Below are 72089 nucleotides of genomic sequence, written 5' to 3' on the forward strand. Positions count from 1 at the left end.
AAAAGAACTAGTTACACAATTCCAAGAAACACATTTAATGAACAAGAAAATATGACTAAAGCCATGATCAAGGTTACCATATCTGTAACTCAAATTTCATAGAAAGAATGGTATGTATCAAACAGCAAGGCACACACCCCTTGCAATGGTGGTGCAAGGTACTCACCCTTACAATAGTGGGAGATCCAAGAAAGGAGTCCTCAAGAAGAAGATTTTATTAATGGCAAAGATTTTGTGCACAATTACATCCCAACCTTTCATACTCCCCTTAACCTTATGCTAGACCTATCCCAAGAAGCTCATAGGGCTTAAGCCAGCCCTCGACACCTAAGGAATTTACAACCAAAGCCCATGTGGCACCCTTGTCACCTCCTAGCCTAACATCTCCCTTAGAGAGAGACCTCTCATATTCAGGGTCGGTTCTAGCACCCATTGCAAACAAATGGAGCCTCTTGGTGAAGGGCTTATCCACTAGTCTTAGGGGAGACCTAAGGTGTATCCAAAAATCTGCCCATGAGGACACAATATCTTTTTCCAAAATCCACAATCAAGGTAATCACCCTATTCCCAACTAGAAAAACATGTATTTTCCTAGCAACAAGCTAATCTTGAAACATTTCATTAAACCAAAGCATTTCCTTTTGAATATTCCACAAGAGAAGGTACAATTCACAGCTTATTTCTCCTTAGACTACAATTTTATAAAGCAATACATGATAATCCCACAAGTGTTTTAAAGTCCGATACTTCCCAATTCTCTTCTTATTTTTCAAAGGTCATAAACTTTTCTCCTAGATGATATAATGCATTTAAAGCATGCACCACTTTTAACATGCATAAGTAGGCACCTATCTTTACTCCTAGTAGTTTCATCCTTTAAGGGATAATCATAACTAGTTCCTAATGAACAATTTCACATCCATATCTTAAGGTCATTGTAAGTTGCAATTTCTTCCTCCTAAAATGCATAATAATTTCAGGAGATTCAAGATTCTTGACTACATCTATCCAAGGCACTTGAATAGAAGCTGGTGTGGGTGGGATCTCCTTCCTACATGCAACCTCTTGTCCCACTCCAACTCTCTGCCACTTTCGGGCCATTGTTGTCAACACTCCCTCTATTCCTCCCTTTCCAGCTTTTGTTGGACTTGACTTTGAAATGGGGTTCCTAGAAGTAGGGGAACATGTACAAAGGAAGTGTGAGTGGGGTTAAAGAGATCCAACATTTGGTTTAGAGGGGTGGGTTGAGTAATGAGATTATGGTGGAATCTCCAAAGGGTTTGAAGCATAATTCCACAGACAGGAGATATGATAAGAGCAAGGTGCTGATAACATGAAATGTAATGAACTAGAAGAGGTAGATGGGTATTGCTCGGGAGTAGGTGAATAGGGCAAAGGGAATGGCAAGTAGTTTGGTGGAATGGGGGAATGAATATCTGCACTATGGACGCAAGTGTGAATCAACGTACAACCCTAGAGTAAAAGTGGTACCCCCTCTCTCTCTCTCTCTCCGACTGCTGTGCGTTCTCAATATACCAATGTCCTTTAAGCCTTGGGGCTAAAGCTTCTATAGCCTTTGCCTTTCCCCCCTCATTCAGTGAGCTGCTTTATGGACTACGTCCTACTTTTTTGTTGCTGACTAATTCGAGATCAAGGGTGCATCATTTTGCACTCGAGGGATGATGATGATGATACTGTGTGCTTCATAACGTGATGATGTATATGCTAATGTCATTGACGATGATTATTGATCATGACGAGCTGGAGGATGACATCAACTATGATGTGCAGGCATAGTACTTAAAGGTTTTGCAAACCTTAATCATTAAGGTTATTACAAATTATCGATCCTTCAAAATCTAATTCGCACTTCAAAAAGGAGAGAGGAGACCATTATCTTACAATAAAATGCAACACAAAAACTTCAACTACATCTTTAAAATTAAATTATTGATCCTTCATCCTCTAGACAAATTAACTTTTCTAGTGTAAAATTTCCAACACATTTTTAAAATTCTTACAATTGATATGAATGAATATCAATTTGTTAAACATGTCCCTAATTTTAATATGTCTTAGTCCCAAACTAATCTGATATGTTGTATGAAGCTTCTATGCTATTTATGCATCAATCACATTACTTTGCCCTAACCTTTACATGACCGATTCATTGTCAAACTGAGTAAATTCTAACATGCACTACTACCACAACAATCCAATGCTCAATTCATGCCCAAAACCAAAAGCGCAATTGCTCTTATCCTTACTGAATGCATCCCATAAGGTACTTCTTGCATTTCCTTGATTTTCCATGCATTTTCCATTATACAAGAGCTACATTTTCACTTTCTTCGTATGAAACTATTTCGTTAATGGTTCCTACAACTAAATTTATTAATACAAGTTCCAATCTAATATATTTCTTAAGTGTGGTCTCTAGTATTTGCATGCTTCTGGGAGGAATTACCATCTGCTTCTAATGGGTAATCCACTCCATATTTCCAAAGCAATTATGTATCATTACTCTCTTCTAAAAGCGCAAAAGTAACTCGAGTAACATCATTTCCAAAGTAATTGTGTGTCATGACTCTCTTCTAAAAGCACTCAACTAGCTCGAGTGACATTATTTTGGAGTCTTTGATTCTCTTTGCCACTAGAGGGTCTCACAAGCTCATTCTATCATATGCAAGTTAATGTTTAGCAAATTTGGCTTAGTCCCCCTCCACCAATATTCTCTTGACCATAAGACCCCTAGTGGTTATATGATGTAATCTAGGACTAAATAGATATTCATGTAAATCATACTATCAACCATAATAACTTTTAGGAATGCTAACCTAACATTCGCTCTTTCCAAACAATAGCTTGTATCTAACTTTTAGATTACTTATCCTTCTAAGCATTTTATTTGGAATAAAGAGTATCGAGCTTAATAGGGAGAACTTAGGAGGCTTGCATTATGACAAGGGAAGTTCTTGCCATTGTGGTTGGATGCTTTGAACCCAAAGATTTCTATTTTGGTGCCATCTCATGCTCCTTATATTTATGCTTCTGTCCCTTTTTTCAACTCCACATGCAAGGCCTTAGATAATCTCGATAACCTCCATGATCTCCAAAATTGTGTATGGTGGACGCAAAGATGGTAGCATATTGGCTCCACTTCAAAGAGGTTATTTGCATCCTCTTGGGAGGAATTAGCACCCACTCCCAATGGGTAATCTACTCCATATTTCCAATGCAATTGTGTCATAACTCTCTTTTAAAAGTACTCAAGTAACTCGAGTAATACTTTCAAAGTACCTGATTCTCTTTACCACTAGAGAGTCTCACGAGCTCATTCTATCGTGCGCAAGTTATTGTTTAGCAAAATCGTGTTAGCGCCCCCCCCCCCCCCCCCCCCCCAGATATTCTCTAGAAGGTAGATCCTCTAGTAGTTGTACCATGTAATCTAGGATTAAGTAGGTATTCAAGTAAATCATACTATCAACCATAATAGCTTTTAGGATTGCTAACCTAACCTTTGCTCTTGTCAAACAATAGATTATCTATAGCTTTTAGATTACTTATCCTTCTAAGTATTTTATCTGGTAAAAAGAGTATTGGTCCTAATTAGTGGAACCTGGGAGGCTTGCATTATGACAAGGGATGTTGCTACCATTGTGGTTGGATGCTCTGAACTCAATGATTTCCATTTCAATGCCATCTTGTGCTCCTCAATCGATGCACCTATCCCTTTTGCCAACTCCACATGCAAGCGCTTGGATAATCTTGATAGCTTCCATGATTTCCACAAGCATGTATGGCAAATGCAAAGATGGTAACCTAGTAGCTCCACTTCAAAGAGGTTGGAGCTTAGCCTCTCTCTCTCTCTCTCTCTCTCTCTCTCTCTCTCTCTCTCTCTCTCTCTCTCTCATGATGCGATAGAGCAACAATGTAAGAGAAAAAAATCCACCCTCTATTGTTTTCCAAATGCTATCTTATAGCCCTTGCCTTCATAGTCTTTTCCTCTGTTTCTATCACGTTGTTCACTACATGATGGAGCAACTTTTTGATGGTTATGAAGCTTTTTTAAAAATGAAGCACTATAGTGTTCTCCTTTATTACAGTGGACTAGAGCTTTTTGATAGTGGCCTTATCTAAAGACATAGAATCCAAGGGGTTATGACTGCATGGCAATGCCTTGATGATGATGACATTGGTCAATGTGTTTCCATCCTCAACTTTTTGTGGTCGCTTTGGTATTCATCTCAATGATGATGTTGATGTGTCCGAGGGTAATAAAGATAACAAAAAAGAAAAAGAGTGATGATCAAATTAGTTAAAACAACCTTGTAGTTTAACATATATACGCCATATAGAAAATCTAAAGTCGGATTTTTAATATCTTTCCTTTGGCCTTAGTCCATATGCTTTTGAACTTCAAGGCTCGAGACATCACATCAAGACAAAACTATTAGAAAGCCATTCGCTTCTTGACAAAATGCTCCAAAAAGTACACAAGGCTCAAGATCTTAAAGAAGTGAGGATCCCTACCCAATAAATATACCTAGTATCAAATCCTTTTCTCACTTTCAATGCAATGGTCACCATGCACATACCCAATATCAAATCCTTTATCGATTACAACACATTGGTTGCCACACCAAAGCTAGGCCCCAAAATCCAAAAAAAAATTAAAATTAAAATTTAGGTGAAGGTATAATTAACTTAAAAGTTTTTTCACAAATCAAATTTTGGTGACAATTAGTAAGAAACCGAAAAAATGTCAAACAAATTTGAGAAACATTGACAACTGTATGGGCATGATGGGAATGCACCCATGCTTGTGTTCGCACCAACTGAAGGCAAATGATGACCAAACTATAGTCCATACTGATGGGATGGCAACACCCAAATGATTTCACAATCTGATGCACCTTGCTAAATTTTAACAATACACACTATTAAGATCGTAGGTAAACTTTATCAAATTAGTTATATCGGCACTGTCGTTTAACATATACATCCCATATAGAAAATCTAAAGTCTTCAGATTTTTATTATCTTCCCTTTGGCCTTAGTTCGTATACTTTTGAGCTTCGAAGCTCAAGACATCACATCGAGACATATTAGAAAACCATTTACTTGTTGACAAAATACTCCAAAAAGTACACAATACTCAAATCTCAAAGAAGTGAAGATCCCAACCCAATACATATACCTAGTATCAAATCCTTTTATCGCTTTCAATGCAACGGTCACCATTTACATACCCAGTATCAAATCCCTTACCAGTGACAATGCACTGGTCCCCACACCAAATCTAGGGACCCCAAAATCAATTTTTTTAAATTAAAGTCATAGGTGAATGCATAATTAATTTAAAAGTTCTTTCACACTTCCCATTCTAGTAACAGTTAGCAAGAAACCCAAGAAATGTCAAAAACAAATTTGACACATTGTCAACTGCATGGGCATGCTGGGAATATGTCCATGCTTGTGTTAGCACCGAATCAAGGCAAAAGATGACCACAGACTGCAGTCCATGCTGATGGGATGGCAACACCCAAATGACTGCACAATCTGATGCGCCTTGCTAAATTCTAACAATACACGCTATTAAGATCATAGGTAAACTTTAATAATGGTGCTTTCATGGGCACTGGTACATTGCCAGCTTGTAGCATGAAGAGACAGGACCCACTACTAGCCTTGTAACATACTCTGCAACCAGCAGGCTTTTTAAAGGCGGTGTGATCATGTTTAGCCTTTTTTTCTTTTCTTTTGGTTGGTGGGCGAGCAGGTGGGGGCGGGGTTGGGGGGAGTGGATATAGCGGGGGTCGATATATAACGCCGTCATCAAAAACCATAGTACATAATATGTAGAAAAAAGAACATGCTGTTTAAGGAGCAAACTCAACACTCATTCAGGGCCTGCCTTTATTATCCATAGAAGATCAACCCAGTCAGGCAACAACACTGTCTAGCTCATAATGCATCTGGTACTCTCAGAAGACGAACTTTGTTGCTTTATTAATAAAATATGGGCACAGATGGACAATCTACTGTCTACCTCTTCCATGTATTTTGTACCCTCCCAAAAAAATTGGCTCAGTGTACAATTTTGCCTGTAATAAAGAATGTGTTTGCTTTGGCTATGGTTTAACTTAGTACCAAACCAAAGATTCTTTCTTTTCTTCATTCACTGGCAGAGCAATTTAAAATGCTCTTCCTTATAATGATCAAGAGAAAAATCTACAATACAGATTGTACAGAAGATCTACAGTACACAAGGAATGTGGGTTCAAGATTGCAGAGTGAGTCGCATAAGAGCAGATATCTCCCTGCAAAAGCTTCTTTGACGTAATCCAAACTATAGTTCCTGCAAGTGCAAGGAAATTGTAGTACCGATGTCATCTGCTTCCCAATTTAGCACAGGACAAAAACTCTGGATTATCACAACTAGAGTGGATGATGATTTGTAGTTGAGAGTCCATCCCTGAAATGTAAACCTTAGTTAACCTGGTCAGAAACTACAGTCCACAAACTTTTATATTGATAGCAGTGTGCACTTTGAAGTACCTGGTAAAGTTATGTGTTGAAATTTTCGATAATGTGATGTTGATATATGATGGCAAGCCAATGCTCTTACACAATAGAAATGCATATTCCTTATATCAAGGAAAGCAACCTCGTTTTGCTCCAGTCCTAAGTAGCAACAAACCAATCCATGTGCAAATCAACTCTACAGACTTGCCACTTAACAAAAACAGCATGGATGACTTTCAATTCATATTCACCCCAGATGCACTTACAGCATAAACGACTTTCGATTAATATTCAACTCAGATGCACTTACTCTTGCAATCTTTTTCATAACAGTAGTGTGAGCATCCAGATATGCAAAGCGACCCAGTACAAAATGACACTCAGTCTTGCCCCTGGCTTTCTCATCAGCAATCTGTCTCCAGCAACCCTAAAAGGCAGGCATAACTCCACATAAAACTTCAACCTTTTTTGAAGTATTTTCCCATGAAACTAACATAGAAGGTGCCAAGCTTTAGGAAGTGAATTTGCTCTGCAACTTCAGGAAACTGCAATACTGTTGATGAATCTTTGCACAAGATATCAATATGAAGTTTCCCATGTTATAGGATGAAATTGCATGCAAATGTTATTGAGAAAAAGCATTACTCTGAACTCTGAAAAAGCAACGAAAACCTGAAACACACTCGCATTAACAGAAGAGTAAAATAAGATTAGTTGCTTACCAAAACCCATCTATCCTATCCACCAAGAAGCGTGTGCCTCGTGGGACTAATCTCGAAGAAGTAAGAGGCTTGAATACATGGCCTGCACAACCCAAAAGATTGGCTGAAAATATATTTTCTGATGTCAATAAACTAAGCAAAAACTCTCACAAATAAACCAGACCTTTGTCATCGTCATTCAGGCCCACAGATGACCCAGTTGCTTCTGTATCAACATCAATAGATTGGTGATCCAATACAGGTGCTTTCCGAGTACCCCGGACATGAGTTGCAGCACCTACTGGCATTATATGTTTACTCCTGTTTCCCTGCAGAATAGCAGCTTCAAATCTTTAGTCAACCTACACATACTTCCACAGCACAATTTTTGTAAAGACAGAGATCAACATAGTGTCATATGAGTTACCATTTCGTCAATATCAGCTGATATCCCCATATTGTCAGACACACTTGATACTCTCAGCCTCTGCAGCTGAGCTTGATTATCCTGAAGAGCTCCTTGCAAAGAGATTATTTTGCCAGCCAACTCATCATGTCGCATTTGCAAGTCCTGCAGTAAAGCATCTTTTCTGGCGAGCTGTACACGCAAGTTGTCCGTCCCAGACTGAATGCTGGTTAGAAGACTATCAAGTTGCTCTTGTGTGGTACCCACATCCTGTTCAAATAACAAATCAGAAACAATTCCACGACCTCCAACATTTGTTGCACCAACAACATCATGAATGCGCCTGTGGAGCTGTGCCAGAAGAAGTGTCTTCTCATCAACCATTCTCTGAAGGCTTGTCGCCTCAGTTCTACGAGTGTCAAGTTCGTCTCTTAGCTGAGACATTTCTGCATCACGGGCTTCCAACAATTCATGCACACTTTCAGCTTCTGCAATAAGCTTTTCAGAGAGCCTCTGAAAGTTATTGAAGCTATTTATAGTGGCAGAGAATCTGCTCGAAGCTTTCCCAAGCGAGGCCTCCAGCTCCTGGTTTGCTTTCTCAAGCTCCTCGACTCTAGTGGAAAGCCCTCCAATTTTTCCTTCTGCCTGATGTAAGGCTTGAATAAGGTCTTCCTTCTCTGAAATGAAAGAGAAGGAAAAATGGGAAGAAAAGACCACACTTTTCAGATCAAAATGAAAATTCAGAAGTAAAACAGAAAAAAACTTGAAAACATACCCTGTTCCTTCATGGATAAGTTATTTTGTAATGAATCTAGCTCTTGCTTGGTACTCTGCAACAGAGTAATTTTCAGCTGAGCTTCTTCAAGTCCTGTCTGTAGCTCACATATCTTTATGTTGGCCTTCGATTCAAGAGAGGAAATCATTTCATCGAGCTTAGCTTCCCTAGATTGTTCAAAGCTATGGAGGTCCTTGACATTAGAATCAATCCTCTGTGCCAAAGAATCTGCAAATTTCAGTAAGTCCTTGACATTCACGCCGTCCAAAGCACCTTCATAAGAACGGTATGACAAGGAACTACTCCAAGGCCTTTGGCCTTGCACTTGCATTTTCAAAAGTTCAACCTCATCAGCTGTGTATTTGACCCGTTCTATAAATGTCTTCAGTTCTCCCTCTAAGTGGAGAGCCTCCTTATCTTTTTCAAGCATGTAGGACTTTAAAGCAGAAGCAAGATCATTACCCCTATCAACTAAGTTCATCTCTTGCCTAAACCGGTACATAGAATTACACACCTCCTGTAGAAGTTTTGGGACTGATGCAGAATCTTGAGTCAACACTGTTACTGAACTTCTGTAAAAGTCTCCAAAACCCTGCAGTTCTTTATCCATTTCTTCACATTGCAATTTTAATGAAGCTACAAAGTTGGTTTGGGTCCAGCCTTTTGATGGGTTTCTCACACTCGCTGAAAACTGCAATTAATTTAAGATACATGTATGAATGTCGAAGTTCAAAAGCTGTATAGCATGTCTAATGAAAACAGTATCATTGCAGCAACAAAACCCAATGACTTTTTGTCAATACTACAATAACATGTAATCATATAAGGGAAAGTCTTCTACTACCTCTGACCTCCAGTTAGAAGGATGGCTCTCAACAGAAGTCACAGCAAACAGATTGCTCCGTTTTTCCAGTGAAGAAAACCACCCAGAGACCTCAACCGCAAAAGCCTTTGTGCTTCTTACATCCTCTATCAATCTTAAAGTCTCACCTGCAACAACATTTAGCAGAGTAGCCTGCTTGTCTTTCAGATTCTGCAGCTTCATGTGCAAATCAGCTGAGTCTTTATGTTGCTGCTCAGCTTTCACTTGTTCTTGTCTAATTTCCTCCATCTGTGCACTCAAGTTGTCTTTCAAAGTGCTGTTCTCACGTTCCAGGTTTGCTTTCGATTCTCTTAGCTCAGTTAGCTCAAATAAAAGGGAGTTTATCTTTGCCATTGCATGTTCAAGGCGCAGTCCAGCCTCAGCTTTTGCTGTCTCAGCTGTTTTCTTCTCCTCTGCCAATATGGACAATTTGTTTTCAGCATGGGAGAGCTCTTCATTTAAAGATTCCATCCTTTCCTGTGCTTCTTCTACTTGAAGGGCCAACAATTCAGCACCCTTTTTTGATTTCTTGGCTTCTTGCTCAGAGACTCCCACCTTCCTTTGTGCATCCATGAATGCTTGTAAGAGCCACTGTATTTTCTCCAACGGATCTCCAGACAGAGAAATTCCTTGTGCACTTATTTTATCAAGAACTGCTGCAACTTTCTGGAACATTCGGTTGCTCTCCTGCAGTGACTGCTCCAAATCAGTTGCATAAGCTTTTGCAGACAACAGTTCTGATTCTAACCCCTCCATTTGCTCCATCAAACGTCTGATCCTTTGATCTGCTTCTCCTAAAGACAAACTCAGTGCTTGAGACTCCTGCTTTACCTGATTGAGTTCTACATTTCTCTCTTCCAAAGACTGTCTTAAGTTGTCACGCAGCTGAACCAAATTCTTCCCTCTCTTCACAGCAGTATTAAGCTTCTCTCTGACAGAAGAGAGCTTCTCCTCAGCTTCCAACTGTGATTTCGTAAACTCTCCTCTTAAAAAAGCAAGCTCGTCTGTTAACTTTTGATTTTGCTGTAATAGCTCATTGGATTTCTCCTCAAGTGTTGAATTCATTGCTTTAAGCTCTTCACTTTGCGAAGTCACCCTTTTTATTTCTTGCAACTTTACTGTCAGTTCTTCTTGCACAAGCTGCAGATGATGTTCAAACCTAGCAAAATCTTCATCTGTTTTTTCAGAGATGCTTATATGAGAAAGCAATTCAGTCACCTGGCTACTCAGACCTGCAGCTTCCTCGGAAGCCAATTTGTACTTTTCTACAAGAGCCTGTACAGATCTTTCAAAAACTATATTTATAGAATCAGCTGAACAGATCACGTCCAACTCCTGATCCTCTATAACATCACCCATCAAATCATGAATGTGAGTGACTACATCCTTTATATCTGTGTTTTGTTCAAGCAACTGTGGCCTCTTACTAGACTCCTGTTGTACTTCTCGGTATTGTTCAACATATTCAATGCTACCTTCAGTCGATCTTGTCCAGACACTCTCTTGCCTAGAAGTCAACTCCTCTAACTCCATCGTCAGGTTTTTAAGCTCAGAATCTTTTGCCACTAGCTCAATTGAGAATCTATGGTTCTCCTCCTCCAGATTTTTGAGCTGCGAGTCTTTTGCCTCTAGTTCAGATGAAAGTGCATGATTGTTATGCTCCAATTTCTGTAGGTTTAGGTTCAGGGTATCAATGGTTTCTCGTGAAATCTCTAGCTCATGCTGGAGTTCAGCTGTTAAAATCTGTGAATCAGAGACTGCTGTGCCTAGCCACTCCAGTCTATCTTCAGGTTCCTTGGACATTACTGAAGATGGCATATTAATATTATCTAGCACTTCCTCCCACTTTTGGATCAGGTAATTCCTTTCTAACAGGCATTGTTCTAACATTGCTGACTGCTCTGCCATGCTGCGATACTTGCGCTGTAGATCTTCATACTTTCTACTATGCTCCTCAATCTCTTGAGTGTAAGGCACCAAATCCCTACTTGAAAGCTCATATACCTCTTTGCCTGTTTTTGGCAACTCTGGGGAATGCCCTTCCACCACCTCTACCTGGTTTGAACCCATATGTCCCTGGCTGTACGCTCCAATGAGCCACTCTACTTTTTCTGCAGTTTCCTTAGCATGCAACTTGTCTGGTAGACTTGGATCTTCCAGAAGCTCCTCAACTTTCTGCAGTACAGCATCCTTTTGCAGAAATGATTCCCGCAACATATTTGCAGAGTTCCGAATATAAGAAAGTTCCGACTCCAAAGCTTCTACCCGCTCCCCTGCCTCTGCAAAAAGTTTTAGCTTGCTTTCAGCTTCCTGCAAAGCTGCAGATTTCAGCTGCAGCTCCTGCTTATAAGAAGACCGCAATTCTTCTAACTCTGCAGCATTTTCTGCAAGTAACTGCTTCAAGTTATCTCGCTGCTGAACAATACCTTTTCCTCTACTAACTGCCATACTCAGCTTTTCTCGAACAGTTAGCAATTTTTGCTCTGCTTGTTGTAGTTCAGAAGATTTGTTTTCCATTTGATGCCTTGTTTTGTCAAGATCCTGCTGCAACTGGTGAATCTGTTCATGTAATTTAGATGATTCTTCTTCCTTCAATAGTATGAGTGTCTTCAAGTGTTCCAATTCCAACCCAACTGCAGAAGCTTCTTCAGGCATTGGGGGAGCTTCTGAATTTTTCTGTAACTCTTTAATTTGTCTGCAAGCAGCATCATATTGTGCTAACAAAGTTGTTGCACAGACATCCAAGTCACTCACCACATCCTTGTCCATGACCTCTGGGCAACAACCAGTAGACTCGCTCAATACTGTACATACTTCATGGGCAATGGCACTAGCATGTGATGTCAATCTTGCATATGTTGCTTCATGTTCACCATTCAAACTACGCAGTCTTTCAACTTCTTCTTCTACAATGCTTTTTGCTTCAATTGTTTTACTTGCTTCCGTGGATATTGACTCATATTTCTGAGAAAGTTCAACAACTCTCAGGTTGAGATCCTCAATATGACACTCTCTTCTTGACAACAGATCCTCCAACTCTAAATTCTTTTTTGTGAGGTCCTCCATCTGAATGTGCACAGACAGCAGTTCCTTTAACTTTTCTTCAAGTTCCATTTTTCCTTTGGCAACCTCAACAGCTTCTGCTGACATGACTTCGCATCTCAATGAAAGATCAACCACCTTGTTGCTAAGATCCTCCATCTCAGTCTCTTTTAGTGCCAACAAAGACTTTGAACTCCGCAATTCATTTAGCTCTTCTTCTAACAAGTGCTTTTCTTCAGACCTTTTAACAGTTTCTGCAGACATGAGATCAAAGCTTTTTGACATATCAAGAACCTTCTTTGAAAGCTCCTTTACATCAGACTCTCTTCTTGACAACAAACCCTCTAGTTCTTCAACCTTTTTTGAGAGGAACTCAACATCAACAACCATGCCCTGTAATTTTGATAGCTCATTATTCAGGCAGTGCTTCTCTTCAGCAGCTTTAACGCATTCAAAGGACATCAGCTCAACATTATGTGAAAGCTCTGTCACCTTCTCCATGAGCTCTTCTATCTGAGAATCTTTCGTGAACAGCAAAGCTTCCATGTTCCCTACCATTTCTTGCATCTGCCCCTTTTCTTCTAACTCCTGCAGCAGCTCATCAATCAATCTATTACACTCATGAAGCAACCAGTTATGGCTAGGAAGAAACAAGCCAGTTTCTTGAGTTCCTGCAAGTTGCAGGCACTCAATCATCTGCTCAATCTCTATACTTGCATCCCTTCGCTGAGAAACAATGGTGAACAGTCTGCGCAGAAGCACGCTAAGAACAGTCACTGCCACACCATGCTCTGGGAGTTTCTGCTCAGCTTGACAGCAGGTCACATCATTCAGATGTGAGAATTCATCAACCTTTAGGTTGAGTTCTTTGATCTTAGTCCCTTTCTTCTCCAATGGGGTCTGCAGCACTGCAACCATACGATCTACCAGCATATTTTCTTCCGGCATTTCCTGCAAAAAGGTAGTCTTATGAGTATAAAACTATCACCATAAAAAGCCTTAATGCCATACATACAAGCAGAATATGGACTCTAATGGCAGTAGAGAGCCTTAATATTTTCATACCTCAAAAGGTGGGAAAATTACAGATAATCTATATACTTTGTATAAACTTCATGAAAAACAAAATCCCTCACTTAACAAATCTCAGTTGACATGCATCCACTAACATTGCATGTTTTGTTTTATATCATTTGAAACCAGCCTTCCTTCTTGGAATGGGTGGTGATAACCTGATTTAAGAGTTAATTACAGCAATAAATAAATGCACATAAAATGAAATACACACTTTACCATAACATTCTTGGACAGTTGACACCCTGTTGGCCCCAAAATTGGCGCCCCTTGCGGTATTTCTTTAGCTTTCATTCAATTGGAAGGAGTACAATTCGAGATTCTTCAATCTCCTCCTGCTAACCAATTGCTCTTGCTGTCATAAATGACCAGCAATCGCTGCCTTTTGGGTCATTTGCCCTTGATTCACCCAGGACTTCTTCTCCAATTTGACCCTTGGCTGGCCAAATACTGCCCCAAATCAATTCGGGATGGGCTGGCTCCTGAATTCCCTTGATAATCTTCAATTATCAGCTGCTGATTTCAGTCCCTTGAGCCTTCAATCTCTGGCACGGATCCCAAGGTGGCTGCTAAACCCTGATTTCTGTTGTAAATTAGGGTTCACTGCAAAAATTACAAATCAGCCCACCAAAAATGGCTGAGATCCCCTCCGAATGGCTAAGAATTGCTGAGAATGGCTGAGCATAGGCTGAAGGAGATGAGAGAATGCTGTAGAGAGAGAATTCTGAGATTTGTCACGAAGAACTGATCAAAATCAGCTGCTGCCCTGCTGTACCAGCCCCAAATGGATGCACCAACAACAATAGGAGCATAAGAGACTGTGATCTTCAGAAGAAAGTGCATCAGCAGCAATTGCCAGCTTCCCAAGGTCAAGAATATGCAATCTCCATCACCAAAATGGTCTCCAATGGCTGGGAAATGGCCCCAAAAGTTGGCAGCAACAATCCAACAGCTCCAAAATGAAAAAATGAGATTTTCCTCTCCCTTCAGCCCTATTTAGCCTTTCCCCTACTTGCATGGGAAAGTTTTGTCAAGTGGCAGCTTTCTTAATCCATTTTCAGCGATTTCCAGTCATTTAATTAATTTTCAGAATTAATTAATTCTGAAAATTAATTCAACCCTTAATCCATGCCCAGAAAATTGACCTTGCCCATCCAAAATTAATTGGCTAGGCCATTTGCAACCCAAAGTGGTCCCATGCATTAATTGTGTGAGAGTGCGCAACGGAAGAACACGAACACAGAGGAGAGGAGAGAGAAAGCAGAGAATGAAGGAAGAAAGTCTGCACTGACTGAGATGAATGCTGAATACACTGAAATGGACAGAGCAGTCCCTGCACGCAGCCCAGAGCGTCAGTGAGGGGACCAGGACAGACTGGAAGCAGTGGCAGCACCAATGCCGGAGACGGAGATGACGAAGGCAGTGCTGAACCTGCAGAGCACACTACTGGAATGACTGGGGGGGGGGGGGGGGGCTGCTATATATAGCCCCCAGGCCAGAAAACTGGCCGACCAGCCAAATCTGGCCGACCTGGCCAGATTTGGCCGACCAGCCAGATCTGGCCGACTTTGGCCAGATCTGGCCGACCTGCCCAGAAAATGGGCCGACTGCAGAAAAACAGCCCAGTTTGGGCTGTATGACACCCACAGGCTGCTGGCTAACCAGGACAGCCACTAAAAAGACTGATAGAGCTCCTCTATCTCCTGTCAGACTCTGACAGGAGCTCACAACCAGGAGATGACAGACTGAGAATGATAAAGAGCAGGCTAACACCCCCTCTCAACTCCTGGGAGAGTCTGAAGACCCAAGAACCGCATGTGATGAAGCAAAGAAGCCTGAGGCAAAGGCTTCGTAAAGAGATCAGCTGCATTGGCCGCCATAGGACAATAGACCACCACCAGCTCCGAATCCACGATCCGCTCTCGAACATAGTGATACTGAACCTCAATGTGCTTCGTGCGAGCATGAAACACCGGGTTCTTGGCCAGAGCAAGAGCACTCTGGTTATCCACGCACAGCTCCGTAGGTCCGGTCTGGGAAAAGCCAATCTCCGCGAGTAAGCGACGGAGCCAAACTGCCTCCATAGCGGTCGAACATAGGGCCCGATACTCGGCCTCTGTAGAAGAAAGTGCCACAGTAGGCTGCTTCTTGCTGCTCCAAGAGACAGCACCAGATCCAAGGGTGAAAGCATAACCTGTAGTGGATCGTCTCGAATCCACATCACCTGCCCAATCAGAATCACTCCATCCAGAAAGGGTAATCCCATCTCCATACATGATCCCGAAGGATCGAGTCCCCTGTAAATAACGAAGAACCCGCAAGGCCGCCTGCCAGTGATCCTGGGTAGGAGTCTGCATAAAAGAAGACAATAAAGCCACCACAAAGGAGATATCCGGCCGAGTGTGAAGCAGCCAGATAAGAGAGCCGACAAGGCACCTGTAACGGGTGGGATCAGTAAGGGGAACTCCAGTTGTCAAAAGCTTGGACTCGGGGTCCATGGGGCAGGAGAGAGGCCGACACTCAGCCATATCAAACTCCGAAAGAAGCTCGGAGATGTACCTGTGCTGCGAGATAAAAATGCCCTGTGCCATCTGATAGATCTCCAGGCCTAGAAAGAAGTGAAGGATCCCTAGATCCATCATGTCAAACTCCTACTAAAGAATGGACCGTGTATGCTCCACCTGCTGAGTGTCGCTTCCTGTAATGATAAGATCATCCACATACAAGATAAGGAACACCGAAAGAGAATCCACAACCCGTAAGTAGAGGTTGGGATCATAAGCCGAGCGCGCAAAGCCACTCTGTAGAAAGAAGCGGTCAATCCGCTGGTACCAAGCACGAGGAGCCTGCTTTAGGCCATAAAGAGCCTTCCGCAGCCGGTAGACATGATCCTTCTTCCCCTGCACAAGAAAACCAGGAGGCTGTGAAACATAAATCTCCTCCTCAAGAACGCCATTCAGAAAAGCAGACTTGACGTGTTAGAGTTCATAGCCTGTTTTTTAGGCAGCAGCACAGCTGGTCCAGCAGTCGGACCAGCTGCATAGTCGGACTGTGCAGTCGGACTGCCACGTGGCAGTCCGACTGCCTGCAGCCATTTTATTCCAGGCTGCGCCCTATTTTGGCGCCCCGTTCTAGGTGATTTTTCGCCTATTTATTGCTGACGTTTTCAGCAGTCTGGCCACTATTCTCTGTCGCAGATTACAGACCGGTGCCGTGCAGATTTCTGTCTCTGTTCACAGATTTCAGACAGCAGACAGTGCAGACTGCAGCAGACTTCGAGGTGGACAGCAGGTCGCATCGTCGAGGTGGAGACACGCAGTCCAGCGCACTGCGCCCGTGTATATCTTTGTATTCAGCATTCTTTATACAGCAGATCTTCATTGTACACTGTCTCTTTCTCTCCCTTTTCTCTCTGCGTTCTCTCTCTCTCAGTCCTACGCTTCCGCACCGCTGCACTCTGACATGGTTTCAGAGCAGTGTTTGAGGGCTGACTGAGCGCAGAATCAACCTGAAAATGAGTTTCCATCGCGACACAAATTTGCGTTTTTTGCGTTTAAGGGCAGACAGGAGGGCTGCGCCTTGGAACAAGGCTGAAACGAGTGTGGGCGCACAGGAAAGGAGTACAGGTGGTGGATTTGCTGCTGTTTACTGCTGTTTGACGCGGAGGAAGTTTGAGTTTTCAACCTAAAAGTGCAGGTTTTGCTTTTTCATCGCCTTCGGCGGGTGAAGAAGCTTCGGGACGCGGAAGAGCCTTAGCAGGCTGAGTTTACTCAGTCAGAGGGGGCTGCTTTTGCGTTTGAGAAGGCATTGCAGGTGAAGATGTCTACAGAGATGCACTTGGAGTTCCAAGCGATTATGGACCGGAAGGTGCCTGTCCTACCAGCTCTTCCTACAGATCAGAAGCTCGACGGCGACAACTACCGCATTTGGCGCGTTATGATGTTGGCCATTCTGGAGTCCTATGATTTGGCGGAGTTGGTACAGGAAGATATTGACCGGCCTTCGGTAAGAGATGAGCCCAAACTCTCTTCCGATGCTCGTGCGGAGTTGGCCAGGGCCCAGTCTCATTGGGACAAACTGAATGCCAGGATTCGATCCTTTCTCTTTCTATCATGCACTACAGCCGTGATCGCTCACATCGAGCACTTGACGGTGGCTCGTGAGATATGGCTGGAGCTTGATCAAATGTACAATCGGATGACCCTGATGAAGAGGGTTTCTTTGGAGGTACAGATGCGGACCTTGTCCGTCAATAAGTCTTCTTCGCTAAGGGAACACATTAACAAGCTAAGGCAGCTACAGATGCAAGTTCAGAATGCGGGGAAGCCAATTTCCTCCGAAGACATGGCGATTACACTCTTGTCCCAGTTGCCGCCACGATTCGGTACATTTTACTCTGCCCTTATTGCTTCAGGGCGAGAGTCTACTCTTCAGTGGGAAGAGTTGGTTCCTATGGTCTTGGACCAAGAGGAACAGTTAAAGGGACAGAATGCTTCCAAGACGGAGGCGTTGACAGGTCAAGCCTCTCAGAAGAAGGGGAAGGACCAAAAGAAGAAGAAGGGGGATAACAAGTCCAAGAAGGACAAGGAGAAGGACAAGGACAAAGACTCCACATGCCATATTTGTGGAAAGACTGGCCATTGGAAGAAGGATTGCCCTGACAAAGACTCGAAGGATACCAAGAAGAAGGAAACCAAGGATTCTGGAGCGGTGGCTGCACCCTCATCAGCTGCATTTCTACATTTAGTTGTCATTGAGGACGCTTCACCGAATGCTTCTGATGCTGCGATGGCGGCTCCCCAATCTCGAGAGTGGATTATTGATAGTGGTGCCTCACGGCACATGACTCCTTCATCAGATGGTGTTGCCCAGCTGCGACCTTCGCGTGGACAGGTTCTCATTGGAGACAGCTCTTCAGTTTCTATTGTAGGTCGGGGTAAGATGCAGCTTATTCCGGATGGACGAGGTGGCACCCATACCTCAGAGGTTTTGCATGTACCAGGATTGGGGTACCATCTCCTTTCAGTTCATAAGATTTGCTCCCTTGGTCTTTTAGTGGAATTTGACAGTTCTACTGTGCGAGTCCTTGATCGTGAATCAAGGAAGGTTCTATCATCTGGATATGAGGAGAACGGCATTTACAAACTGAAGTCTTCCACTGCCCTCTCTTCTCTTCTTCTTACCTCAGAGTCACAGTCTGAATTATGGCATGCTCGGTTTGGTCACCTGAACTATGACTATCTTCGGAAGGCGTCACGTGGACAGCTTGTTCGAGGGTTGCCGGATATAGTGGTGAGCCAGCAGCCATGTGTCTCCTGCATACGGGGGAAGCAGCATCGGGATGCCATTCCCCACACAGCTTCGCGTCGGTCTACTTCACCGATGGAGCTAGTATCTACGGATCTATGTGGCCCTATGAGGAATGAGTCCCTGCGTGGGAGCTCGTACTTCATGCTGATCGTGGATGACTACAGCAGGATGACATGGGCCTATTTTTTCGCACTAAAGTCGGAAGCTTTCTCGCACTTCAAGGATTGGCTTCTCTTTGAGGAGAACCGATCAAGCCGGACGTTGAAGACCTTGCGATCCGACAAGGGAGGTGAATTTGTGTCTAATGAATTTGCTCGGTTTTGTGCAGATAGAGGAATTCACCAGGAGTTTGCCAATACCAATACTCCTCAAGAAAATGGTATTCTAGAACGGAAGAACCGCAGTGTGATCGAGATGGCGCGCACCATGATGGAGCACCGACAGACCCCTCAGGTTCTGTGGGCCGAGGCTGTGGCTACTGCAATCCACATCCTTAATCGATCCCCTACTTCGGCCGTGGAAGGGATGACTCCATTTGAGGCTTATTTTGGGACGAAGCTAGATGTTTCTTACTTTCGGATCTTTGGGTGTGATGCCTATGTTCACATTCCCAAGGCTCACCGTGACAAATTTGAAGCGGCTTCCCGAAAACAGGTATTTGTTGGCTACAGCTCCCAGTCCCAAGGCTACCGACTGTATGATCCCGTCAAGCGGGATGTATATACTAGCCGTGATGTGCGGTTTGTGGAGGTTCCGGCTTCTTCAACGGGTGAGGAGCATCCCGTTCTTGGAGATCCAGGGGAGAGTTTGGCTCCTTCTACAGTTCCACTGGAGCCTATGCCGTTTGATTATGATTCTGTTTCTGACACAGAGTCTACTGTTCCACCGGATCCTTCTGAGGAGTTACCACCGGTGGACATTCCAGAGTCTTCTACTGAAGGAGAACGACGAGGGGAGGTTCGGCCTCCTCGCTGGGCCCGTGACACACTCCGTGATTCAGGGATCGAGGGGGTTCCTGAGGAGTGGGGACCGCAGGATGGTCCGCGGCGGTCACGGAGGCACCAGGCGCATTCTTCGGAGCTTGTTTGCTCCAATTATTGTTTGATGTCCCGTCTTATGCAGGATCGAGAGCCCACCTCCGTGAAGGAGGCTTTACAGTCCGCCCCATGGAAGAAAGCTATGGAAGCTGAGTTGGAGGCTATTGAGAGGAATGGCACTTGGTCACTTGTGCCACGCCCCCCGAAGAAGAAGGTGATTGGAGTCAAGTGGGTCTTCAAGACCAAATATCTCAGTGATGGTACTTTGGATAAGCACAAGGCTCGCCTTGTTGCTAAGGGTTTTGCCCAGCGCCCCGGGATTGACTGTCATGACACCTTTGCCCCTACAGCTCGTATGGCAACCATTAGAGCTGTTCTTGCTTTGGCTGGCCATAGGAGATGGCCTGTTTATCAGCTGGATGTGAAGTCGGCCTTCCTGAATGGTGATTTGAAGGAGGAGATCTACGTTGAGCAACCTCCTGGCTTTGGTTCTTCGGATGGGAAAGTCTACAGGTTGAAGAAGGCCCTGTATGGTCTCAAGCAGGCCCCGCGAGCTTGGAACGAGAAGATTGATTCGTTCCTCCAGACTCAGTTGGGATATCGGCGGTCCAAGGCCGATCCGCAGCTGTATGTTCACACTTCCGGGGAAGGATGTGTGCTGTTTGTATTATATGTTGATGATTTGATTGTCACAGGTGATGATGCACAGCAGGTCCAGGAGACAAAGTCAGCTTTACATCGGACGTTCGAGATGACGGATTTGGGGCTACTCCATTTCTTTTTAGGCCATGAGATTTATCAGTCTGAGAGGGGGATCTTTATCTCCCAACAGAGATATGTACAGGAGCTCTTGGTGTCTTTTGAGATGGAAGATTGTCGGGCCCTCTCTACTCCTATGGATCCGAACTGGAAGGCCACTTCCCACTCAGCTTCTCCTTTGGCAGATGCTTCCCGCTATCGACAGTTGATAGGGTCCTTGATTTGGCTTCTCAACACGAGGGTTGATCTATGTTTTGTTGTTGGGCTCTTGGCAGGGTTCATGAGTGAACCTAAGACGGTGCATTGGCAGGCTGCTCAGAGGATACTTCGGTATCTGAGGGGGACGTCTGATTTGGGGATTCATTACCCCGCAGGGACAGATGGGTCAGATCTTGTACTTGCAGGTTGGAGCGACTCGGATTGGGCCGATGACGTGGACCACAGGCGGTCTACAACAGGTTACTGCTTTACTTTGGGTGCAGGTGTTATTTCATGGAGTAGCAAGAAGCAGCCCACGGTAGCCCTTTCGTCTACTGAGGCGGAGTATCGAGCCGCATCTTCCACCACATGCGAGGTAGTGTGGCTTCGAAGATTGTTGGAGGAGCTTGGGTGCCCCCAGACTCGTCCTACATTGCTGCGATGTGACAATGAGAGTTGCATTGCCTTGGCAAGGAACCCTGTTTTTCATGCCCGGACGAAGCACATTGAGATTCAGTACCACTTCATTCGAGAAAAGCTTCTGGATGAGACCATCACTGTGGAGTATTGCAAGACGGAGGATAATCTTGCGGATTTGTTTACGAAGGCGCTTCCTCAGGCTCTACTTCGGCAACATTCCAGATCCCTCAGGCTTCTGCCCTGTCCAGGCTCTGAGAGGGGGTGTTAGAGTTCATAGCCTGTTTTTTAGGCAGCAGCACAGCTGGTCCAGCAGTCGGACTGTGCAGTCAGACTGCCACGTGGCAGTCCGACTGCCTGCAGCCATTTTATTCCAGGCTGCGCCCTATTTTGGCGCCCCATTCTAGGTGATTTTTCGCCTATTTATTGCTGACGTTTTCAGCAGTCTGGCCACTATTCTCTGTCGCAGATTACAGACCGGTGCCGTGCAGATTTCTGTCTCTGTTCACAGATTTCAGACAGCAGACAGTGCAGACTGCAGCAGACTTCGAGGTGGACAGCAGGTCGCATCGTCGAGGTGGAGACACGCAGTCCAGCGCACTGCGCCCGTGTATATCTTTGTATTCAGCATTCTTTATACAGCAGATCTTCATTGTACACTGTCTCTTTCTCTCCCTTTTCTCTCTGCGTTCTCTCTCTCTCAGTCCTACGCTTCCGCACCGCTGCACTCTGACATGACATCCATCTGATAGATAGGCCAACGGTGGTGAGCAGCAAGAGCCAAAAGAACTCAGATGGTGGACATCTTGGCTGTAGGAGCAAAAGTCTCAAAGTAGTCCAACCCTGCACGCTGTGCAAAACCCTTGGCAACAAGCCTAGCCTTATGCTTGTCCAAGGAGCCATCTGCAAGATACTTGGTCTTAAAGACCCATTTCACACCAATCACCTTCCGTTTCGCGGGACGCGGTACAAGCTCCCACGTATGGTTTCGCTCGATGGAATCGAGCTCGGCCTGCATAGCCTGTCTCCAAATATCCTGTGCAAGAGCCTCCTCCACAGTGGAAGGCTCGGAATCTTGAAGAATCTGTGACATAAGAGCATAGTTCACACATAGTGAGCTGTCCCGCTGGGCCTGTAAACGGGCTGATCGACGTGGACCTGTAGAAGAAGTAGGAAAGTGAGTAACATCTGAATCCTGCATGAGCCGGCGATACCATAAAGGAATCCTGAGAGACTCCTGCTGCTGTGAGGGAGACCCGGGGGTCTCCGGAACCTGCAAAGCACCCAAATCGGAGAGGGACTCCCCCTCACCGAGTGAAGATAGATCCTCCGCATCTGAAGAAGGCTGTGTATCCCGTGAAGATCCCGAAGTGGCGGTAGTAGAGCTCGTAGAAGACGGAGTCACATCCACCAAAGGGGAAACGGAAGCCGAAGAAGGAGGAATAGGGGGGGTGCTAAGGGGCATCCTGGAAGGAAGTGAAGGGAGAGAAGGTGGGGGGGGGGGGGGGGGGGGGGGGGGTTCCGGTCGATGATGAAGAAACATCTGTAATGGAACCATCAATCGGATCCTCAGAGGCCGAAGCCTCATCAAAGATCACATCCCTGCTCACCTCAACCTTCCGCGTCGTCGGGTCGTAGAGCCGATATCCCTTCGTGGTCGTACTATAACCAACGAAGATAAGCTTTCTCGACTTAGAGTCGAACTTCGTCTTCCTCTTCTTCTTGTCCACATGGACAAATGCATCGCACCCAAAGATGCGAAAATGGGACACGGAAGGCTTCTTCCCAAAGAAAACCTCATACGGAGTCATGTCCTGTAACGCCGAAGTCGGAGAGCGGTTGCGAATATGCACCGCTGTAGCCACCGCCTCACCCCAAAGGAAATGAGGGAGACCCCTATGCTCCAGCATAGATCGGGCCATCTCAATCATGGTCTGATTCGCACGCTCCACCACACCATTCTCTGATGGTGTGTTCGGATGGGAATACTCCACCCGAATACCATGATCCCTGCAAAACTGAGAGAAAAGGTGAGAAGTGAACTCGCCACCGTGATCAGCTCGAACGCCACGAACCTTGGAAGTTGTTTGGGTCTCCACAAACACCTGCCACTCACAGAAACGGGAGTACGCCTCACTCTTGTACTCCCAAGAAATAAGGCCACACATAACGACTAAAGTCGTCCACAATCAGCATCAAATACTTGGCCTTCCCAAGGGAGGCCGTGCCCATAGGTCCGCAAAGGTCAGTGTGAACCAACTCAAGCGGAGAAGTAGCCCTCCTAGAAGCAACCTGCGGGTGAGGCTCCCGGTGCTGCTTGCCCCTCAAACAGCTAGGGCACAAAGTGTGTAGAGGAGGGAAATCGGGAAGTCCCTCCACCATCTTCCTCCTAGAAGCCCGGCGAAGAGAATCAAGGTTCAAATGACCATACCGAGCATGCCAAAGCAGCCCAAGCGCATGAGAAGTCCGCGCAGCCAAGGCTGTGAGCGTATAAAGCCCACCCTCCTGTGTACCTGTCCAGAGAGCATCACCTGTAGAAGCATCCTCCACTGTGACTGCATCCTGTGTAAAAATGACTCGGGTACCTAACTGAGTAAGGCCATGCACAGATAATAGGTTAAAACCCAAATCAGGGACATAGAGAACTTTGACGGAGGAAGACCGCCTGTCAGAAAACATAGGTAAAGTCCCCACGCCTCGAACAAGAACTGTAGAATTGTCACCAATGGTGACTGTACCCCCTCTGGAACGAAGATCCTGAAGCCAATCCTGACGGAAGGTCATATGTGAAGATGCTCCACTGTCGACGAGCCAAGGCTTCTCCTGTGTGGTAGAAGCTAGGGCAGTGTCCTCCTCAACAAAGACATGCACAAACGCAGATTCTGTTGTGGCTGGGGCCGCCTTCGAGTCCTTCTCCTTAGGCTTCAAATGGGGATACTTCTACCAACACTTCTCCTCGGGATGAGTGCCCTTTCCACAATGGGGACACTTGGGCTTCTTCTCCGTCGCATCCTTCTTGTCCTCCTCCTCCTTGTCCTTGGCCTTCTCCTTCTTTTGTTTCTTCTTCTTGCCGCCACCTGTGCCAGCCGTAAATGCCTTGGTGGAGCCACTGGCTCCCACCTCTTTGAGTCGCTCGTCATGCTCCAAGACAAGCGAGGAAAGATCCTCCCATAGGAGTGTCTCACGGGTCCTCGAAGTGATGAGGCTGGTGTAGAAGACATCATAACGGGGTGATGGCAGCTGAGTCAACAGAATCATCGCCATATCCTCAGACGATATCAAACGACCAAGAGAGGCTAGCTCGCCTCGCATATCCTCCATCTTCGTGATGTGCTCCTTCATGGAAGGAGAACCATCAAGACTGAGCATCCGCAACTTCTTCTCCAGGGAAATCTTGTGGGCAAATGTCTTGTGCTGATACAAAGACGCAAGCTTCGTCCACACTTCCGCCGTGGTCTGTAACCTGTGAACATGTACAAGAACAGAATCATGGAGACTCATAAAAAGAAAGGAACGAGCTCGAGAGTTGAGCCTATCCCATAAGGCTGCACGGTCCATAGAGGTGCCATCGGACGAATCCACGGGGGGACGGTCGATGGGCGAAGAAACAAGCTCCCAAAAGTCAAAGGTATCGAGGATGCAGGCCACCTTGCATGACCATAGGGAGTAGTTGGAACCATCCAACTTATCTTCCTTCAAAAAGGAAGGGAGAATCGGCACCTGAATAGAGGGAATCAAGGAAGGCATCCGCACATCTGAAGCAGTCTTCACTGAAGAAACCTTCGCGGTAGATGGAAACCTCTGAGATGCATGGACTGAAGAAGGACGAGTGCCAGGAGGTTCTTCCCGATGTCGAACCTCACGATAATCCCGCCTCCGCTCAGAGGAATGATGAGAAAGAAGTTCATCCTCTGAGTCTTCAAAGCCTGAAAACTGGTAAGACATCTTCCAATCTGCAAAATACCAAAGAAAGTTGTGTCGCTGTCGAAATAGGACCAGCAATGTGATCACCAACCACCAAGACGCAGGCAGAGAGTGCCTACAAACACCTGGATCTACAAAACGCAAAGATAACTGATGTCGATAACCAGGAAAGAGACCACCAGCACCAGGAAAGAAGTCGCCAGCAGGAATGTGCCGCCTGGAGTGAAAGCGGCCAGCAGGACAGCAAAACGCAGCCTGTAGGGTGGTCGCCCAGCAGAAAGAGGGACAGCCTGGTGGTAAACGCAGGATTTCTGCGTTGCTGGATGACGTGGCAGCCTCTGCAGACAGCGTGGGCAGCAAAACGCAGGCTGAAAGGCCTCCTGTAGAAGTCGCCTGGCAGTTGTTGATCAGTTGGCAGCAGTAGTAGGGTATCTCACTCCTGAGGGTATGTCCTCCGTGCTCTCAATCAGGCGATGATACCATGTGAGAGTGAGCAACGGAAGAAGAACACGAACACAGAGGAGAGGAGAGAGAAAGCAGAGAATGAAGGAAGAAAGTCTGCACTGACTGAGATGAATGCTGAATACACTGAAATAGACAGAGCAGTCCCTGCACGCAGCCCGGAGCGTCAGTGAGGGGACCAGGACAGAATGGAAGCAGTGGCAGCACCAATGCCGGAGACGGAGATGACGGAGGCAGTGCTGAACCTGCAGAGCACACTACTGGAATGACTGGGGGGGGGGCTGCTATATATAGCCCCCAGGCCAGAAAACTGGCCGACCAGCCAAATCTGGCCGATCTGGCCAGATTTGGCCGACCAGCCAGATCTGGCCGACTTTGGCCAGATCTGGCCGACCTGCCCAGAAAATGGGCCGACTGCAGAAAAACAGCCCAGTTTGGGCTATATGACACCCACAGGCTGCTGGCTAACCAGGACAGCCACTAAAAAGACTGACAGAGCTCCTCTGTCTCCTGTCAGACTCTGACAGGAGCTCACAACCAGGAGATGACAGACTGAGAATGATAAAGAGCAGGCTAACAAATTGACCCTTGGACAAGCATTAATCCATTAATTAATGCCTAGTCCCTGGTATCACCATTGACACCGAATGGCCAATTAATGGTCCTAGGGGCAAACTGACACCAAAATTCACCTAGAATCTAACAAGTTACACTTTTGCCTTTGGCACCCATCTTTTTCACAGGGTCCTTGGGCCTTCAACTGTAAAAAAGTAGCTTGCACCTCACATGTGCAACACATGTGCATCTTTTAATTGCACATTTGATTAATCATTTAATTGCAACATGTGCAACATCTTTTAATTGCACATTTGATTAATCATTTAATCAAATGTCAATTAAACATAAGCAAACCATCAAATTTTCACGTCCTCGTGACATCATTTCCATTCTCTTAAGTAGCACCAAAACCTCCAGATTACTCTATCAAAGCTAACACAACTATAATTTCTGTCGAAAGATTTTGGAGTGTTATATTTTAAAGTTGGGATTGGGGGAGCTTTGTCTGAGCAGTCGTGTGTCATACATGGTAACCTCCTGCCTGTGACCCTAAAGTCCGAGTCTGATGAGGACATTGGGAGCTCTGATAGTGTATCTGTCCATTATATCATTTGTCCTAGACACTTAAGGTGGAGGTCCGCTTTTGCTTTTCTCCTGACAGCCTGTTTTTCCTTTGTTCTAGGCAGCTATTTATACCATGTGGCGGAACGGATATTATGTCAGGCACAGGCAGCATTTTACTGCATTCTATCTTGCACTTTGGGCACTATTTGCTGGACCGGCCAGTTTTCTCATTAGCCCCTACTCATGGTTGCCCTTCCACTCCACTGGTCATTCAGTCAATGCATCACCTTCTATGCCATCCTTCCTCATCATCTTTTTCATATCCTACCTCTATCTGACTATTAGCAGATATGTCAGCTCATGAGTGAGTCTGTGCATGCAGAGGCTGGGCACATTATTTAGGATATTTTAGGCATTTTTATGATCTTCATTTTGGTCATATTTAGCATTTATTACTGGCCGACCAGCATTAAATTTGGCTGACCTGATCAAATTGAGGACATATTTTTGTCCTATATATCTAGGCTCCTCCTCACTCAGTCACTCATCTGCCATCACACATGTGGAGAGAGAAATCAGTGCCGGCCCATGCAACCAGTGACTCACTATTGTATGCGATTGTCTCGTGTTGGATATATGGATTTCATTTCCCAAGCATACATATGAGCTCTCATTTGTATTGGGTTCTTTAATGTTCTTTCTTTCCCTTTCTCTTTTGTCTTTTGTTTCATCGGTTTATTACAGCAGATATTTACGCTTCCGTTGGTGCTTCACTTCTGACATGGTATCAGATTTCAGATTCTGTTCTCCTGCTGTGTTTTCTTTGCTGATTTCAAGACTGTTTTGACCATTGCTGATCAAATGACTGCTACTCCAACCAGGCAACCGTTTTGTCCCTGATTTGGGTAAAAGACTTTGCTCACCCATTCCCAATTCGGCATCACATGATACATCTGAGGCCTCTCTACTCCCAATTGGCCTATGGTGATCTCTACCGGATCGGGCTACCATCTAGAGGGGGTCTTACTCCTCAACTAGCATTCTTCATTGATGGATATCATCGACAATGACACTTTTCTTACCACCCCATTCCATCTCCTTTGGCCTTGCACCACATCTAGAATCTCAGAGAAGGTGTTAGCAATCATGTGTGTCATATATGGTCTTGTGTCATGAGGACGTAAAATTTTAATGTTTTACTCAACATTTGATTGAAAGTCAATTAAATGTGCAAATATGACTCGCACATATGATGTGCAAGCTAATTATTTCGCAATGTGGGATCCAAGACCCTAAGATATCAATTATGTCAGAGTGCAGCGGTGCGGAAGCGTAGGACTGAGAGAGAGAGAACGCAGAGAGAGAAGGGAGAGAAAGAGACAGTGGACGATGAAGATTTGCTGTATAAAGAATGCTGAATACAAAGATATACACGGGCGCAGTGCGCTGGACTGCGTGTCTCCACCTCGACGATGCGACCTGCTGTCCACCTCGAAGTCTGCTGCAGTCTGCACTGTCTGCTGTCTGAAATCTGTGAACAGAGACAGAGACTGCGCGTCACCGGTCTGTAATCTGCGTCAGAGAAGAAGTGTGTAGACTGCTGAAAGTGTCGACTATTAAATAGTCGAAATCTGCCACGAACTGGGGCGCCAGAAACAGGGCGCAGCCTGGAAACAAGTCGGCTGCACCCAAGCTCCTCCAACAATCTTCGAAGCCACACAACCTCGCATGTGGTGGAAGACGCGGCCCGATACTCCGCCTCAGTAGACGAAAGGGCTACCGTGGGCTGCTTCTTGCTACTCCATGAAATAACACCTGCACCCAAAGTAAAGCAGTAACCTGGAGTAGACCACCTGTGGTCCACGTCACCGGCCCAATCCGAGTCGCTCCAACCTGCAAGTACAAGATCTGACCCATCTGTCCCTGCGGGGTAATGAATCCCTAAATCAGACATCCCCCTCAGATACCAAAGTATCCTCTGAGCAGCCTGCCAATGCACCGTCTTAGGTTCACTCATAAACCCTACCAAGAGCCCAACAGCAAAACATAGATCAACCCTCGTGTTGAGAAGCCAAATCAAAGACCCAATCAACTGTCGATAGCGGGACGCATCCGCCAAAGGAGAAGCTGAATGGGAAGTGGCCTTCCAATTCGGATCCATAGGAGTAGAGAGGGCCCGACAGTCTTCCATCTCAAAAGACACCAAGAGCTCCTGTACATATCTCTGTTGAGAGATAAAGATCCCCTCTGAGACTGATAAATCTCATGGCCCAAAAAGAAATGGAGTAGCCCCAAATCCGTCATCTCGAACGTCCGATGTAAAGCTGACTTTGTCTCCTGGACCTGCTGTGCATCATCACCTGTGACAATCAAATCATCAACATATAATACAAACAGCACACATCCTTCCCCGGAAGTGTGAACATACAGCTGCGGATCGGCCTTGGACCGCCGATATCCCAACTGAGTCTGGAGGAACGAATCAATCTTCTCGTTCCAAGCTCGCGGGGCCTGCTTGAGACCATACAGGGCCTTCTTCAACCTGTAGACTTTCCCATCCGAAGAACCAAAGCCAGGAGGCTGCTCAACATAGATCTCCTCCTTCAAATCACCATTCAGGAAGGCCGACTTCACATCCAGCTGATAAACAGGCCATCTCCTATGGCCAGCCAAAGCAAGAACAGCTCTAATGGTTGCCATACGAGCTGTAGGGGCAAAGGTGTCATGACAGTCAATCCCGGGGCGCTGGGCAAAACCCTTAGCAACAAGGCGAGCCTTGTGCTTATCCAAAGTACCATCACTGAGATATTTGGTCTTGAAGACCCACTTGACTCCAATCACCTTCTTCTTCGGGGGGCGTGGCACAAGTGACCAAGTGCCATTCCTCTCAATAGCCTCCAACTCAGCTTCCATAGCTTTCTTCCATGGGGCGGACTGTAAAGCCTCCTTCACGGAGGTGGGCTCTCGATCCTGCATAAGACGGGACATCAAACAATAGTTGGAGCAAACAAGCTCCGAAGAATGCGCCTGGTGCCTCCGTGACCGCCGCGAACCATCCTGCGGTCCCCACTCCTCAGGAACCCCCTCGATCCCTGAATCACGGAGTGTGTCACGGGCCCAGCGAGGAGGAGGCCGAACCTCCCCTCGTCGTTCTTCATCAGCAGAAGACTCTGGAATATCCACCGGTGGTAACTCCTCAGAGGGGTCCGGTGGAACAGTAGACTCTGTGTCAGAAACAGAATCATAATCAAAAGGCACGCGCTCCAGTGGAACTGTAGAAGGAGCCCAACTCTCCCCTGGATCTCCAAGAACGGGATGCTCCTCACCCGTTGAAGTAGCCGGAACCTCCACAAACCGCACATCACGGCTAGTATATACATCCCGCTTGACGGGATCATACAATCGGTAGCCTTGGGACTGGGAGCTGTAGCCAACAAATACCTGTTTTCGAGAAGCCGCTTCAAATTTATCACGGTGAGCCTTGGGAATGTGAACATAGGCATCACGCCCAAAGACCCGAAAGTAAGAAACATCTGGCTTCGTCCCAAAATAAGCCTCAAATGGAGTCATCCCTTCCACGGCCGAAGTAGGGGATCGATTAAGGATGTGGACTGCAGTAGCCACAGCCTCGGCCCACAGAACCTGAGGGGTCTGTCGGTGCTCCATCATGGTGCGCGCCATCTCGATCACACTGCGGTTCTTCCGTTCAAGAATACCATTTTCTTGAGGAGTATTGGTATTGGCAAACTCCTGGTGAATGCCTCTATCTGCACAAAACCGAGCAAACTCATTAGACACAAATTCACCTCCCTTGTCGGATCGCAAGGTCTTCAACTTCCGGCCTGAGCGGTTCTCCTCAAAGAGAAGCCAATCCTTGAAGTGCGAGAAAGCTTCTGACTTGAGTGCCATAAAATAGGCCCATGTCATCCTGCTGTAGTCATCCACGATCAGCATGAAGTACGAGCTCCCACGCAGGGACTCATTCCTCATAGGGCCACATAGATCCGTAGATACTAGCTCCATCGGGGAAGTAGACCGCCGCGAAGCTATGTGGGGAATGGCATCCCTATGCTGCTTCCCCCGCATGCAGGAGACACATGGCTGCTGGCTCACCACTATATCCGGCAACCCTCGAACAAGCTGTCCACGCGACGCCTTCCGAAGATAGTCATAGTTCAGGTGACCAAACCTAGCATGCCATAACTCTGACTGTGACTGTGAGGTAAGAAGAAGAGTAGAGAGGGCGGTGGAAGACTTCAATTTGTAAATGCCGTTCTCCTCATATCCAGATGATAGAAGCTTCCTCGATTCACGATCAAGGACTCGCACTGTAGTACTGTCAAACTCCACGAGAAGACCAAGGGAGCAAATCTTATGAACTGAAAGGAGATGGTACCCTAGACCTGGTACATGCAAAACCTCTAAGGTATGGGTACCACCTCGTCCATCCGGAATAAGCTGCATCTTACCCCGACATGCAAGAGAAACTGAAGAGCTGTCGCCAATGAGAACCTGCCCACGCAAGGGTCGCAACTGGGCAACACTATCTGATGAAGGAGTCATGTGCCGTGAGGCACCACTATCAACAATCCACTCTCGAGCCTGGGGGGCCGTCATCGCAGCATCAGAAGCATTCGGTAAAGCGTTCTCAATGACAGCTAGATGAAGAAATGCAGCTGATGAGGGTGCAGCCACTGCTCCAGAATCCTTGGTTTCCTTCTTCTTGGTGTCCTTCGTGTCTTTGTCAGGGCAATCCTTCTTCCAATGGCCAATCTTTCCACAAATATGGCATGTGGAGTCTTTGTCCTTGTCCTTCTTGGACTTGTTATTCCCCTTCTTCTTCTTTTGGTCCTTCCCCTTCTTCTGAGAGGCTTGACCTGTCAGCGCCTCCGACTTGGAAGCATTCTGTCCCTTTAACTGTTCCTCTTGGTCCAAGACCATAGGAACCAACTCTTCCCACCGAAGAGTAGACTCTCGCCCAGAAGCAATGAGGGCAGAGTAAAATGTACCGAATCGTGGCGGCAACTGGGACAGTAGTGTGATCGCCATGTCTTCGGAGAAGATCGGCTTCCCCGCATTCTGAACCTGCATCTGTAGCTGCCTTAGCTTATTAATGTGCTCCCGTAGCGAAGAAGACTTATTTACGGACAAAGTCCGCATCTGTACCTCCAAAGAAACCCTCTTCATTAAGGTCATCCGATTGTACATGTGATCAAGCTCCAGCCATATCTCACGAGCCACCGTCAAGTGCTCGATGTAAGCGATCACGGCTGTAGTGCATGATAGAAAGAGAAAGGATCGAATCCTGGCATTCAGTTTGTCCCAATGAGACTGGGCCTTGGCCAACTCCGCACGAGCTTCAGAAGAGAGTTTGGACTCATCTCTTACCGAGGGCCGGTCAATCTCCTCCTGTACCAACTCCGCCAAATCATAGGACTCTAGGATGGCCAACATCATGACGCGCCAAATGCGGTAGTTGTCGCCGTCGAGCTTTTGATCTGTAGGAAGAGCCGGTAAGACAGGCACCTTCCGGTCCATAATCGCCTGGAACTCCAAGTCAATCTCTGTAGACATCTTCACCTGCAATGCCTTCACAAACGCAAAAGCAGCCCCCTCTGACTGGGAAAACTCAGCCTGCTAAGGCTCTTCCGAGTCCTGAACCTTCTTCACCTGCCGGAGGCGATGAAAAAGCAAAACCTGCACTTGTAGGCTGAAAACTCAAACTTCCTCCGCGTCAAACAGCAGTAAACAGCAGCAAATCCACCACCTGTACTCCTTTCCTGTGCGCCCACACTCGTTTCAGCCTTGTTCCAAGGCGCAGCCCTCCTGTCTGCCCTTAAACGCAAAAAAACGCAAATTTGTGTCGCGATGGAAACTCCTCTTCAGGTTGATTCTGCGCTCAATCAGCCCTTAAACACTGTTCTGATACCATGTCAGAGTGCAGCGGTGCGGAAGCGTAGGACTGAGAGAGAGAGTACGCAGAGAGAGAAGGGAGAGAAAGAGACAGTGGACGATGAAGATCTGCTATATAAAGAATGCTGAATACAAAGATATACACGGGCGCAGTGCGCTGGACTGCGTGTCTTCACCTCGACGATGCGACCTGCTGTCCACCTCGAAGTCTGCTGCTGTCTGCACTGTCTGCTGTCTGAAATTTGTGAACAGAGACAGAGACTGCGCATCACCGGTCTGTAATCTGCGTCAGAGAAGAAGTGTGTAGACTGCTGAAAGTGTCGACTATTAAATAGTCGAAATCTGCCACGAACTGGGGCGCCAGAAACAGGGCGCAACCTGGAAACAAGTCGGTTGCATTTAATGCAGCCGACTGGGCTGCAGACAGTCGGACTGCCACGTGGCAGTCCGACTGCACAGTCCGACTGACTGTGCAAGCTATGATCTCTAACAAATTAGTGCTAGAGGCAAAAGTCATAATAAGTTATGCCTAACACATACTAGGTGATACCCAATGTTAGAACTTAGCCTAGAACATTCAATTAGCCATTAATGTCAATGGCCTAGAACATTCAATTAGCCATTAATATCAATGGTGACACTAGAAAACTAACATTATTTAATTAATTAATACTAGTTTCGAGCTAATGAGTGCTCAGGATTACTTGGCTAATAAATTGGCCAAGCCAATTTAATTGTTAGCCAATCAAAAAAAAGCCATAAATAATCATTAAATTAAATTTTAAATTTTATATCCAAATAATTAATTTAATAAAGCTAAATGATGCTGAAATTGTTTTGAAAGGCTGCCACTTGACAAAACTTACCCTTGCAAATTAATTAATGCGAGTTCTGAGCTAATGAGTACTCAAGATTACTTAGGTGATAAATTGGCCTAGCCAATTTAATTGTTGGCTAGTCAAATTATTTTTTTGAGCCATAAATAATCACTAAATTAAATTTTAAAATTTATATTCTGAAATTTAATTTAATAAAGCTAAATGATGCTGAAATTGTTTTGGAAGACTGCCACTTGGCAAACTTACCCTTGCAAATGAAAAAAGCGTTTTTAGACTAGAAGAAAAACAGAAAGTAATTTCATTCTTCTGTAAACTGAGTGAGAGAGAGAGAGTGTGTGTATGTGTGTATGTGTACGCTACCATTGCTGTTACAATAATTAACACGCCATTTCTAGCCAGCAGAGACCCTCCAAGAGCTGGTGAAATGCATAGAAGAGACTATAGTAATAGGTGACAGCAATTTGAGGGTTGTTTCAGCCAACAAACATTATATTTGGGATGTTCCATTAGTAGAGATAGCTTCCATATTTGTCTAGACAAGGCAATAGTTGATTTCTGCCATTTTCTCGCGATAGAAGACTAAATTTTACCTCTCTTCAACATTTTCTCTCATGCTCCAATATGTTCTCATCCTTTCTCAACAATTTCCAGAAAAATCAGCCATTGGAGGTGGAGATTTTGACTGATATTTGCTTAAATCCTAATTTACAAAAGAAATTAAGGTTTGATCACCTCATGAACCATGCTCAAAAATTTGAAAGCCCAAAGACTTGAATTTCCATCACTCAAATTGGGGCAATTTTAGGAGATTCAAGTGGTCATTCAACCAACAAACAAACGGGCTAAATTTGTCACCCAATGAGTACAATTAAAGGTCAATCCCTAAGTAAACCAAGGGGCAAATTGGTTTGAAGGCTTGCTCATCATTCATGACAGCAAGAAGCACTTGGATAAGCAAAGGACATTAGAAAATCTCAATTGTACTCCATCCATTTGCAATTAAAGATAAAGAAACACCACAAAGGATGCCACTTTTAGGACAACAAGCTATCCATTATCCAAGATTAAATGGTAAATTGTACATTTCAATTTTACATTATTATTTACTTCTTGTAATTGTTAATTAATTAGGTCATTACCACCCTCTCTAAGAAGCAAAGCTGGTTTCATCCTACTTGAGAGCCTTAATCTAAGTTAGACCAAGATATTTAGAGCTTTGACGGTATATTTGTCCATCATCTCATCTGTCGGAGACACTTTAGGAGGAGGTGTTTTGCAATTGTCCTAACAGCCTATTTTACCTTTGTTCTCATTAGGCATAATGCCCCGTAGCAAAACACACATTATGTCGAGTGCATGCAGCATTTTGGTGCGTTTTATCTTGCTTTTGGACCACATTTGCTGGTCCGACCTGTAGTGGTCAGTTTGCTGATTGGCCCCTATTTATGGCTGCCATCCACTCCACCCTTCATTCAGTCAATGTATCATCTTTTGTGCCAGGCCTCCTCATGATCTTTATCTCATGCCTCCATCTAGCACCCACACTATGCTCCAAGCTGCATGTTACTGACTGTAGCAGCCTTGTATCATTCAGTCTTCTGTCAGTTTTGTTCCTTCATTCTACTGTGTTTCTCTTGTTTCCTTCTTCTCTATCCACTCAGTGTTCACTTTCCTTTCCATACCCCTTCATTCTCTTAAGAACTACCTGACAGAACTGAGTTTCCACCATATGCAATACTGATGGAAACATACCCCTTCATTCTCTTAAGAACTACCTAACACAACAATTTTCCACCAAAAAAAAAAAATTAAAACACAAAAACCAATATTGATTGATCAAATTCATAAATAGAAACTGGCTCACAAGCATTGGCAATATTTGGGGCCAAGAAGCTCTATTAGAAAAGTTGGCTAACAGAAAAGAGAAATATTACCTGACCACCAACTTCTTGACTAAAACTCTTCGCAGAAGTTTGACCACCTGATTTTTTTGACCTTTTTTCAGTTGACTCTTCGTCTCCCTCAAAAGGCTTTCTGGCTTCTACAAACGAGCTGGTTGTAAATTTATCCAATTCTTCCTCACTTGAAGACTCTTGTGACTCAAACTTCTCTCCCTTGATGGACCTATTTGCAAGGTCTGTGTCTGAGTAATACTCCACTTTGTTACATGACGAAGTGAAAAGTTCAGCAGAGGTACTTCGTTTCACTTGCTCTGCATTTTCCCTGAGATTCCCCAGCTTCAGATCTGCAGAAATGTCGCCCACAAACCTTTCTGCCTCCTTACTTGATGAACTGCAGTTGTTCATGCAGGTTGGATTTGCATCCTCATATCTGAATAATGTTGTCTGCAAGTGGTCTGAAGGAACAGAAAGTTTTGCAGAATCGTGCTCTGTGTACATCGTAATGAAACTTTCCCTCTCCATGTCGAGTGGCATTTCAAAAGACCTACTTGTTTGGGAAACTTCTGGAAAAGAAGTCGGGCTTGTAACCTGGTTCTGTGCATCTGAAGTTTCATCTAAATCCATTGGCATCTTTGTAGTCTCAGCACAAGAATGCTTTCCATTTGAATACTCTAGCATGAGTACATCGTTGTCTTCTCCCAGGCCGGACAAATCAGCCCTATGCTTTTCTTTTGAATCCTCTTTTGTTAGCAGTTCTGCTGTCTCAGCATGTTTTGATGTTTCCAAATCTGCAACAGTGTCAACCATATATGTCTGTACCATATGGTTGTCACTGGCTCTTTGGTTAAAGGGTTTTGCAGAGCTGAAGTCAACAACATTCCTGCAACCTGTTGATTCCTTCTCACCCAAAGTAACTGCCTGCTTATGCTCCGAGCACTCAGCATTTAGACACTCTGTATTGATTTGAAGCTGCTCACTGCCCAGCTCCTCATGAGCTGTAGTCATGTCGTCTGCCATACCTTCTGGGATCTTAGCCACATAGCTATGCAAGTGATCATTTGGCATCCCCTCTTCTGAGGTTGTGACACATTCAGTACCTCCCAAGTGGCACTCAGGCTGTGCCTCTGAAGGTTCTTTTGAGTCACTCTGCACATATTCAGTGCCTACCAAGTGGCACTCAGGCTGTGCCTCTGAAGGTTCCTTCGAGTCACTCTGCATCTTAGAAGGCTCCATGTCACCTTCGTCTGCTTCCCTAGCAGTTGGATCACAAGAAGCTCGATGCTCACTTATAATTTGTTGTGATACTTGTGCAGTTGAGATGGATGCACCTCTCATGGGTTCTGAGCCAGTACAGCTATTCCAGAGCTTCAAGTCAGAGGTCTGGTCTACATCAGCTTGGTCAAGCACATTGCAGAGCCCAACTTTTCCCTTATCTATATCTGTTTCTGAATCTCTAGGACTGCACCCTTCACCAGTTGAGTTGGCTTCCTCCACAGATTGTCCTAACTTCCTGGACTCGACCATACTGTTTTGATTATCAGTAACCTCTGAAAAGGAATGTGAGACATTTATCACACTAGAAGCCCTTCCAAAAGCATGTGCTGCATCAACTTCTAGTGCCTCCACATTAGACGTCTCCTCCAATTTTTCATTTGTTTGTTCCACTTCATTCACCATTGGCAAGCTGCCCCTGTGTTCTACAAGTTCACATGAAGATTCCTGGATATCTCGCATTGCATCATTCACTACTTCAGTTGGATCTGCCAAAACATTCTCCACCTGAGAATTTGAGCCAGTATCATTCTCCACGTGAGGTGCATCTGCCAAAACATTCTCCACCTGAAAATTTGACCATGCATCATGCTCTACATGAGATGCATCTGCCAAAACATTCTCCACACTAAGTACTAATTCACCAATCTCTCCATTACCTAAACATGAAATATGAGCACTGTCAGACTCGATCTCTTTGTATGGGTCTGCTAACTCTGTACAAGAAACAATTTCCTGGTTGCCTGACTGCAAAACCAAGCTTGAAGAAATTGCATCCCCTAAAGTAGTTTCCAGTCCCACTACACTTGGCTTCTGTATGCTGAGGTGACATTCAGTACTGCCATCGGCTGATCCCTGCTCATTGATCAGTTCTGGTATCAGTGTGACAGGCTGTGCCTCTGACATAGGCTCCTCAAGACTTCTTGCCTCGGCAACCTCTACCACCCCATCCAAACACACCTCATAAGATTTGATGGGCCATGTGTTTAATGACTCATTCTCCTCCAACCGATGTCCCCCTGCACTTGAAACCATCCCCCGATCAACTGCTGTTGTATCAAAGTCCAACTTTGGCAAAGAACCATCCACATCAATCTCTTGTTGCATTACACCCGCTTTGTTTACATGCATATGATGTTTCGAACCGGCATCTGGCAAATCTTCTTGCTCTTCTAGCAGCTGCTGTGTTTGTACATGCACAATCTCAAACTGCGGCTCCAAAGTGTGCATTGTTGCTTCAGTAGTCTCCATGCTGCTTGATGTATGGCAAGGGACATTACAGACTGGCATAGTATTTCCTGCTACTGTGCCACTCTTATTTGTGTCTGCATCATTTTCACTGATACCATCTACAGGTCCCATTTTTGGCACTGCCGATGACTGTTTGGGTTCAATCTCAAGCAATGACTCGGGGCTAAGCTCCACAGCAATATTTGAAGCTTGAACCTGATCTTCCTCAGGCGAAACTTCAAGTCGAGATGTACCAGCATGCTGTAACTCCAAATTAGAAGATGTTTCCACAGTGTCAATTGAAGGATGCTGTTCTGCCGCCTGTTCAGAATTAACACTGTCTAAACCACATTTCATCATGCCATTAATTAAGCCGGCTTCACTGTCACAAGATGTGGCCATTCTTTGCTGCTCATCACCCGTCTGCTCCTGATCAATCTGCTCACATATCTCAAGTCCAGATATACCCACCTGCTGTAAATCCAAATCACGAGATGTTTCCAAAGTGTCAATTGAAGGGTGCTGCTCTGCATCCTGTTCCAAGTTAACACTGTCCAAACTACATTCCATAATGTCATTAACTAAGCCAGATCCACAATCACAGGAACTAGCCATTCTTTGGTGTTGCTCACCCTCCATCTGCCTCTGGTCAATCTGCTTGCAAGTATGTGATACCTTGCAGCTGTTTTCACACTGTCCCATTCTTGAGTCTGAGGTATGCTCTGTAGCAATATTCAATTTTGACAAGACTTGCACCTGATCGTGCTCTCCCACACCCTTCTGTGAATCCAAATTAGAAGGTCCAGCAAAAGGAATCTTATGGCTTGGCTCCGAAGAGTGCTTTACCTCATGATCAGAACTAGAAGCCCTTGAAAAATCTTGACCTGAGTTGGACTGTAGTCTGCTGGACTGTATATCGTATATTCTTGAGTCATCAGACCCATTGTTGTCCGAACTACCACCTGTGAGCTGTTGCCCATCCTCCACTTGCACCTTCTCAAACTCAAAAGACTGTGGGACAATGCAACTGGTTTGCAAGTCACATTGATCATGAGTTATTCTCAAATCTAGAGACTCCACCGAGCCATGCTTGGTAACAAATTCCCAGTCTTGAGCTTCTCCCTTCCCTGAGTCAACATCACGAGCAACCCCAACTTTATCGAACTGGATAGCCAAATTGTGCCATTCATTTGACTCTGTTGGAAGCTTGGCCTCAGTAAAGTTACTGCGTGAGCCTCCTGCCACATCCAACTTCTGATGAACCGTGGGGTCAATGTTATCCCTGCCAGTCACTCCTGATTCGCTGGTATGGGAAGCTGGAATAGATGCAGAGACCTCTGCATGCAGCGAACCTGATGTCTCTAGACTCTCAATGAGCTCTAGATCAACCTGTGTCTTGGCACCCTTACCAGACCCATGCTCTGTGTCAGGTTCTGATTTGGAAGCCTTGGGGACTTTCTTCTTTTGCCGGAAACGCTCTAGCTGCAAAACGTCACAAGCCACATTTGCATCAAGCATGAATGACACGATAAGAATCAAGCCATGTTTTTAAGATTCGCAGGAGGATCCTTTTGCTTTGCAAGCTTGGATTTCATCCATCAGCCATACAAAGTGCAGTCTATGTTCCGCATCAAGAATCAACGAAATGTGCAACATCAGCCATACGATTGCAATCTATGTTTTCAACATCGATATTGATGAAACGCACAATCTATGTCCCACATCGATATATCACAAATGCGCACAATATCCAGAAGAGTGAATGAAGAAAAAGAATGATCGCACACCCGTTTCTTGCCGGCAGCTAGCATATCGTCCTTATTTTTGGTCTTGTCCATGCGAGGATGTTGGCCTTCATCAACAACAGGCGATTGTCAGGGCCAGCTTGCTCTAGATATTTACTGCTTCCGGTGGAGCAGGAGCGCCTCTGGATCTGATCTATGGCAAGCGTCTGCTTCGCTGCCACAGGCCCTAAGAATGGATCCGGGCGATCATTCCATGGGGCATCAGGAACCCTACTTTCAAAGGGGAATGAATTGGACTGCGTTCAGAGAGCGTCTTCGGCCTCCTGGAAGGAACTTCGATCCAATGATGTATGGATGGATGGCTGTGTATGTATGCGTCTGTTGGTTTGTCCTGTCTCCCTGCTAATTGTTTGTAGTTTGTATGCTGATGATGATGCCGATGGTTGCTATGTAGCAGGATGGCTCACCAAAAGCTTTTCAGTACATCTTTCGGGCCTACTAGCGAGATCTAAGGCCTAAAACAAAATATTAATTAGTAGTTAAAATAACTTTATATATATGGCTGTCACATGCCGTGGTTTTGCAATACTCTTCTGAAGGCTTTTTGCCCTTCAAGGAAGAGTAAAAATCTCTCTCTCTCTCTCTCTCTCTCTCTCTCTCTCTCTCAAAATGAACTAGTCATCTAGATTCCAAGGAGCATCCTTCCTCCTAAATGGGGAGTTGCAAGTTGCCCAATGTCACTTTGGGCGACAGCAAACACATCATTGGAGCTGCCAGTATGGCCATCGAGCAGCAGTGGACAAATAGAGGCGTAACCTCTTTAGACTAAAGTTGTCATCATGGCCACAAGCGCGGGGTGGTAGGTGGAGGCTAGAGATTGATGCTGACGGATGGAGGGTGGAGGATGGCAAGTGGAGGGAGAATGGTGGGTGGAGGTTGGGTATAGAATGGCACAGATGGTGGGTGGAGGATGGTGACTAACGTTGGGCCTGCCATAGGCGCTGAGTAGAGAGAGAGAGAGAGAATATTATATAATATATTAATATGTTATTATGCCTTTGAGTTAGGAGTCGAGACTTTAGTCACAATAATTTGAGTTTTTGATGCCAAGAGGCATATTCCACGGTGGATTCCATGAGGTTTTGCGGTGGATTCTTTAAATTTATATTTATTTGCCAGGACTCGTACACAAGGTGGATTCCTTGTGCAAAAGTTGATGGGGACGCCTGTCCTTTTTGGACGACTCGTTAATTTAACGTGCAAGTGGGTGATTCCATAGCAGGTGATTCTGCAAAATACATATTTAAATTAATGGACGTTTATGAGTTTAAAGTGCGCACTTGTATTAAATTAAGGTTAGGATAGAGTTTCAACCTATTTATTTATTTTGTAGCTGAAGACTGCTAGGTATTCACTTTTGTCGATTTAATTTTATTATTTTCTAACAATTGTAAATGCTTCAGTTGATGTGTAGAGCAGGCGGCGATGGCGTTGGAAAGCACTAGGCAATAGCATGTATTCAAGTTATTTAGAAGAAATTATCCTTTTTTATGGGCGCGCGTCTTAGGCATGGCGCTAATATTTATTTTGACATGCTTATTTATTAAAGCGCTTGACATATATTTATTATTTTGTATGCGCATGGGTGCACGATTTAAATATTCATTATTGGTCATTGTATTTGGGCACATCCCAACTCTTGGGACGCCCAACCACTTTATTCTTTATTTGGACAAAAGCTAAAGCATGCTAATTGTAAATTTGGGCTATTTTTGAGCTTGGAGATGAATAATATATTAAATACATACTTTGTGGAGCGCTCACACAAGGCATGGGGGGAGATTGTACCCAATTGGTCTTCTTGCTTCATGTCGTGCAAGTCTACTCTCTTGGTTTTTGAGCAAAAAGTAGAGTTATTTGTTCTTGGGGACCTTCTGGCGCTCACGACATATGCATACAGCATCCGATTTGCGCATCAATGGTATCAGAGCCAAGCTAAGATCGAGGGCTTCCAATCGCTTACCATCTCGCGCAAAGGTGAAGCTCCTGGAACGATCGAGCTCTATAGTTAGTCTTGTGACAATCCGTCAATACCAGCGCGTTCCTGGCGGTGAAGGACCCTCTGCTACGCAATCGGATCGCAAAGGACCAACCTCTACAGGTGGAGGACCACTGGGGAAGTTCCATTGCTAGGTCTACTTCTTCTTAGAAAGAATTCAAGTTTAGTGTTTAAGCTTAATACTTAAGCTTTTTTTAAAAAAAGCTTTAGACTTGAAGTTTCACAAACGGTGGCGGTAGGACGTGCTGAACGGTGCCAAATTCAGCGACGACATCCTCTCGTCCTAGTCATTTCAATTCAAGAAAAAAAAAACGTTTGACTTAAAGCTCAAAGAGTTAAAGCTTAAAGCTTTCTAAGCTTTAAAGTTTAAATTCCTTAAGTTCCAAACTCTCCCATAGCAGGAGTTCACACACAACAACTCCTGAGCCGGCTTTTAACTTCCCTGCAAGCGCCTGTTCGCACCTGCACTCTGATATAGCCAAATTCCAACATACAGATTGCTATATGCAGTCTACACGGACGAAGTATCCACTTGAAAGAAGGCCTACATCAATTTCCATAACCGTGAATAAGAAAGATTGCTAAAAAGCCACTTTTTTTTAAAAAAAGCAAGCCTTGTAAACTCGACCTTGAGCTACGCTCATCCCACTAACAAGATTTCGAGTGTGTAAGGTTGTTTGAAATTTTGTAGGATGACCGATCAAAATATGGAAATTTTTATGGCCGAATATGATTTAGCGGAACCAACAATTTGATGATTATTTCCATGAAGAACAGTATACCGAAAAAGACACAATTAAGTGTGTCACTAATCATTTGGTGGACAGAGCATCCCTATGGTGGACTGTTGTCACAAAAGCATTGATTATCCTACTACTTGGGAGACTTTCCAAAAGAAATTTTTGCAGAATTTTCTTCCACCCCAATTCCACGAAAAAACAATCAAACAATGGAATCTTCTGCAACAAAGAGATCGAGAGCCTATTTCCCAATATAATGAGCATTTTTGAAATGCTTTATTGCAACTTCGAATGCTCGAAGATGTACCTAAGGCAACCCATAAACGCAAGTTTATGTCTAGTTTGCTTGGTCACTTCTATGCGGAAGTGAACATGTTCAAGCCAACGACTCTCGAGGATGCGATTTCCTTGGTCCATGATGTTGAAGAAAATTTTCGAGGACGAGAGAAGTGACCACAACAATTCTCAAACAATGGTAATTTCGGTACAAAGCAATTCAATTCTAACTTTTGAAGATTAAAAAAAAACCGCTTTGTTTCATCTTCTTTCCGTAAATCTTAGACACGACCCCTTTACCATCAAACACAAATCCAAATCCTAAGCCATCTCTTCAGCCAAATCCCAACATTCCTAAACTTTCCACTATTACTAATAATGTTTCTAAAGCCAAATCCATAGTCTATTATAAATGCCATTAACTTAGACATCTAGCGGTGAATTGTCAATCCAAAAAGCCAACTGTTCACATCAACTACTTAAGAGCGACTGAAGATGAAGACCATGAAGAAATGCCAGATCTCACGGAAGACAATGACGATAACGACACTACTTCAGATACTTTACCAGGTATACCAAATCCCCATTTTTTATTAATGATGAAATGTCTTATGCATGGTAAAGAAAATATTGTTTTACAGTGCATGACTTAGAAATTAAAATTGGTGATTATGTTGAACATATAAATTTCTTAGTTGTGCATTTGCAATCTAGTGACATTATTTTAGGAATGCCTTGGCATCATCAGTATAATCCCGATATAGATTATTCCATGCATTCAATGAACATTCATTCTCATGGAAAACAAATCATATTGCATGGTATGCACACTTTTGAAAATTTTCCATTGCTTAGTCATACACAAGCTAAACGTGCATTAAGAAAAGGTAGCAAATCCTATTTAATTTGGGTGAATGAAATTGAAGTTAAGGAAATCAAGATGCATCCTAGGCACACACAATTTCTTTCACAATTTAAATATTGTTTTGTTGTTGACTTACTACATGGTTTACCACCCACACGTCCTGAAGATTATAAAATAGACTTAATTCTAGGTTCTCAATCACATGTAAAGCACCTTATCGACATACTCAAATTGAACAGAAAGAAATTCAAACTCAAGTTAAAGAATTGTTAACCTGAGGACTCATTAAACCCAGTAGTTCTCCATTTGGTGCACCTATCATATTAGTTAAAAAGAAAAACAAAACTTATAGGATGTGCATTGATTATCATGCCCTAAATAAAATCACTGTCAAAAATAGATATCCAATCCCTAGGGTAGACGATCTTATGGACAAACTACAAGGGGCTGCAATATTTAGCAAAATAGATCTTAAATATGAATACCATCAAGTATGACTGGACACATCTGACATTTTCAAAACTGCATTTAGAACTCAATTTGGACATTATGAATTTCTTGTTATGCCTTTTGGTTTAACTAATGCACCAACCACATTCAGTCGTATGATGAATCACATATTTTTGAAGCATCAACATTGTGTCATTGTTTTCTTTGATGACATATTGGTTTTCAGTATGAATGAGAACGAGCATTATGAACATTTATCTTTGGTTTTTAACTTACTGAAAGAGAATCAATTATATGCTAATCTTGAAAAGAGTGAATTTTTCCAAACACAAATTGAATTGGGACATATTGTTTCATCTGAAGGTATTAAAGTTGATCTTAAAAAGATAGAAGCAATTTTGAATTGGTCGATACCTAAAAATGTGCATGAATTACGTTCTTTCTTAGGTCTTGCTAGCTTTTACAAAAAATTTGTGAGAAATTTTTCATTGCTTGCATTACCTTTGACAAAATTATTAAAGAAAGATGTTGTGTATCATTGGTCTGAAAATAAGCAAAAGTCTTTTTATTTACTGAAACATGCTTTAACTCATGCTCTTGTATTGCAACTCCTTGACTTTACTAGACCATTTTTCCTAGTAGTCATTGACGCTAGTGGATCTGGAATAGGAGCTGTCCTTATGCAAGATTCCCATCCCATAGCCTACTCTAGTTGCAAGCTTAAACCTTCAGAACTTAAATATTCTACCTATGATAAGGAATTGCTAGCTGTAGTACAAGCTTTACGTCAATGGAAGCACTATTTAATGGGATCTAAATTCATGATTAAAATTGACCAACAAAGTATCAAACATCTCTTTAGTCAGCCACCACAAATATTTGACCGACACATTAAATGGGTTGCTTTTAATCAAAGTTTTCATCCACTTATCCAATATCAACCCGGAAAAGAAAATGTTGTTGCCGATGCCTTGAGTAGAAGACCAACTATTCATAATATCTCTGTGATATATTTTGATTCCCTTATCCCTATGAAAGATACCTATGATCAAGACTATTGTTTTCAAGCTTATTGGAAGAAATTAATTGCCAATAACTGGATTCCAATTGATTCATTGTCTTATGCTGATGGATTTATGTTTTATGAGAAAAGGTTATGTGTAACTGTTTCATTTAGATAATTTGTGTTGCACAAAATTCATTGTCCCCCATATCAAGGCCATACAGGTATTATTTCCACTTTACATACTTTGATTGAAGATTTTTATTAGCCACAGATGGAATCTGATGTTTCTAACTTTGTATCTGAGTATTTAATTTGTCAAAGAGTTAAGCGATACCATGGTAAGCAGTATGGTTCGTTAATGCCTTTACCAATTCTTGAAAGACCATGGGAACATATTTCAATGGATTTTATTACTGGTTTGCCTAACACTCAAGCTAATCACGATATGATTTGGACTATTGTAGATCGGTTTAGCAAACATACATATTTTATTCCATGTAAGAAAACATTAACTGCGTTTCAAGCTACTCAATTATTTTTTAAAACTATTTTCACTAACCATGATTTACCAAAAGTTATTATTTTTTATCATGATTCTAGATTTTACAATAATTTTTGGACAACTTTGTTTGCAAAATTAGGAACAAAGATTGATTTTTTATCTGCATTTCATCCTGAAACAAATGGACAAACAGAAGCTACAAACAGTACAATCTTGGATCTTTTACGTGCATACACAATTTCAAAACCACAAACCTGGGATACACACTTGCATTTACTTCAGTTTGTATACAATAACACACCATATATAGCTACAAGAAAAGCACCTTTTGAAATCATTTATGGATATAGATTGCCTACACCTACTACTTCATTGCCAAACAAAGTTAAAGTTACTGATGATATTGCCCACATGCATACTACTATTTTCGATGAAGTTAAATATATGATTGCAAAAGCCCAGCAATCATATACTAAACAAGCAAACAAGGAAAGAAAAGCTATAAATTTTACAGTTGATAATTATGTTTGGTTACGAATTGAAAAGCAAAGACTACGAAGTGTTGAGAAACACCCTGTTGTAAAGTTAGTTCATAGATTTTATGGACCTTTTAGAATCATTCACAAAATCAATGACAATGTCTTTAAATTAGAACTACCCCAATACTAGAAATCCCACAACACTTTTCATATAAGTTTGTTACAACCTTTCAAAGGCCAATTACATGCCCACCCTGTTTATGAAAATCCTCCTTTGTTAGAAGAAGAAACTAAAATCCTTGAACCTGAGACTATTTTAGATACCGACTTCATGACCACTAAAACTAGCCGTAGATATTCTAGATATTTGGTAAAATTTAAAAACCATCCTATTGAAGAGGCCCAATGGATGCACGCTCGTGACCTAAGTGCTTATCCCTCACTACTCGCTCCACATTGAGCTAATAGTAATTAAGGACAATTGCTATCCCACCCCGGGGATATGATGCCAGGAGGCATATTTCACGATGGATTCTATGAGGTTTTGCGATGGATTCTGTAAAATTATATTTATTTGTCGGGGCTCGTACACAGCTTGGAGATGAATAATATTAAATACGTGCTTTGTGAAGCACTCACACAAGGTGTGGGGGGAGATTGTACCCAATTGGTCTTCTTGATTCATGTTGTGCAAGTTTACTCTCTTGGTTTTTGAGCAAAAAGTAGAGTTCTTTGTTCTTGAGGACCTTCTGGTGCTCATTACGTACGCATACGGCATCCAATTTGCGGACCAGTTTTCCCTTTTGATTACTAACTAGTGGCCATTTGTATATGTATTATTTCAGTCTTAAAGTTCAATTTTGGTACTTGGATCTAGCTAGTAGCCCTCACCGCTTACATATTGAGCCTTTTCTTAAAGGTGAAATCTGTATTGCTTTATTATTTCTATATCCTTGATACCATGTTTTACTTTGTGCATTGTTTTGATGGTCTAAAGTAAGTGTGTTAAAAAAAAATTTATAGGTCATATGGGTAAACGCAAAGCTGATCAATGCCAACTATCTTTACATGCGGTATTTGGACAAGCCTTTGGATTAGAATCATCATCAACACATGTCAAGGAAGTCTCATTAAACCTAAATAAAGAAATTATTGTTGAAGATTGTATTATCATAGAGAGTAAGCCTATTGAAAAATGTAAAAAGAAAAAAGATGGATACATCCATAGTTTTCTACCACAATGGAAATTTGTACATCCATGGGCATATTCAAATATTAATGAGGAAGGGAATGAATGTGTTAAATGTAAAACATGCACCGAACTTAAGTTAAATACACCATTTGCTGAGATGGGAGGGAAAACTATTCAAAAACAAGCTCTTGAAGTTCACAAGAATTCTAAGGCTCACAAACAAGAACTAAGTAGAAGGAAAGAAACACCATAAAAATTTATTGAAAAATATGTTGATTTAATGGTTGATGTTGAAAAAAATCAAATTGTCAATGTTATTCAAATAATGTGGAATATTGTGCAACATAATATACATTTGGATTCATTGGAAAGTGCATGTGAATTTCACATCTACATGTGCACCCCAAACATGCCTACATCCATAGAGTACTTCTCATACATGAATTCCATAGCTAGGATACAATTTATAAATGCTATGTATCTTGTGTATTGGAAGAATCTTAAGAATGAAATTTGTACAAGTCCATTTTATTCTTTAATTATTAATGAAAATACTGATAGACAGTATGCAAAGCATCTCATTGTTTACATAACATATTTGCCAAATCAAGGGTTGGGGAAACCTAAAACTAAATTCATTCATCTTATTCGTATTCATAATGGAAAAGCTAACTCTATGCTTGTAGGCATTAAAATACAACTAGATGAAATGCAATTAGATGAGCATAAAATGATAGGTTTCGCATCAAATGGAGCTAGTGCTATGGTAGGGATAAACAAAGGAGTTGTTGCCAAGTTAAGAAAGACCATTCCTCATCTTGTAGGTATTCATTGTATCTCTCACATCGAGAAAATCTAATCATTAAGTATGCATATGAACATTTTATAGAGTTTGTATTTTTAGAAAAGTTTGCCAACAAAGTAAGAGATTGGTTAGGTGATTCTACATTACGTCGTGAGGAGTTAATCGATATCTTAGATGTCTTTAAAATAAAACATTATGAAGTACTTCATATTGTGACATGCTGTCGGAGGGATTTTCGTTGAAAGGTCATATCCATTGAGGATCAGAGAAAGAAGGAAGTAGAGAAGAAAAAGAATAGACAAGAGGTACACAAGATAAAGACAAAGCTCAATGATTCAAAGCACTATGTATTGATAGAACCTAAGAAGATAAACAAAATCCTTGTCTGAGACTACTCATAAGCAATCTCCAAGCATTATATCTCTTGGAGCTCCTTGGTAGACCAACAATATGCATCAAACACTAGCTTCTTCTTTGTTGCTCGGACAACAAAATTCGATGGTTCCATTGCCTTTGAAAGGGGGGTAAAACCCAAGGACACCTGATTTGAATTCTCCCAGATCTCTCCTTGTAGCAAAGAATAAAAGCTTTGATTATCCACTCTTTGAGCCCCATTTCTGGCCTTGTTGCCCCTATTGTATTTGACCTTAGCAAATCGAGAGAGAGCTCTCGGTGAGAACTTATCATTCCACTTTTGTGCTTGCAAAATGCGGGAAGGAGGGGGGGGGGGGGGGGGGGGAGGAGGGGAGGGATTCTCTTAAATATGAAAGTATACCACATGGTTTCAAAAGAGCTCTTGCTGAGAACTCACCATTCCTTCATGCTTGCGAGCTTGGGGGGACTGAGAGGGACTCTTAAATATGTAAGTATATCACATAAGTTAAAATGAGCTCTTGTTGAGAACTCACCATTCCGCCTTTGTGCTTGTGGACGAGGGGATCCTTAAATATGTAAGTATATCACCTTCAAATCAAATTCAAATGTTTCTATTATACACAAGGGCAAAAGAAGAGCACATTATAAGAACATTTTTGGATTATGTTGTGCTTTCCTTAAACACAGCCAAGCTATAGAAGAAAGCCCATGGCTAGCAAATGTGTGGTGGCCTAAGCCTTGTAAAACGAGTGTCAATCTTTTATTGGCTAACCATGTTTTAAAGTAGCCCATCATATGAAAATAGTGCTCCCTAGTGGAAAGGAGCAAAAGTGTTTTCCAGGTAATGCTTACAGGTCCCACCTTTGCTAGTGGCAATTATGAATTCTATGGTATGTGTTACCAGCCCAACAACCAGGACTAGTGGTGGTGATCAATGAGAAAACAAAAGCATACTTCCAAGTCTCTATATTTATACAAAACATTCATGAGAAAAATAGAAAGAAGAGAAATGGGTATTTATGATGAACAATAGTGGAAAGATGGTGGCTGTGTTTGCTAGGTTACTATGCCAAGTTACTATCTAGTATTGACATGCATCTTCAAGCAAACATCTTTCTACTAATATTATTGAAAGGTTGAGGGGAGGTGATTTGGGGATGCCCATGTAGCACTTGCTCCCCCCTTCTTCGCCGCAAGTGCGATGTGGTTTGCCCACTTGACCCCCAACAGCTTGAATCTCCTCTTAGCATGACTCCCTAGTCACCCAAGCTCCCTGCACCTGCTCACATTGCCCTTATGAGTTGACTTTATCATCCTATGGTTCAAGACGTGCCATTGACATCCATCTTAGTTGTAGTACCCTGCCCTCGACCTCATGCCTCGTCCCACCCGCAACTCAAGGTGATGCCTACAGCTCAAGGTGACTTTGCCATGCATCATTCTCCATGTCGACTCTAGCACCTTGCCATCAATCTCGCACCTTGTCCCCCACAACTCGATGTGACACTTGCACCTCCATGCCTCATGTCCTAAGTCCTACATCATATAAAAGCAAAAAACCTATAGGCTATAGGTCCCACGCACGGAACTTGCAACCTATAGGTGACTCTCTCTCTCTCTCTCTCTCTATATATATATATATATATATATATATATATATATATATATATATATATATATATATATATATATATATATATATATATATATATATATATATATGGTCCCCTTTCACCTCCTCACCATGCCCACTCTCCACCACAGCCATCTCCCCACCTTGGCCACTCCCCGGCATGACCACCACTCTACTTCCCCACCATAGCCTTCCACCTCCCACCATGGCCCTTCAACCTCCCCACATAGCCACCTCTCCACCTCCCCACCATGGCAACCACTGTTATAAGATTCGAGAGACACACTCGACTTTCTTATATATTTAAAAGATATATTGTAAATATTATGCTGGCACAGAGAAAGAACATATGAGAGAAAAGAAAGATGTAGAGAGAGAGATATATAGAGAGAGATTGACAACATACTAGGGTCTGGAAGATGGGCTAGTCCCCCCCCCTTGTGGAGTTATATTATTGACAAGGAGCAAGCCCTTCCGTTACACATAAACTAGTTCTTACTTGTAGATATTAGGAACAAGATCACGGTTCCTTGCACGGTATACAACTGGCTAACACTTGCACAACTTGGAAGTTGGCACCTTTTAATCCTTCTTTAGTCTCTCCTTCTCTCCTATAATATGTGTAGGGATCTCCTCTTGGAGCTTGATTTCAGCAAAGCTTCCGCACCACTTGCACCTTCTCTCCTACACATATTGTGTAGGATCTCCTCTTGGAACTTGATTTCAGCAGAGCTTCGGTACTACTTGCACCTTCTCTTCTCCTCTTGAAACTTGATTTTAGCAGGGCTTCCACAGCATTTGCACCTTCTCTCCTCCTCTTGGAACTTGATTTTAGCAGGGCTTTCGCAACACTTGCTCCTTCTCTTCTCCTCTTGGATGCATGCAAAGTGATGCTTCCTTCACCTCTCCCACACCCAAGGAGAGCCTCCTCTTTTATAGGCTTTTAAGAGCTTCTCTTCTTGGAGAGACTATTGAGTGCCAAGATTAGAAAGGTTGATCTTCATGCAAGATGTGGCTATTCCAGGACCTACTCTGTACCACCAATTTCGAGATATCTCTCTGTGCATTGTTTGGATGGAAAAACATCCAACACAAAAGCTGTAGATCTCACTATTTTCGATAACCCTCCAGGGCCATCTTTAGAGATCATAGATAAACTATACTCTTAACTTGTGGTCCATGCAACCACCTTGAGCCATAGATAAGGAGAGTTCATTAGATTGCATTGGGCCTCAACCTTAAGATTGACTTCCCACAAAATCTTGTGTCATCTTAGACCTTAGAAAGAGAAAATCACTTCTCTCCTCACTTCCAGAGGATCACGTCTCCTGTCTTTCTTAGTGAGAGAATTACCTCTCTCATCTTTCTTAATGAAAGAAAAGACCTTAAACCTTGACTTGTAAGGAAGAGGATGACCCCAGATGAATGCAATGCTCATCACACACAAGTAAATGTTCCCAGGCGTCCCTGGATGCACACATAGATACATATACACAATGCTAATGCACTTCTTCTTCTTAGAAATCAATCCATCTTCATTTATGTATAACTCCTTGGTTCTTGTGTACACCCTTACACTTGGCAGACACTTCCTTCCCCCTTCATAACTTGTACTACATGTACCAGATATCCCCATCGCAATGCTCTGATCACCCCATTAAGTGATGCACTGGTCTCTAAATGGTCTCATGGCCATGCTAGATCATTATCAACACTTAAAGAAAAGTGAGGCATTAATTTATTGACATAAATTTATTAAATAGAGAATGCGTAATAAGCAATCAATTTAGTGACATCCCTCTGGCTTCTAAACAGTTGACCTCAACTGTAGAGGGGATACATAGTCCTTAAGAATATCTGGAAAGTCTTGAAGTTCTCTCTCAGTCATAAACTAAGCATCCAATGGGGGATAATTCTTAAACTTAACTAGATACTTCCGTAATACCTTACTTGACCTTAGAGTATTGTCTTGATGATGTAAAATTCTTTCAAGCACAAGGAGCTCTTATATTTCTTCTATGTCAGGTAAATCTTTCTTGATTGGCTCCATTGGAGGTTCTCCAATATAGGAACATAGCAAACTTATATGGAAAGCATTATGTAAGTTCCAATGACTTGGTAGATCCAAACAAAAAGTCACATAGTTTATCTTATCTATGATCTTGAAAGGGCCATAATAGCGATTAGAAAGCTTAACCACTTTACCCTTTTCACGTTTCTGCTTCTTCAAGTGAGCCTTCTCAAACTTACGAAGAACATACTATCTCAACTTGAGATCTAACTTACGATGATGCTTATCAGCTTTGCATTTATGCTTCTCTTGTGTCCTTTGGATAGCAGCTTTTACTTGAGTGAAAGTTGTATCAATGTCTTTAACAAACTCATCTGCTGCAAAGATCTTATCCTTCATAAGAAGAATGGGTGGTAAATGAGGATTACCATAGATGATCTCAAAAGGTGCCTTACTAGTACTAGAGTGCATCGTATTATTGTATGCAAACTCTACTAAAGGCAAATACTTTTCCCATTCTCTTTGATTATCAACAACCTAGGATTTCAAAAGGTCTAGAACAGTAGAATTAGCACTTTCACTCTACCCATCCATTTGAGGATGATAAGAGGATGAAAACTTTAACTTTGTCCCGAGGTTCTTGAAGAGAGCTTGCCAAAAGAGGCTAGTCATGTGGGGATCTCGATCACTTATAATGGACTTAGGCATGCCATGATGCTTGAAAATATGAGCAATGAATAGCTTAGCCATATGATCGGCTTTGATTGTCTTTCACACAGGTATAAAGTGAGCTTGCTTACTGAACCTATCAATGATAGTCCAAATTGCATCGTTTGCTGCCTGCTTGTGTGCGAGGAAGCTCCGTGATAAAGTCCATGGCTATACTTTCCCAAGGCTCATTGGGAATAGGTAATGGCTTCAGTAGACCAGGTGGTTTATGCCTGTCATACTTGCTTGTTGGCATGTCTTGCACTCACGGACATATCTTTCAATGTCAGCTCTAAGAGTGGGCCAAAAGAAATATCTTTCCAATGCTTGAGTAGCGGGTAGAATACCCCTATGTCCAGCATATGGAGATGCATGTGCTTCATCCATGACCTTGTGTCGCAATGGTAATGCTATACAAATTGCTTGATGATGATACAATAACCATCTCGAATTGAGTAAGGTATAATTGATTGACCTGAGTTACGCTGATCCCATATGGTTGAGAAGTCGGAATCAGTTGCATACATTTTAGGTAAATCCATGAACTTGTTATGGTAAACATTTGTGATTGTATTCACTCGAGGTTGCAGTGATAGAGCATCTGCAACCACATTCTTAGTTCTAGATGTGTGAAGGATTTGAAAATGAAACATACATAAGAAATTTGCCCAACGCATCTATTTCTTTGAGAGCTTCTCCTGAGTGAGGAAGTATCTTAGACTTTGGTGATCCGTTTTAATAACAAAATCTGCACCAAGTAAATAGTGTCTCCATACTTGAAGAGCATGTACCACTGCCATAAGCTCTTTCTCATATACTGGAGCATGTAGCTCATGGTCCTTGAGGCGTCGGCTCTCTAATGCTACTGCATGATGCTCTTGGTTAAGCACAGCTCCAATGCAATCCCCAGAAGCATCGCAGTGAACTTGAAAAGGTTTTTGAAGATCTGAAACTATGAGAACTGGTTCTTGAGTCACAATAAACTTAATTCTTTCAAAGGCTTGTAGTTGCCCTAATCCCCAGCGAAAAGGCATTCGCTTCTTAGTAAGGTCATGTAGAGGAGATGCAACATATGCAAAACCTCGTATGAACCTCCTATAATATGAACATAGGCCCAAGAAACTTCTAACTTCATGTACAAAAGTAGGTGTAGGCCATTCAACAATAGCTCGAATCTTCTCAGGATCCATTCTCACAAAATTGTGAAAAACAATATGGCCCAAGTAATGAGTTTTCGAAAGGAAAAACTTACGCTTCTTAGCATTGACCTGTAGTCTATGCTTGCGAAGCTCTTAAAAAACAATAGATATATGTTTCCTTTGCTCTTCTTCAAACCGTGAAAATATTAGAATGTCATCAAACAAGACACCTGAACTTTGAGTGAGGTCTGAAAATTCTCTCCATCATTCAATTGAATGTGGCGTGTGCATTAGTCAAACCAAATGGCATGACTATGAACTCATATAGTCCAAACATTGTACGAAAAGCTATCTTATGAACATCTTCAGGTGCTATCCATATCTGGTGATAGCTGCTCTTGAGATCAATGCGATAAAAGATACTAGCCCCTTGCAACTTATCCAAGATATCATCTATCCTTGGGATAGGAAAATGATTCTTGATTGTGATCTTGTTCAAAGATCTATAGTCTATGCACATACAGAAAGAACCATCTTTCTTTTGAACAAGTATGACTGGAGAGTAGTATGGAGAAGAGCTAGGTTGAACTAACCCTTTTTCCAATAGTTCGTTAACTTGTTTTAGGATCTCCTCTTGCTGACTTGCACTTACTCGGTAAGGCGATTGGTTAGGTGGTGAACTGCATGGGATAAGATCAATTGTGTGATCTTCCAGGCACTTAAAAAAACCATGTATGGCTTGATCAATTAAAGAGAGGGGTTCTTTTAAAGTTTGAGACTTAGAAGCATTAGTTGTTATTGTGTATTCATTAGAGACATCAAGTGCCCTTGAATCATTAGTTTCTTTTGACTCTCTCACAAAAATCATGTACACAGAAATAGCTTTCTTCATTTCTTTAGAAATGCTATGACTAACCATTAGCACATGCCAATCTCTAGCATCAATAATGCTTACTATGTCTCGACCCTTGAATTGAAATACAAGGGTCTTCTTAACAAAATCGGGAAGATGTCTAATCTTGTATTGCCAAGGCATGCCTAAGATAACATCACAGTTACCTATGGGTGCAAGTAGAAAAGATTCTTGGTCACGGTTATCCCCAATTCTAAGATTCAACTTCCCTTGAATAGGAGTAGAATTGGTTGTAAGTCCTTCAAATGCCTAAGCTGATCCAATTGGTGTTCCCAATCGATCCGGTGGAATTTGTAGCCTTTCAACTGTATCTACTGACACAAAATTATCTGTGGAACTTGGATCAAAGAGTATCAAAACTCGTTGATTATTGAGTGTCCCCCAACCCTTTAAGAGTTGTCTTTTCTTCTCATTTAAATGAGTGTTAGCTTGCACATCTGGAATAGAATTTGAGGATGGCGGAGGAGGATCTTTAACCACATTTGCTTCCTTCCTTTTGTGAGGACAAGCAGGCTTCATATGCCCTAACTCACCACAAAGAAATCACCTTCCTTCCTCTTTGTACTTTTGCATCTCAAAGGGTGAGAGATACATGTGCTTCTTCTTGTTACCCTCTAGCTTTGAATATTGGTCATGGGTAAGGGTAGGTCTTCTTCGATTAGTCCTGTCTCTTGGTTGATCATGGAGCTGCTCTTGTCTAGCTCTATAAGAACTCATCTCCAACTTTCGAGATGTCGCAGGTTTCATGTGGATACACCATCATGGTTCTGTGTAAATGAGGGAGTAGGCCAGCTTCAAACTTCCTTTTCTTCTCTTCATTGCTAATCTCCATGAAAGGAGTAACCTTGAGACGAGTAGACCAAAACTTGTCCACATAACTAGTGACCTTTCATGCTCTTTCTGGCCTAGCTAGTCCCACTCTTCTTGACATCATTCTCAAAATTAGGAGGTAAGAACTGAGCATAAAACTTCTTCTTGAACTTTTCCCAAGTCATAGGTTTCCTTTCCTCCAAAATGAGAGTCAATCACCAATTGCACTTGAAAGACACAGCTAGCAATTGGTGGTTGACTTGAAAGACACAGCTAGCAATTGGTGGTTGACTTGGGCAATTTGAAGTTGCTTTTTCGGATGGTAACTTCAAATTGCCTGACAAAGACTAACGCCTTAGTAGGATCTCTCTTATCGGAGTAAGAGTCAAACTTTATGTCCTTATCCCCAAACTTGAAAGTCTTAATCTTCTTAAGCTTGCTTCTCGTATGGTCCCTCTTTGTCCATTTGCAGATTGCACGAGACTTAGAACCAAGAGAGTTGGAACTAGAAGTTGATGAGGAGGAGGAGGAACTTGAGTAATCAGCGGAGTAGTTGGTTGTTGAGGGAGATGACTCCCTCCTTATTCGCCTCACTCGAGGTGAGGTCTTTTTACTCTTCTTGACCCGAGAGTCCTTCTTCCTTCTAGGAAGCTTCTCAGCAATTAGATGCTTTGCAACAGGAGGAGGATTTGGTCCTTCATAAGTAGCTTCTTCCCTTGCCCTTAAGTTGTCAATCAATTGACGTACTTCGAGAATCTCCAACAAGCTATGATACTCTATCAATTGAGCCTGTAATTGCTCACTTGTAGGTGCTTCATCAGTCGCCATCTTCACCTTCTTCTTGCAAGGATCGCATTTACTTTGAGAAAAGCAAAGAGACCTGCTCTGATACCATTGTTATAAGATCTGAGACACATGCTTGACTTTCTTATATACTTAAAAGATATATTGTAAATATTATGCTGGCACAGAGAAAGAATGTATGAGAGAAAATAAAGATATAGAGAGAGAGAGATATATAGAGAGATTGACAACGCACTAGGGTTTGGAAGATGGGGCAGTCCCCCCCCCCCCCTTGTGGAGTTATATTATTGACAAGGAGCAAGCTCCTCCATTACACATAAATGAGTTCTTACTTGTAGATCTTGGGAACAAGATCACGGTTCCTTGCACGGTATATAACCGGCTAACATTTGCACAACTTGGAAGTCGGCACCTTTTGATCCTTCTTGAGTCTCTCCTTCTCTCCTACACAATACGTGTAAAGAATGGAATTAGAGGGTCTTACACGGGGATTAACATGGGGTTAGCCCATGCAAATATCCGGTTACATTGATGGGGTATTTAAGGTGTACAAGGACCTAATTGGGGCACCATTTTTGATAAATATAAATATGTCTCCTCACCTTCACCTTCAGCTCCCATGGCTTCCCCTCTCTCTCTCCCCTCTTTCTCTCTCTTTCTCTCTCTTTTCCAGTCTTTCTCTCTCTTTTCCAATCTTTCTCTCTCTTTTCCAGTCTTTCTCTCTCTTTTCCAGTCTTTCTCTCTCTTTTCCAATCTTTCTCTCTCTTTTCCAGTCTTTCTCTCTCTTTTCCAATCTTTCTCTCTCTTCTCCTAGTCTTTCTCTCTCCTCTACTCTCTTCTTCTCTCTCTTCTGCAGTCTTCTTCCTTCTCTCTCTCTTAGTTAGATTAGTTAGGTCTCCTTCATTACAATTGGTATTAGAGCTTAGTTCTTGATCCTTCCTTTCTCTCTCCTTTCCCTCAAATCTAATCTCATTTTCCAACAATAAATCCTACTTTTCAGGTACACAGGCAGAGATGGCAGCTTTCTTGGAAGACACACAGGAGCTATGGTAGGAGGCTTGGCCAAATCTGGAGGCAAGGAGACAAAAATGGCAGCTCATTTTCAACCTTGAGACCTGCAGGGTGATGAAGAAGGATGATGTGAAGTGGACCTGCAAGGAGATGAGCTTTCATCTGATGGTGTATTAACTTTAGATGCTGTATGCATAGAACTTTCTCCAGAGTCACGAACAAAACTATTGTGTATGGGCCCTGCCTCATTCTCGTTTGTACAAAGCCCTTGTACATTGCCATGGGACCCTCTGCCTTCATTGTTTTGATGGCACAATCCAATGCACCAAAGTGTATTAGTCATGCGAGGCAGGACGCGAGGTCAAAGAGGAGGTGACTTGGACAGTTTCGGCAAAGACTCTTCTTCCCTTTTTGATGGCCATGGGCGGAAGAAGTGGCATCTCAAATTTGCTGTAGAACTACCTATTTGCATAGCTCAAATGCGATGAAAATTCCAATAATGGAGCACTCCACTAACCTTGCAATGGGTTATGGCGTGCCCTAAATTGGTGCGCAGCAAGTAGCGATGGCATGGCAGAGGGCTTGGAGGAGTAGGAGTTGGAGGTGGCCACTGAATGTTTCTCCATCTGCAGAGGGAGCTACTGCCATCCCAGCTAGACCGATTGGCATGCAGAAAGTACTACACAAGGGGTACTTGGACTTGAGAAATCCATCTGTTTGTCAGTCAGTAAAGAGCTTTGATTGGCTAGCTCAATTGCAATCTGGGAGGTCTGTAGATTCAAGGGCAAGTTGCCCTATGCTTTTACAGATTCATGTAACGAAGTGCTCAGGTTGAAGAGTGCCAGTTAAAGGCAAGCTTTTGACATTGATGAATTGTTGCATGTGATTGTATTGGTGTTGGCATGGTTTCTTAACGCATGAAATGACATAACTTGTTCATTCTGGGCTTGTATGAGAAAGCGATACCAAAGACTGCAAAAAATTTTCGGGTGCTCTGCACAGGGGAAAAAGGAACAGGAGCCAGTGGTAACCCACTCCATTTCAAGGGATCAAAATTTCATTGAATTATTCCAAGCTTCATGATTCATGGTGGTGACTTCACCCTTGGTGATGGTAGAGGTGGGGAGTCCATTTATGGAATGAAGTTTGCTAATGAGAATTTCAAGCTCAAGCATATTGGTCCAGGTGTTTTTGTCAAGATTGTGGGAGAGAAGGAAGGAGTCTCACTTGTAGCTTTCTTGCTTGCACAATGGGGGAATACACACAGAGGTGGAGGCTGAAAACAGTTTTCCTCTTCTTAGTTGTGTAAGCCAAAAGAACTCAAGTACAAAGAAATAGAAGAACCCTATATATGGGTCTCAAACCAAACTCAACTAACTAAGGTGGCATACTAACTGAGCCACGAACTAGAGTAGATAAGGATAGCTATCATGTAGCTATTATTCATGGGCGGTGTACCAACTGCGTCTGCAACTGACAAGTCGGTGACATAAATACACAATGGTCACCCTGGCGTATCACGAGTGGAGTTCGATATCTCAACACTCCCCCTCGAGCTCAATCCCAATTCCTGCACACCAAGTAGGTCTCTGAACTTGCGCAGCTTCTCTGCGCCCAATGCTTTCGTGAATATGTCAGCTACCTGATCCTCTGTGCTGACATAAACTAGATCAATAAGACCTAGTAAAACCCTTTCTCGCACATAGTGATAATGCACCTCAATGTGCTTTGTTCTAGCATGATAGACTGGGTTATTTGCCAAGTGTATACTACTCATGTTGTCACAATAAATGACAACTGGTCCATTTGTAGACTGATGCATATCATAAAGTAGCTTATGCAACCAAGCTACCTCACATGCAGCCATTGTTGCACCCCTGTACTCAGCCTCTGTGCTCGACAGGGCAACTATAGGCTGTTTCTTGCTGCTCCAAGTGACTGCAGCACTCCCAAAAGAGAACACATATCCACTGGTAGATCGTCTATCAAAAATACTACCAGCCCAATCAGCATCAGTGTATCCATGCAACTGTATCTGAACCCCAGTCTCATAAAATAGTCCATACTATAATGTGGACTTCACATACCTGAGTATGCGTCTAGCCGCATCCAAATGTGGTTTCCTTGGAGCCTGCATAAACTGACTTACCAATCCAACAACATAGCTCAAATCTGGCCTGGTAATAGTCATATAAATCAAACTTCCTACTATGCGTCTGTACATAGTAGGGTCTTCTAGAAGCTCACCTGCATCTGTGCTCAGCTTCACATTCTGCTCCAAAGGAACTGAAATAGGCTTAAAGCCTATCATCCCATATTTGGACAGCATGTCCAATCCATACTGCCTCTGCAAGAGCTGTATCCCACTTGGTGATCTAATCACCTCAATACCCAAGAAATAACGCAGCTCTCCCAAATCTTTCATTTCAAACTTCTGCTTCAATAGCATTTTCACATGAAGGATATCTTCATCACTGTCACCTGTCACAATCAAATCATCAACATAAATGACAAGTAGCATAATACCTTTCTTTGTTTTTCTACATAAAGTGAGAAATCTGCCTTGGAAATCTGAAAGCCAATAGTGACAAGATACTGTCCTATCTTGTCAGACCATGCTCTAGGTGCTTGCTTCAAGCCATACAAGGCTTTCTTCAACCTGCAAACAAACTCAGGATGAACGGCATGCACATAACCTGGTGGTTGCTCCATATAGACCTCTTCTTGCAAATCACCATGCAAGAAGGCATTCTTTACATCTATCTGATGTAAAGACCATCCCTTTGATGCAGCCATAGCAATGACTGCTCTTACAGTTGCCATCCTTGCAACCGGACTGAATGTTTCTTCATAGTCAATGCCATATGTTTGTGCATACCCCTTGACTACTAATCTTGCCTTGTATCTGTTCACAGAACCATCTGCATTGTGCTTCACCTTATAAACCCACTTACAGCCAATTGCATTTTTACCTTTAGGCAAAGGTACCAATTCCCATGTAGCATTTGCTTCCAAGGCATCCATTTCTTCATCCATGGCTTTCTCCCATTTTTCTTTTCCCATGGCTTGCTCAAAAGAAGTGGGTTTTGGTTCCTGTATCACTTTGACCATATATGCATAGTGAATGGCTGTAAATCCATCATATTTCAGCCTATCCACAGGATACCTAGCTCTCATAGACCTGCGCAAAGTAGGTTCACTCCCAGGTGCTCTCAAAACATCCCTGGTCTTCCTTACTCCAAGTGTAACAATAGAAGGAATACCCAACTCATCATCAATGCTCTGTTCTGAGCCATTGGATTCACCATCCACATAAGAGTGACCTGCATTCACATCAAACATGGGCTGATCAACCTTCTCTTTTCCTTTTCGTGATACCTGCATACCACTATCTGCATTACTTTGAGAAGATTCTCCTGATCTCAATCTGCCTGTCCATAGCGAAGAATGTGAACCACTGCTAGAGGATGCTCCAGGTCCACTAATATTTTGTGACTGCTGTTGTGAATTTTGTTCAGCATTATCATTTTGTGCATCTACATCATCAATCACATTTACTGGTTTATACTAGCTACTCATCTCATAAAAAACAACATCTCTCCTCACAGTAAACTTACGAGTAGAAGGGTTATAGCATCTATACCCTTTTTGTTGCAGAGAGTAACCAATAAAGATGCACTTCTCAGCTTTTGGATCCAACTTGGATCTTAACTCATCTGGCACATGTACATAGGCAATGCAACCAAAAATTTTCAAATGAGAAATATCTGGTTTCCTACCAGTATACCTCTCCTCTGGAGTCATTCCATGTATTGCTGCAGTGGGTGTCCTGTTCATTATGTAGACTGCTGTAGCAACTGCTTCAGCCCAATAAAAATCTGGCAAGTCTTTTTCATTGAGCATGGCACGAGATACCTCTCCAATATGCCTGTTTTTCCTTTCTGCAATTCCATTTTGTTGTGGGGTATGACTGCATGAATATTGCTGCTTTATGCCATTATCCTGCAGGAACCTTGCAAACTCATTTGAGAGGTACTCTCCCCCTCCCTCTGACCTTAGGCATTTTATTTGCAGGCCTGTTTCTTTTTCAACCATAGCTTTAAGGGTTTTGAAATGCCCAAAAATTTCACTTTTCTTTTTCATAAAATACACCCAAACTTTTCTGCTATAGTCATCAATAAAAGTGACAAAATAATGACAGCCTCCAAGAGATGCAGCTTTAGTAGTCCACACATCAGAGTGGATTAATTCCAATGGCTTCTCACTCTCTTGAACATGTCTAGGAAATGGTTTCCTTGCCTGTTTTCCAAACTGACATGCTTCACATACCTTATGCATTTCTGCAACCTTGAATTTAGGCAAACCTGCAACAATATTTTGGGCCTGCATTGATTTAAGTCGCTATACATTAACATGACCAATGCGTTTATGCCAGATATCAATATATGCAACTACACCGGTCCCATGTGCAAACATTGCTGCACTCAATTCAGACATGTTTGCATCCAATGTAAACATTCTGCCCTTCTTCTTTCCTTTTGCTATCAAGCGACCTTTATTTTTCATATCCTCAACAAAGCATCCATGAGGATTAAATCTGACCTGCAAGCCCTGCTCAACCATTTGACCAACAGAAACCAGATTCTTGGTGATATTCGGGACATGAAATACATCGGACAGGTATTCTTTTTCCCATCCTGCATAGACAAAGGAAATTTTTCAATCTGCACAATAGGATGTGCAGTATCATCACCAGTCTCCACAAATCCTGGTTTTTCCATTTTTCTTGCATCCTCCATCCATTCTGCATGACCTGTCATGTGGTTTGATGCACCTGAGTCAACATACCATACATCATTGCTTTCTTCTGCACTTGTCACAGAATTGTTCATGTGCTGCACCATAAACAAGTGCTCATTTCTGTCATCACCCTGTCTACTAGAAGATGCATAATTCCCTTGTTGCAGTTTTCCATTCATGATGTCATTCTGTTTTTTATAGCAGTCTTTAGCCATATGACCCATTTTACCACAGTAGTAGCATTCAACATTACTGTTTGCATTTTGGCCTCTTTGCCATCCACCACGACCTCTTTGGCTTCCCCTGCCTCTAGAGTTACCACGTCCTCCTCCATAGGACTGGTTTTCTTGAGTTTGCTGCATATTCTGATTTCTACCACGGCCTCCATATCGGCCTCCTCTACCTCTGCCTCTACCTCTTCCAGCATTTGAGTAGAAGACAACTTCTTTTGAAGTTCCTCCTGAAGAAGATGCACCGCCATTTCTCTGCTCCTCAGAAATTAGAAGAGCAATCAACTCCTCAAAATTAGGAAATCTTTCACGGACGGAAATGGATGTTCGGAACTGTGCATAATCCTTTCCTAGACCATTCAAGGTCACAGAAACTAAATCATCATCTTCCACTGGCGACCCAATGGAAGCAAGTGCATCTGCAATCTTCTTCATCTTCATGTGGTAGTCATTGATGCTCATATTTTCTCTTTGCACATTATGCAACTCTTGCTTGAGTTGCATTTTCCTGGCTTGCGTATTTGTGCTATACATTTTTGACAAAGTATCCCATGCCTCCTTTGGCGTACTTGCATCTTGAATATGCACAATCATAGAGTCTGAAATGCTGATAGACAGCCAGCACATAACTTTCCTGGCTCTCTCATGCCATGCTTTAAATGCCTGCATTTGCTGTTGATTGGGAACATCAGGAAGAACTGGTTCTTCTTCATTTCCTGCAACAAATTCCCAATATCCTTTTCCCATAAGGAAATTCATCATTCTAAACTTCCATGCTTGGAAGTTGTTCTTGTCAAGCTTTTCAGTGACAATTTGTGAGAGAGAATCAGACGCCATTACAGAACACTGCAAAAAATTATGTCACTGCAAAGAACACAGCTTCAGCCTCACAAAGGCAAATCTGCAAAACTGATGAAAGTGGTATTTGACCACACAGTCACTTCCTAGTGACGATTTTGCATCAACAGGCAACAGGGATGATTCTGTAACTCCCAATGTCTCTGCGCACAAGCATACGATGCAATTTCTACAGTAACTTTTCACCGACCTGTAGAACAGTGGCTGCACAACATAAAACTGGGCCTTTTCTTGAGTGCGTGCAGAAAACTTCCGCCTCCAAAACAGGCCCCGAAATGGCCTCAAATAAAAAAAACAAGGTCACCGAGGGCTAAAGCCCACAGCATATACTGCCCTCGCCCACAGCATATACTGCCCTCTTGCTTCACCGCGAAGGGCATCTCAACCTGAGACAATGCACTCTTGCAATTTCCGGCTGTGCTACCTACAGAGATCTGCTCCCAAAACAGAAAATGAAAGCAACACTGCTCCTCTTACCAAATCACCGCGAGCTTGGCTTACTTTCTTGAGCTCCTTACCACGAACAAGGCTCTGATACCATGTCAAGATTGTGGGAGAGAAGGAAGGAGTCTCACTTGTAGCTTTCTTGCTTGCACAATGGGGGAATACACACAGAGATGGAGGCTGAAAACAGTTTTCCTCTTCTTAGTTGTGTAAGCCAAAAGAACTCAAGTACAAAGAAATAGAAGAACCCTATATATGGGTCTCAAACCAAACTCAACTAACTAAGGTGGCATACTAACTGAGCCACGAACTAGAGTAGATAAGGATAGCTATCATGTAGCTATTATTCATGGGCGGTGTACCAACCGCGTCTGCAACTGACAAGTTGGTGACATAAATACACAACGGTCACCCTGGCGTATCACGAGTGGAGCTCAATATCTCAACAGTTTTATCCATGGCCAATGCGGGTCCCAATACCAATGGGTCTCAATTTTTCATAATTACAGTTAAAACAAGTTGGTTGGACGGTCGGCATATGGTGTTTGGAAAGGTTATAAGTGGGATGGATGTGGTGTATAAAGTGGAAGCAGAGGGTACACAAAGTTGGGCTCCTAAGCGGAAAGTGACTAGTGCAGACAGTGGAGAACTTCCTCTATGAAGTGGTAGTCATGCTTTAATTGCAAAATAGTCTCTGTCGATTTCTCGGTTCATGCTTTGGGTGACAAACTCAATGATTCATTTGAGTTTGTGATAAAAAATCCCATTAAACTTTCTGAGCAAACATTTGTTTGTGATTGAGCTGTTGCACTAACTAGCTCAGAATGGGATGTTCAGGATAGAAACCTGCTATTCGAACATTCTGATGTTCTTCTGAGTGTGTTTTTTTCTGCATTTTGATAGATAGAAGCTCCTTTTGGGCAGCTCACTATCCACATGAGTTGACAAAGGTCTTGGTGTGATTGATGAAAACCATTTGAGACAGCATTTGCTCCATTGTATGTACTTCCCTTTTTGGCCACAACTAATTGAAATGCAAACTACAGGTCTGTGAAAGTTAGATTTTTAGTTTGTTGGAGGTACATTGTGAAGAGGAACTATGGTGGCAAGCTAACAGTCGATCAGATAGATAGGATGCTTTAGTTTGTTGCATGCATGATGATAGCAGTGAAATATGAGGAAATGTGTGTTCCACAAGTAGAAGAGTTCTACTACATTACAGAAATAGGCAACCACTCTCTGCATGTGAAGAGTTTTTTATATCTGTCCCGTTCAAACATTGAGCTCCTTTGGAACAATCTTTGTGATTTTTTTTTTCCAACAGCTTACTTTCTGAGGCAATCTCCTTCCCATTCTCATGTGATTCAGGACTCGTATGAGCAACTACATTTGCCAAGAGAGTCATTCCCTTGATGGCATCAAGATTGTAAGCTCAACAAGATACATGTTGAGAAGTTGGGATTCTAGGCCCCCCATTTGGTTGTCTGCCAGAGCCCTTGTAAGACATATTCCATTGATTTCCCAAAGTGCAGTGATTTAGTTGCAAAGCTAAGGCATGGCACTTTGATTCTCTTAATAGTGGCACTTATATGCTCATGTTGGTATGGAGATGTTTATGCAAGTGGCAATGATACTCACGGGGTATGCCTATGCCTTTGATTGGCAATCTTGGTAATGATGCTTATGATTGGTCTTGAGATATCATATCTGGTAAGGTTATGCTCTTGTTGGCAATGTATTAGCCCTAATCAGCAAGGATTTGGTTCATATTGGCAATGGTTCCCACGCACAGTGATGCTTTGATGTGACAAACAATATAGGTCAGTTTGCCGGTGCTAAGCTAAATCACATATGGGCAATTTTGATAACCAAAGTATTGTACAATACGACTTTGGGCAACATCTAGGTTATGTACCTTGTCATGAGGGTGGACCATACTCCAATGGATTTGATCAGCAGTATGCCTATCATGGGCAGCATGGTTATGGCCATTATGGACAACATGATTACGCTTACAAGCACTCCTTTATGCAACAACATAGTTCTTATGCAAATCATGATCATGGACATGTATATGGTAGCTCATATAACATTGGTCAGCAGCATGCATGTGGAGATTCTTATGTAATGCAAGAGCAGCACGCCAGTGATTATGACCAGCATCATGCCGATACCTATGCTCATGGACTTGCCACTCATTATATTTATGGTTAGCCTAGGCAGCATGTTTATGGGCAACAATATGGCCAAAGTTTTGGTAATAGTCAACAGCAAATAGATGTACATGAGCAGCAGGGCTGTTACCACCATATGTAGTATGGACATTATGAGGATCATTATGAGCAGCAGCCACATTGGTATGACCCTCCATATGGACAGCATGAGCATTATGGTCATTGTCAGCCATCTATTGTACATGAGTAGTAAGATGACTATGAGCAGCATGTTAGAACTATTACTGAGCTGACCAATGGTGATGAGCTTGTGTGTCGAGAGCATGAGTATCATTATGAGCAACAGCCACATTGGCATAACCCTCCTACTCTGTAGTACCAATTTCGAGATATCTCTCTGTGCATTGTTTGGACGGAAAAACGTCCAACACGAAAGTTATAGATCTCACCGTTTTCGATAACCCTCAAGGGCCATTTTTAGAGATCGGCATTCTATCACGAGATATTTTAAAAATAGATTCACCATGTCTATTTTATTTTAAAAAACAGCTTTTTAAACTGTACTCTTAACTTGTGGTCCATGCAACCACCTTGAGCCATAGATAAGGAGAGTTCATTAGATTGCCTTGGGCCTCAACCTTAAGATTGACTTCCCACAAAAGCTTATGTCATCTTAGACCTTAGAAAGAGAAAATCGCTTCTTTGCTCACTTCTAGAGGATCATGTCTCTTGTCTTTCTTAGTGAGAGAATTACCTCTCTCGTCTTTCTTAATGAAAGAAAAGACCTTAAACCTTGACTTGTAAGGGAGAGGATGACCCCAAATGAATGCAATGCTCATTACACACAAGTAAACATTCCCAGGCGTCCCTGGATGCACACATAGATACATATACACAATGCTAATGCACTTCCTCTTCTTAGAACTCGATCCATCTTCATTTTAACTCCTTGGTTCTTGTGCACACTTTTACACTTGGCGCACACTTCCTTCCCCCTTCATAACTTGTACTACATGTACCAGATATCCCCGTCACAGTGCTCTGATCACCCCATTAAGTGATGCACTAGGAATACTGGTCTCTAAATGGTCTCATGGCCATGCTAGATCATCATCAACACTTAAAGAAAAGTGAGTCATTAATCTATATACATAAACTTATTAAATAGAGAATGCGTAATAAGCAATCAATTTATTGACAACCACTCCTCTCCCTCTCTCTCCACCTCGCCCCACCACCTCACCACCACGGTTTCTCCTCTCTCTCTCTCTCTTTCATACATATATATATGTTCATCAATACATCTTACATTGACAATGGTTGTCGTATCTTTTTGTAAATACTACACATTTGTTGTCTCCATCAATTTCATCCTCTAGGTATACACCTTTATGTTTAGTTTATGTTTATGTTTGCGTTTTATTTTGTAGTCTATTGTTCCACAATAATATTTATTTGTATATGTTTTTATTTAGTTGCTTTGTTATGCACTTTGTTCATTATACATCATACGATCATACAATGTTAAATAGTGGTGATATGCAATGCAAAGTGGTTCAAGAGATATCCTAACTTGGTTTACAGCTTTATTGTTGTGAATAATTTAAATATTCTTAACTCTTTATTAGTATATGTTTTCATTTTGTTATGTATTTATGGTTGTTGTTATTATGCTTTATAATCCACTTTTTACCAATACAATTGTAGTCTATCCTTTTCTAATGTAATTTTATGAAGCGCTTATTAGTATATGTTTTTATTTGGTTGTAATTATTGTCGTTATTGTGATTACATGATTTTTACATTTTTAAAGATCTCTCTCTCTCTCTCTCTCTCTCATATAAGTCAAAGAAAATAAAACTAATCTTAGTTTTTTATAAATTCATTAATTTAAAAAAAATTTGGTATGTTTGTAATACGTCATTCATCAATATAAAAAAGTAATTTTGTATATACATATTTATTAAATTGTATGATTAAAAATTAAATTATTTTATAAACATATATATTTTTTGTTTCAATATTTTTTATTGCACTCACTAATACAAGTTTAATCATGTGTTTAACTTCTTATTTGTTCTTAAGGTTTATTTTTGGATTGTAATGTGTGTATTAACTAACTTCTAATGTTCTTAGGATTTGCTTTTGGATTGTAAGGTGTATTGGCTTCTTTAAGTAACGTTATAATTTTGACAAATATTTTATTTTTTTGTATTTTTGTTAGATGGCTCAAACAGTTTTTGAATATTATCATGCATTGCCTTATCGAATGGGAATTCAAGAGGCATTATGCATTATGGCTAGGAATGACATAAGTCGTAGAAGTATGGCTAGATTAATTGAAATATTACGAGATGATGGATTTACTAATGTAACTACTATCAAAATTCTATACTTTGGATATGTCTGGTGCTATTATGTTAGACAAAAAGAAGATGATTACTTCATATCCTGCTCCCACACTAGACGTATAGCAAATGACTAGAGTAAGTGGGAGTTCTGGGATTTGTCACGTTTTGTTACTTTGCACTAATTTGATCCAAACTTCACTAATTGCTCTACGAATGTTGGAGCTAATTGTGCCATTTTCCCAGGAAGTACTTACTCACTTTTTTCATAAACATTTTAATATATAAAATTGATAAATCTAATATTGTGTTTTTTACATTACTTTTTTATTTTAGGTGTTGTAACATAGTCTGGGAAGGGACATGTCATAACTTCACCATTGCATGGTTCACGTGCTACATCCACTTTGAATAACTCTACTAAGAAGAGAAGGCTTTCTTTTCAATAGATGATATAGAGCATTACATACTTTCTTGCATTTTTCTTTACTTCTCTTATAATTGGGATACTACAATGACATTTCAAGATTGCTTTTTCTTCATTCATCTTTTTGTATTCATATGGTTTAGACAAATAATGTTATTGGTTTCATTTTTTTGTACATTTAAGTCAATAAATTGCAAGAGTAGTTGGACTTTAATAAATAATGTAAATGTTTCTTTCTTTTGTATGGTAAAGTCTATTTTTAAAAATCAAGTTATTCATTCAATAATTGACATGGGAGTGCAATGCATTAACTATTATCAATACAAATGCTTCACAATAGTTTTAAGGTCTCTCATGCTTTGTTTTCTAAATACTCAACTTGCCATGAATCATATTGCTATGTAAAATATGCATCAAGATGTGAAATGTGTTAACCAATGGTAACAATGGTGCTTTTGCAACACCAAACATGGGCATTCATATAGTGCCACTCTCGACATGGTTCTAATAGAGACTAGGCATGCAAGACATACATAAAGACATGAAATATAATAACCCTTAAATATATAATAACATTTCAAAGACATACATTACATAAGCTGGCGCATAGTGCCAGCTTAGATGCAATGACACTAGGCACAAAGTGCCTAGTCTACTTCTTATTGGGACCCAATATGCCAACTCAATAAGTTTGCAAGAGGCAATGAAGCACTTGGCCTGCAATCCATCATGCAATCATGGTTAATATGGATTGCCGATTCATGTTGCATGTAAATCATTCAATACCATTGTCAATACATGTACATGGTGATGAATCTACATCTCGATGTTCATTTGTATAATCAACCATGGCTCAAAATACTACCAAAATTGTATATATTGAGCTAGACAGTTCCACATGGTTTATCTAGAGAGAGAGTGATTATCATTAAAGCACATTTTTCTCCCTCTATCTTTCTTTCCAAAAGGCTTTAAGCTCTCCTCATGCTTTTTGTGGTTGCATCCTTGCCAAGTTCATCTTCTTAGAAAAGGTGGGATGAGGCACATGGGGGGGGGGGAGAGAGAGAGAGAGAGAGAGAGAGAGAGAGAGAGAGAGAGAGAGAGAGAGAGAGAGAGAGAGAGAGAGAGAGAGAGAGAGAGAGAGAGAGAGAGAGAGAGAGAGAGAGAGAGAGAGAGAGAGAGAGAGAGAGAGAGTGTGTGTGTGTGTGTGTGCACACGCGTGCACATGTGCATGTATGTAAACCACAACTTTTTTCATTTTGGAAAAGATTAAGTATATGGTATAAAGCCATTTGATCAATATCCAATCATTCAATCAAAATTTTCAAAATAATCTATTCTTTTTGCACAAGACCAATAATGTATGTGTCAACATGCACATCACTTGGAAGGTATGTGCCCTTATTTGTTGCAAGCCTAATAAGCAGGGTGGACACACACACACACACACACGCACGCACGCACGCACGCACAACACTAGAATTAGTTCAAATCTAACACTTGGTAGTTGAACTTCGATAAGGTCACATAATGGTCTACTTTGAGAATCAATCTACAAACTATGAGCATTACTAAAGTAAACACAATAGAAGTCAACATTGTCCACCTCTATGCTTATCGTCTCAACTCTCTTTGCTAGCAACCTAGCATGTGTATGTGCTTTGAAGTTGTCTTTGAAGCTTCTTGACTTTAATTTTCATTTTTTAATATTCCAACTCCATTTAGGAACAAAACAAGTTACTTGAAGTTCTTACTGCATGGCCAAGCCACACTAATCTCCTTCCCATTCATACACATTGCCAACCTCTCCCCACCTCACAAGGGGTAGGACATTCTTTTGGGTGCTAATTAGTTAGTCCATTAGATTCTATGCACATGATATTGATGAGAGCTATATCCTTGATCCATGGGTATCCCTTTGAACTCATGAGAGCTATCTTGTTGGCCCATAGGTATGCCTTTGAATTGTTCATCATCAACTTTACTCTATTCATCATGTGCATCTATTGTAGTCATATTATCATTCACTAATGAGATGTTGCAAGTTATATTATCTTACTACAATATGCTAATCAAGAGTTCTTATAAAAGTTTGCTATGCCCCCCTACACATGACAAGTATATTTAAGGTACCCCTCATTCAAACCTTAGAAGGGTCCTTTTTTAGTGGTACTCAATTGAATCTCCTAGTTCCACGAGCAACATCAACTAGTCCCCCTTTTGAAAACAATGGACTTAGTTAAATGTGGGAATTTAATAAGGAACATTGGATGGTCACCCTCATAGCAATCTAATTCCAAGAGAGATCACTTCATGACCAATCAAAGATAAGAGTAGCACTTGGTTTAAAGAGATGTGAAATGAGGAGGGAGCAAAGTGTCAACCCCTCTATCATATTATAGCCACACATCTAGCCCCCTAAAACAATACTAGCTTGATTCTATCCTTTTACATAGGTGGTCATAATCACTTTGCTCTAATCTTAGCAAAAATTAGAAAAGTCACCCAACTAATCAAGCCAACTCATCCATAAGATGGGGTTATTGGGATCTCCATCTTCCTACTTTCTACCCATAGACACGATAATTGTTAGTTGTCTAAATAGTCTATGCTACCTGCTATTTTGACATATATAAATAGCTTTCTTAAATGTTCCATTACATAGGGTTCATTACATGATTCCTTCATGCACAACATGTCTATCAATTGATAAACAAACATTCTTTTATTAGCAAAACATAGAATTGCTAATCCCATAATTGGCAAAACAAGATTACTAACAACCTATGATTTGGCTTGCCAATCCACATTGGTCTTCTCATCCACTAATGGTATACCCTAAGGGACTGCACACCTCATCCTAGGTGGTTGACAAGGCAATGAGTTGGCCAATAACCCTCCCTAGACCTAACATTGGACCCTTCTGCTCCTTCCAAGGACATTGTCACTAGAGTTGGGCTTTATTACCACCTATCTTATGCCAACAATGCTAGGTGGTGCCATTCACAAAAATGCAACTCTCTCAACAATGTCCACATGGTCCACACCATCAATAGCTATTCTACTCCAAAGCTGGAAGGATGCATCGAGTGCATCACAACCAATCCTCCAATACAATGGAGGAGGAAACAAAAAGTAAAAACAAATGTATCATAAATGCAATATACTACAATAAGAATGTAACGACAAACTTTTCTTTGCTACTAGGAATTTGGTTGTCGAATGGAGCCATGGTTGAGAGTGCATGCGAGAAGCAAGCTTTTGGAGTGAGCTTTTGAGCGAGCTTTTTTTGGCAACCTCAAGTTTTATTCCACATAGTCCACTTGGTTCTCTTTTTCTTTTGGGCATATATCAAGCACCAATGCTGCTCCTCCATTGCCACCGTTGCCACCATCACCACCACCACATCTTACTCTCCCCCTCCTCATTAGAGCCACAATCAATTCTCCTCTCTCTCCCCTCATATATTGGGGACCAACCATCGACATCTCACTCCCCTTCAATAACATTACC

The 72089-nt window shown here is 42.4% G+C and overlaps 1 protein-coding gene across 1 annotated transcript; it reads right to left on the reverse strand.

Moving 5' to 3' along the window:
* Positions 1-5990: 5990 nt before the first annotated feature.
* LOC148025302 (uncharacterized) lies at positions 5991-39982 on the reverse strand. The gene is made up of 10 exons (XM_087692329.1): positions 39560-39982; positions 35304-39254; positions 9255-13265; positions 8411-9101; positions 7657-8312; positions 7414-7558; positions 7251-7332; positions 6839-6955; positions 6562-6687; positions 5991-6478 (listed from the first exon to the last, which is right to left on the reverse strand). The coding sequence occupies exons 1-8, from the start codon at positions 39608-39610 to the stop codon at positions 6853-6855; spliced, it is 9690 nt and encodes a 3229-aa protein (XP_087548455.1). The 5' UTR covers positions 39611-39982; the 3' UTR covers positions 5991-6478; positions 6562-6687; positions 6839-6852.
* Positions 39983-72089: the final 32107 nt, after the last annotated feature.

The sequence above is a fragment of the Lygodium microphyllum genome, chromosome 14 (genome assembly GCF_053477565.2).
Source record: "Lygodium microphyllum isolate KBCC chromosome 14, Lygodium_microphyllum_v1.1.10, whole genome shotgun sequence".
In the NCBI taxonomy this organism is placed as follows: Eukaryota; Viridiplantae; Streptophyta; class Polypodiopsida; order Schizaeales; family Lygodiaceae; genus Lygodium; species Lygodium microphyllum.

Excerpts from the sequence above, each read along its gene's own strand:
- LOC148025302 (XM_087692329.1), bottom strand. The coding sequence starts at position 39,610 with ATGGACAAGACCAAAAATAAGGACGATATGCTAGCTGCCGGCAAGAAA. Across the intron at positions 7,333-7,413 it reads CCTGAATGACGATGACAAAG|GCCATGTATTCAAGCCTCTT; the intron begins GTCTGGTTTATT and ends TGGGTTGTGCAG. Across the intron at positions 6,956-7,250 it reads GATAGGATAGATGGGTTTTG|GGTTGCTGGAGACAGATTGC; the intron begins GTAAGCAACTAA and ends CCTGCCTTTTAG.